The 68422-nt window shown below is 41.3% G+C and overlaps 7 protein-coding genes and 1 long non-coding RNA gene across 14 annotated transcripts in view; 4 read left to right on the plus strand and 4 right to left on the minus strand.

Moving 5' to 3' along the window:
• The first annotated feature begins 7148 nt into the window (after nt 1-7148).
• Nucleotides 7149-22178, plus strand: LOC139623706 (poly [ADP-ribose] polymerase tankyrase-1). 2 transcript variants are annotated; one of them, XM_071482157.1, is made up of 28 exons: nt 7149-7998; nt 8660-8884; nt 9050-9145; nt 9690-9726; nt 10141-10216; nt 11704-11724; nt 13442-13536; nt 13618-13684; nt 14322-14508; nt 14758-14879; nt 15137-15228; nt 15393-15471; nt 15659-15830; nt 16663-16742; nt 16899-17044; nt 17282-17447; nt 17542-17761; nt 17879-17988; nt 18265-18453; nt 18654-18900; nt 19033-19115; nt 19302-19422; nt 19509-19606; nt 19787-19861; nt 20069-20174; nt 20380-20566; nt 20703-20859; nt 20961-22178. In XM_071482157.1, the coding sequence occupies exons 1-28, from the start codon at nt 7548-7550 to the stop codon at nt 21045-21047; spliced, it is 3792 nt and encodes a 1263-aa protein (XP_071338258.1). In that variant the 5' UTR covers nt 7149-7547; the 3' UTR covers nt 21048-22178. The 2 variants fall into 2 exon arrangements, with proteins under 2 accessions (XP_071338258.1, XP_071338259.1); XM_071482158.1 differs by lacking the exon at nt 11704-11724 and having other exon boundaries at nt 7150-7998.
• Nucleotides 22179-22340: 162 nt separating this feature from the next.
• Nucleotides 22341-29774, plus strand: idua (alpha-L-iduronidase). 2 transcript variants are annotated; one of them, XM_071482163.1, is made up of 14 exons: nt 22341-22686; nt 23083-23223; nt 23366-23448; nt 23624-23731; nt 23966-24061; nt 24492-24694; nt 25124-25303; nt 25688-25904; nt 26102-26311; nt 26428-26549; nt 26984-27109; nt 27393-27469; nt 27691-27791; nt 27938-29774. In XM_071482163.1, the coding sequence occupies exons 1-14, from the start codon at nt 22550-22552 to the stop codon at nt 28036-28038; spliced, it is 1902 nt and encodes a 633-aa protein (XP_071338264.1). In that variant the 5' UTR covers nt 22341-22549; the 3' UTR covers nt 28039-29774. The 2 variants fall into 2 exon arrangements, with proteins under 2 accessions (XP_071338264.1, XP_071338265.1); XM_071482164.1 differs by lacking the exon at nt 23966-24061.
• A 44-nt stretch (nt 29775-29818) lies between these two features.
• LOC139623709 (purpurin-like) lies at nt 29819-31682 on the minus strand. The gene is made up of 6 exons (XM_071482165.1): nt 31530-31682; nt 31239-31353; nt 30850-30986; nt 30616-30728; nt 30312-30524; nt 29819-30100 (listed from the first exon to the last, which is right to left on the minus strand). Exons 2-6 carry the CDS (start codon nt 31350-31352, stop codon nt 30090-30092), a joined length of 588 nt encoding a protein of 195 aa, XP_071338266.1. The 5' UTR covers nt 31353; nt 31530-31682; the 3' UTR covers nt 29819-30089.
• On the plus strand, nt 30980-35865 carry LOC139623710 (uncharacterized). The gene is made up of 3 exons (XR_011691585.1): nt 30980-31380; nt 32129-32173; nt 35735-35865. It is a non-coding gene; the product is annotated as an uncharacterized lncRNA (long non-coding RNA).
• A 2438-nt stretch (nt 35866-38303) lies between these two features.
• On the minus strand, nt 38304-42039 carry LOC139623712 (potassium voltage-gated channel subfamily V member 2-like). The gene is made up of 2 exons (XM_071482169.1): nt 40565-42039; nt 38304-38993 (listed from the first exon to the last, which is right to left on the minus strand). The coding sequence occupies exons 1-2, from the start codon at nt 41897-41899 to the stop codon at nt 38727-38729; spliced, it is 1602 nt and encodes a 533-aa protein (XP_071338270.1). The 5' UTR covers nt 41900-42039; the 3' UTR covers nt 38304-38726.
• Nucleotides 42040-47533: 5494 nt separating this feature from the next.
• On the plus strand, nt 47534-58548 carry LOC139623713 (transmembrane protein 150A-like). Of its 2 annotated transcripts, none has more exons than XM_071482170.1 (8): nt 47534-47607; nt 51084-51365; nt 51587-51634; nt 51726-51812; nt 52272-52339; nt 53675-53802; nt 53911-54088; nt 55612-58548. In XM_071482170.1, the coding sequence occupies exons 2-8, from the start codon at nt 51301-51303 to the stop codon at nt 55911-55913; spliced, it is 876 nt and encodes a 291-aa protein (XP_071338271.1). In that variant the 5' UTR covers nt 47534-47607; nt 51084-51300; the 3' UTR covers nt 55914-58548. The 2 variants fall into 2 exon arrangements, with proteins under 2 accessions (XP_071338271.1, XP_071338272.1); XM_071482171.1 differs by lacking the exon at nt 47534-47607 and adding an exon at nt 47640-47909.
• A 1832-nt stretch (nt 58549-60380) lies between these two features.
• On the minus strand, nt 60381-63407 carry rnf181 (ring finger protein 181). Of its 3 annotated transcripts, none has more exons than XM_071482172.1 (6): nt 63255-63407; nt 62019-62146; nt 61794-61930; nt 61337-61452; nt 61169-61243; nt 60381-61065 (listed from the first exon to the last, which is right to left on the minus strand). In XM_071482172.1, the coding sequence occupies exons 2-6, from the start codon at nt 62102-62104 to the stop codon at nt 61006-61008; spliced, it is 474 nt and encodes a 157-aa protein (XP_071338273.1). In that variant the 5' UTR covers nt 62105-62146; nt 63255-63407; the 3' UTR covers nt 60381-61005. The 3 variants fall into 3 exon arrangements, with proteins under 3 accessions (XP_071338273.1, XP_071338274.1, XP_071338275.1); XM_071482173.1 differs by lacking the exon at nt 63255-63407 and adding an exon at nt 63109-63226; XM_071482174.1 differs by lacking the exon at nt 63255-63407 and having other exon boundaries at nt 62019-62164.
• A 755-nt stretch (nt 63408-64162) lies between these two features.
• pxnb (paxillin b) overlaps nt 64163-68422 on the minus strand; it is a 19079-nt gene continuing 14819 nt past the window's right edge. The window contains exons 8-14 of one of the 2 annotated variants that reach the window (XM_071482166.1): nt 68259-68422; nt 67684-68112; nt 67369-67530; nt 67107-67280; nt 66942-67023; nt 66650-66798; nt 64163-66516 (exon numbers count right to left, since the gene is read on the minus strand). The exon at nt 68259-68422 is cut by the window's right edge and continues 103 nt beyond it. In XM_071482166.1, coding sequence (XP_071338267.1) covers nt 66250-66516; nt 66650-66798; nt 66942-67023; nt 67107-67280; nt 67369-67530; nt 67684-68112; nt 68259-68422 — 1427 coding nt within the window. In that variant the 3' untranslated portion in view covers nt 64163-66249. The remainder of the gene's footprint in view (nt 66517-66649; nt 66799-66941; nt 67024-67106; nt 67281-67368; nt 67531-67683; nt 68113-68258) is intronic. The other variant, XM_071482168.1, reaches the window with a different exon arrangement.

Here is a 68422-nt window from a genome sequence, read left to right on the forward strand (position 1 = left end):
GTCCCCCGGGCTGCACTGGGCCACTCTGACCATGTCATGGTCCACCTGATTCCCACATACAGGCAGAAACTAAAACTGTGTAAACCTGTTGTGAGGACATCGAAGCAGTGGAGCAGTGAAGCCATAGAGGATCTGCGGGCATGTTTGGACTGCACTGACTGGGAAGTGTTCAGGACTGCTTCCAACAGTCTGGATGAGTTCACAGAGGCTGTGACGTCATACATCAGCTTCTGTGAGGACTGCTGTATCCCATCACGCACCAGGGTGAGTTATAACAATGACAAACCCTGGTTCACAGCTAAGCTCAGTCAGCTCAGGAGGCAAAAGGAGGAAGCTTTCAGGAGTGGGGACAGGGACAGGTTTAAAGAGTCCAAGTACAGGTTTAGCAAGGCGGTGAGAGAAGCTAAACGACTGTACTCTGAGAAACTTCAGCTCCAGTTCTCAGCCAATGACTCTGCTTCTGTCTGGAAAGGGCTCAGAAAGATCACAAACTACAAACCTAAACCCCCCCACTCCACTAACGACTTCCGTCTGGCCAACGATCTGAATGAGTTCTACTGCCGCTTTGAAAGACAGTGGGACAAGCCTGACACTAACCTCCACATCAGAGCCACATCAGAACCCCCCTCCTCCCCTACCAAAGGAACGTCTCTCTCTATCCTGGAGAGAGATGTCAACAGGCTTTTTAAGAAGCAGAACCCCCGCAAAGCAGCCGGTCCTGACTCTGTCTCTCCATCATCCCTGAAGCACTGTGCTGATCAGCTGTCTCCAGTGTTCACGGACATCTTCAACACCTCACTGGAGACCTGCCACGTGCCAGCCTGCTTCAAATCCTCCACCATCATCCCTGTCCCCAAAAAACCAAGGCCCACAGGACTAAATGACTACAGACCCATTGCCCTGACCTCTGTGGTCATGAAATCATTTGAGCGCCTTGTCCTGTCCCATCTCAAATCCATCACTGACCCACTCCTGGACCCCCTGCAGTTCGCCTACAGAGCCAACAGGTCTGTAGACGACGCCGTCAACATGGCTCTCCACTTCATCCTCCAGCACCTGGACTCCTCAGGGACCTATGCCAGGATCCTGTTTGTGGACTTCAGCTCTGCCTTCAACACCATCATCCCGGCTCTGCTGCAGGACAAGCTCTCCCAGCTGAGCGTGCCTGACTCCACCTGCAGGTGGATCACCGACTTCCTGTCTGACAGGAGGCAGCACGTGAAGCTAGGAAAGCACGTGTCTGACTCCCAGACCATCAGCACCGGATCCCCGCAAGGCTGCGTTCTTTCTCCTCTGCTCTTCTCCCTGTACACCAACACCTGCACCTCCAGCCATCAGTCTGTCAAGCTCCTGAAGTTTGCAGACGACACCACTCTCATTGGACTCATCTCTGATGGCGATGAGTCTGCCTACAGGTGGGAGACTGAGCGTCTGGTGACCTGGTGCAGGCAGAACAACCTAGAGCTAAACGCTCTGAAGACAGTGGAAATGATAGTGGACTTCAGGAAGAGCCCAGCCCCACCCACCCCCATCTCCCTGTGTGACTCCCCCGTGGCTACCGTGGAGCATTTTCGCTTCTTGGGAACCACCATCACACAGGATCTCAAATGGGAGCTAAACATCAGCTCCCTCATCAAAAAAGCTCAGCAGAGGATGTATTTCCTGAGGCAATTGAAGAAGTTCAACCTGCCAAGGACTATGATGGTGAACTTCTACACCTCCATCATTGAGTCCATCCTCACCTCCTCCATCACCATCTGGTACGCTGCTGCCACGGAGAGGGACAATAACAGACTGCAGCGTATCATCCACTCTGCTGAGAAGGTGATTGGCTGCAATCTTCCATCCCTCCAGGACCTGTACACCTCAAGGACTCTGAGGCGTGCAGGGAAGATTGTAGCTGACTCCTCCCACCCTGGACACAAACTCTTTGTGACACTCCCCTCTGGCAGGAGGCTGCGGTCCTTCAGGACCAAAACCTCTCGCCACAAAAATAGCTTCTTCCCATCTGCTATTAGCCTTATCAACAAGGCTAGAGAGCCCCACTGTTGCTGATCAATTGCACCAATCACCAGAAAAAATTCCTTGTATGTGAAAACATACTTGGCAATAAAACTGATTCTGATTCTGATTCTGATTCTGATTATCATCCCAGAAAAGGCAAGCTGAGAGTTGTGTTTGATTGTGGAGCAACATATAAAGGGACATCATTGAACTGCCAGCTCTTGCAGGGACCTGATCTGACCAACACTCTCATTGGAGTCCTCACTCGATTCAGGAAAGAACCTGTTGCAATAATGGCAGACATCAAAGCCATGTTTCATCAAGTACGTGTCACAGATAAACACATCGACTTTCTCAGTTTCCTCTGGTGGCCAGATGGTGATACTGCGCAGCCTCCACAGGAACATCGCATGAGAGTTCATCTGTTTGGTGCTGTATCCTCACCAAGTTGTGCAAATTATGCTCTGAGGAGAACAGCAGAAGACAATGCACAGCATTTTCCACTCGAAGTGATCAATACAGTGAAACATAATTTTTATGTGGATGACTGCCTGAAAGCCATGGCTTCAGAGGAAGAAGCTGTACAAATGATCAGGAATTTGACTGCTCTCTGTGAAAAAGGAGGATTTACTCTTTCAAAATGGATCAGCAACAGCCGCACTGTGCTTCTGTCAGTCATGGAGGAAAGGAGAGCAAATAAAATGATGGAGATGGATTTGGATTCAGATCACTTTCCAACAGAGCGAGCACTTGGGCTACAATGGTGCATTGGGACTGATATGTTTCAGTTCAAGACTTTAGTTCGAGAACAACCACATACCAGGAGAGGCATTCTTTCTGTGGTCAGCTCTCTTTATGACCCTTTGGGATTTTTGGCCCCATTCAGTATGCCAGCTAAATTATTGCTGCAGGAGCTATGTAGGAGAAACCTGAAGTGGGATGAAGTCATTCCCCATGCCTTCTCTAGGCAATGGTCTGAATGGTTCCAGGATCTTCAAAAAATGGATGAGTTCAAAGTGGAACGCTGTATTAAACCCGGAGACTTTGGAGTCCCAGTTTCAGCACAGCTTCACCACTTTTCTGATGCTAGTCAAGTTGGATATGGAACTGTGTCTTACTTGAGACTGGAAAATTATCATAAGATACAGGTAGCATTTCTCATGGGAAAGGCTAGAGTTGCTCCGCTCAAGCAGACTACGATCCCAAGATTGGAACTCACAGCTGCTGTTCTTGCTGTTCGAGTTGATAAGATGCTGCAGAAGGAGTTACAACTTATGCTGGAGACATCAGTTTTCTGGACAGACAGTACAACAGTTCTTAAATACATTGCAAATGGGACCAAACGATTCCACACTTTTGTAGCAAACAGAATTTCTGTCATCAGAGAAGCTTCAGATATTGAACAATGGAGATATGTGAGTTCAAAAGAAAATCCAGCAGATGAAGCATCAAGAGGAATGAAGGCTCGGGATTTCCTGACAAACAGGAGATGGTTAAATGGACCTGAGTTTCTCTCCAAACCAGAGAAGGAATGGCCTAATCTGAAAGAGGACTGTGACGATGACCCAGAGGTCAAAAGGGACTTGACAGTGAATGCTATTGTCCAGGATGCGGAAAAGGCCACCGGCCAGCTGATCAATTACTTTTCATCCTGGATTAAGTTAAGAACATCTGTGGCTTGGTTTTTAAAAATCAAAGCAGCACTTATGACATTGGCGCAGAAGAGGAAGGAGTTTAGTGCTTCTGCAGGCCTTAATAAAGATCAAGAAGTGGATAGAAAAGTTCAGAACTTTAAGGTCACGCTTGAAAAACAAAGTCTGACTCCTGAAGATCTTGTAAAGGCAGAAGAGTCCATCATTCTGTATGTACAAAAACACAAGTTTGAAGCTGAAATCGCCTCACTCAAGAGTGGATTTAAAACCATCTCCAAAGAAAGCACGTTGTACAAACTGGATCCAGTGCTGGATGATGGAATCCTCAGAGTTGGTGGTCAGTTGAATAAAGCAGCATTGTCAGCAGAATCTAAACATCCGGTGATTCTTTCTAAAGACATGCATGTAGCCACACTCATTTTGCGCTATATCCATAACCAACTGGGGCATGCAGGGAGGAATCACATGCTGTCCAGGTTACGGCAAAAATACTGGATCACTAACGCAAACTCTGCTGCCAGGAAGATAATATCCAACTGTGTTGTGTGCAAACGCAACAGGGGAAAGCTGATTGAGCAGAAGATGGCTGACTTACCTGAAGAGAGAGTGCTGCCTGAAAAGGCTCCTTTTACAAATGTGGGAACTGATTATTTTGGCCCCATTGATGTTAAGAGAGGCAGAAGTCATGTTAAAAGATATGGAGTGTTGTTTACATGTCTGACTAGTCGTGCTGTGCATCTGGAAGTAGCTTATACATTAGATACAGACTCCTGTATAAATGCAATTCGGAGGTTTATCTGTAGACGAGGTCCAGTCTCAGTTATCAGATCGGATAATGGCACAAATTTTGTTGGAGCCAACCGAGAGCTGAAGGAAAGTCTGGCTGCTCTGAATCATAGCAAAATTCAAAGGGCTTTTGTTCAGGATGACATTAAATGGAGCTTCAACACACCAGCAGCTTCCCATCAAGGTGGTGTTTGGGAACGTCTGATTCGTTCAGTGAAAAGCGTTCTCACTTCAGTACTGAAACAACAAACTCTGGATGATGAAGGGCTCCAGACCGTCTTCTGTGAGATTGAGGCAATTCTGAATGACAGACCCATCACAAAAGTCTCAGATGATCCAGATGATTTAGAAGCTCTCACACCAAATCACATTTTAATGTTGAAAGGAAAACCAATCATGCCACCAGGACTGTTTGATCGAAATGATCTGTACATAAGGAAAAGGTGGAAGCAAGTACAGTATATTGCTGAACTGTTTTGGAAAAGATGGATTTGTGAGTATCTACCCATAATGCAGGAGAGACAAAAATGGACAAGGCCAAAGAAAAACCTCACTCCTGGAGACATTGTTCTGGTCGCAGATGCCTCAGCTCCAAGAGGATCTTGGATCATGGGGAAAGTTTTGGACATCAGACCAGATCCAACGGGCCTGGTACGCACTGTGCGTCTTCAAACTAGGACTTGTATTCTGGAAAGACCTGTGACGAAGCTCTGTCTACTACTGGAAGCAGCGGTTTAACATCATGACTCTCTCTTTCTCTACTTCTATTTTTTCTTTCTTCTTCTCCAACTAACCTATGTTTTATTTTGCAGATTCTTTAAGAAGATGGTCCATTTAGAGCTATTTGTGAAGTTAGTCTTAGTTGTAAGTTTAATTTGCTAATTATGAGTAATCTTGTATGATTAACTTAAGTGTTTGTTTTATTTAGATTAGATTTTTTGCTTATATTATTTGTTAGTTATTTGTTTAGGATATGTAGATTTGCATGGTTAGTATTTTGGTTTATTTATTTTTTGGTAAATAGATCACACTGCACTTGAGGTTATTTGGGTAGGTAGGCACCTTGAGTACCAGCATGCACCTGGGTGGGCCTATGGTTTTTTACCAGACAAAGGAGGCAGCAGGAGCCATGATTTCCTTTGTTCTTTTGTTTGTTTTATTATTTTGAAATAAATCATCACAAAACGCAAAGATTGAGTTTGGACATTCATCTTCTTTTGCCTGCGTTAAACCACATTCCTGCATCAGTGGCCTTTTGATTTTGGTTGGTTTAAAGATTTATTTTTTTTTTTTTTTTTATGGACAAATGGCCACTACACTGTCCAAAAGGACGTCCTGGGACTGAACCCTGCACATTTTTCCATCTCTCAATAAAGGTAGCCTGCACAGACAGATGATATACTCCAGTGGTTCCCAACCAGTCTATGTTCCCAACCCTTAACGACTCGTGGCCCACTTGAAAATCTCAAAAAAGCTGGCAGCCCTTTTAATCCTTCCTGTTGCTGACCAGCCATCCATTTTTATCACCAACAACAAGTACACAATGTGGTCCAGCCAGTACTTTTTTAAAAAAAAATCTCAGTACTAATGCTTTTAGCTTTGTTGAGGATTTTAGATTAATATTGTAGATGTCACGTTATTTATTTATTTGTCTGGTACTTTTGATTTAAATATCTGGGTGCTTCATTTGCTTTACTCAACTTTCTGTTATGAAAACAAAGACACTAACTCATTTTGAACTTACCTGGATTTCTTCCTGATGTTTTCATATTTGAAAGATTTCGTTAGATAGGATGCTTACTCTTAATTTATAATTGTAAATTTCATTGGTTTGAACATGAAGACCAGAATCTCATCCTTCCCATTTGTGTATAATGGATAGATATAAATAGATAAATAGAATAGTTTTTAATCAAATGTGGAATATCAGTGTGATCAAATATATAATTAATCTGACCTGTGAACTCAGTAACAAGCGGAGTTGATGTAAACCTATGATTGATGTAAACTGAGCTGGAATAATTCAGTAAATATTTAAGTGTCATTAATCGATGCATGCTCTTTTTAACTCCTGACATTAGATTGACCCATAAACATTTATTTAAATTGTGTTTTAAGTGAATGTAATAACTTGATGAGCCTTCCCACATTTATATTGACACTATCGGTATTTATACAGATCTTGAATGACTGAAATAAGACTGTGTCATTTAAAGTTATACTTATCTACTACTTTAGATTTATTTATTTTTTTAAACAAAAAAACTCCTCGCCTTTAAAATGTAAATATGTAACTTCAAAATGCTATTTTGTCTGTTTTTCCAAAACAGAAAACTTCCCATCATCCTCATCATCTGTTCCCTTCTTGTTACAGGTAGATCGACTTGTTTATTGACAACTATATATATATGTCTGATAATATTTTCTTTTTTCTAAAAGTGTATTCATATTTGATAAGTCATTTTTGCCTGATATGTTATAAGGGAGCCCGCGTACAAACGAATGACAACATAAAAATACAAATAAGTTAATCACGGACTTACAATGACTGAAATGTCACAAGATCTCTGTCCTGTGATGCACTGACTCATCACTATCGCACAGGTTTGTGTAACATCAGTATTACGTGGCTGTATGTCAGGTAAGGTTTGGATGTCATTGTCTTTTTTGTGTTATTCACTGAGCAGTGAGGACATGTTTTGACCAGAAATGTGGTTGTCACACTGCCACCGACTGGCTGATCAGTACAACCTGTGTAAGAAAGACTGCACAGCACCAGCAGTACATGTGGCCACTGTAGGACCCCTGACCCCCTCCTTGTGTGGGTGAAGGAGGACACATGTGAAAGGATAAAAGGCTGGATGAACCTTGGAAACCAATACTTGCCAGAGGGGGAGAATGAAAACATGACATGGTGCATGTAAATACTCGACCGCGATTTTCGGTGACTTGATTGTGCACTTTCAGTACCTCTTTGTAAACACACTGAAATCTAGGGGGTTTCTCCACTGGCAGTCTCCGCTGAGAGTAAACAGCTGACAGGAAGCACGACCACTTTCACCGGAAAGGAGGAGCAGCTCTTACTGTAGCCTGAGAGCTGCTGTAATGGCGGTGCCCCGTCGTTCCTCGCAGCAGCAACAACAGCAGAGCACCCTCCAGTCTCCGCCGAGAAACAGCTCTCTTTCGGGCGCTCCTCCGGCCTCTCCGCCGATGGCTCTGCTGACCTCGGCCGTCGGGACCCCGGAGACTGAGAGAGAATGCAGCGGAGGCATTGACTCGGCCCTGGCCTCCCCGGACCTGCCAGCCCCGGTCCTGGCGAGCAGTGCGAGCTCCACCACCACCACCTCTGGCGGCGGCAGCAGCAGCGTCTCAAGCCCCGGATCTGGAGCTACCAGTCCCACCGACGGTAGCAGCGGCATCGGCGGGGCGTTCAGGGAGCTGTTCGAGGCCTGTCGCAACGGAGATGTCTCCAGAGTAAAGAGACTTGTCGATTCGGTGAACGTAAACGCGAAGGACATGGCTGGTCGAAAATCAACCCCCCTTCATTTCGCTGCGGGTAAAGCTGAGCTAAGCTAATGATACAGCGGCGCAGTGTTTTGTAGCTAACGTGATGTGACGGGCACTTAGCTAACATCGCCGTGTTTTGGTGGACGTGTTTACAGCTAACTCGTGGTGTTAGTCACTTACTCCTCTGCTAAGGTTAGATTAGACAACAATTTATCATATCTGAATTAACAGCTAATTAGCAAAACAGCTAATTTGACGCTCTCCAGTTTGATTATTTAACAACAACCGTCAACATTTCTTCCCCATAGCGTAAAGCTAGTAAACACAAACCGACCCCTGCTTTAGCTTGGCGACTGTAGTATTTCATGTGTAAAATTAGCAAGAGCCGCTGCACAACGCAAGTTTTTTATGTGTTCATTTTGCGTTAGCATAAGTTGTCCTGAACAAAATAAATGCTGTTATTGACACGCAAGTCAATCATTGCTATGAAGTATGTCTATAATGATGCTGCAGTGTATCAACAATGATTACATTTCATGATTTCATTATAGTTCTTTATTTTTTTCAAGCGTTTCCATCTGAAAACTACAGTTGTGATCATTCTTAACTGTTTTATACAGTATGTCCAGGCTTGTTATAATGTATGTGCATCACTCTTAACCAAACATTGAGAAAGAGCTAAATTCATATGCATTTTAATCCTCTTTCAGGTTTTGGCAGGAAAGATGTGGTTGAGCACCTCTTGCAGACAGGGGCCAATGTTCATGCCAGGGATGATGGAGGACTTATCCCCCTTCATAATGCCTGCTCTTTCGGACACGCAGAAGTTGTCAGCCTCCTCTTGTGTCAGGGCGCAGACCCCAACGCCAGAGATAACTGGAACTACACACCATTACATGAGGCTGCCATAAAGGGGAAGATAGATGTGTGCATTGGTAAGGATCCCTGCTGATTCATGTCCTAGCACAGGCAACTCTGCAAATCTGATGAATGTTTGAGTGCTAGTGCCAGGACAGGAATTTAGTTTAGTGATCAAACAGAAGGTTTCTCTTGCTGTATGACCAACTAATGTCTTTTTAATGTGCACCTCTCTCACTCAGTGTTACTCCAACATGGAGCTGATCCAAACATCCGCAACACTGATGGCAAATCTGCTCTGGATCTAGCTGACCCGTCAGCCAAGGCTGTTCTCACAGGTCAGTGCCTCTCAGCTGCTTATCTCTCACATTTACATTGTAGGCATTTGACTTGCACTTTTACAGCAAGTGACGTGTGAGTACAGGACTAAATAAAGCCTCAGTTTGCAGATAATCATCATTACATGTAACCATTAGTCAAAATGCTATGGTCAGATAAACTGTATTCACACAAGAGGAGGTACACATGAGTCTGTCCTGACATCTGTCAACCATTTTGCAATAACACTGTTGGCTAAGCATGACTTGCTCCTTTTGATTACTTGTTTTGGGGTATCTGTGTGGAGCAGAGGCATTTAGCTTCATCATGGTGCTTTGTAAACAGCCTTTAATACCATGTCTCTTTATCAACAGCCCACCTGAATAAAGCGTGTAAAGGCTAGCAAACTCAGTTCTGGTAGTCCTCTGGTGTGGAATGATGCCACAAACCACAGAATACATTGACTTACCAAACAAACATGGGCGGTAACGGCTTTTGCACCACAAAAAAGTTACATCACACACTAACATTCAGCTCTATTCTTCATGTTTCATTTTCATTTAGGTGAATACAAGAAGGATGAACTTCTGGAAGCAGCAAGGTGAGTATCAGTCTGACTGGTCATTGCTCTCATTTCCTGTTGGCCAGAGACAAACAACTGCATTGTTTTCTTGTCAGGTTTAAGTTTGTCTTTACCACTAGAGAGGATATTCTTAGCTGTGTTTGTGGCTATAACATTAAGTGGTTAAGGTGCTGTGAGTAGACTGCTGAACATTGTCGCACAAGTTCATAACTACAGTGACTGTACTGGTGGGTAGTACACTTTTGTATATGCACATAAGAGTTAAAAACACAAGACTAACATAAATAGTACTTAGTTTCATCTGTTATTGTATTTTTATCATTTCTTAAATCCTGTGAACCTATGAAATTCAGTTTCTTCATTAAAATCCCAGGAGATACTGGTTTTGATGGGGAACACTTAATGACACCAGTGCTTTCCATGTTATTATAGGAGTGGAAATGAAGAAAAGCTGATGGCACTGCTGACTCCATTAAATGTCAACTGTCATGCCAGTGATGGCCGCAAGGTAAATGAGCCACTGGTACCACACCACATCACACCAGACAAGATAACGTTCACAACGCTGTTGTTACAACGTGTTGTGCAGGGTTGCAAATTCATTAAACTGTACTTTAAAAATAGCAAGAAGGTCCCTGAGTCAGACAACGTGTGAGTAGTCTGATTATGGCTGGATTAGTTTGTGTGGTGCAGATATAAAGCGGATTTATGTCATTGGATTTGTGGGAGGCTGTTAATGGGGATCACTGTAGATGTTTTTCTGTCTGTAATTATGCATGTGTGGCTCTCATCAGACCATCTTTGAAATCCATTTGCTCCTGTCATAACATCTCGACTTTCACTTTACCAATCTTATTAATCGTTTATGGTGTGTGGAGGTTCAGCTTTTCATTTTACAGCTCTGTTTTTTTGTGTTTTCCAGTGTTTTTTCACCAGATAAAACTTTTTTCTGTTGTTGTTTTTCACTTTCTGGAACAAAAGTAAACAGAGCATTCCTCCATTCACAGTTAGGTGTTTTTGTTAATCGTTTTTCAGCATGTTTGGATCAGGTATCTAGATGGGACTATCTTTCTCTTCTTCCCAATAATCACTTTTCCATGTCAGATGCTTGAGCGAAGCTATTTGTGATCTTGAAATCTATTCAGGGTCACAAGCATCCACTCAGATCAGAAAACAAGATTTCAATCTATGTATTCTGCAACAGTTTGTTTTTTTAGTTAATCCTGCATCATTTTGAATGTCTCCTGAATTCAGTCCATGTTATAGGAACTAGCTCATATGGTATTTGTGGCATTCATTTTTTTTCTTTTCCTCTGTATTGGCAGAAGGACTAGAAGTATAATTATACAAATATGCACTTTTTATAGAGCAAATGTTGCAGTTATTTTCTAACATCAGCATTTAGCATTGCTAATTTAGGTGTAGGATTGTTTTTACATTTCATCATGTCAGACACACTTTTTTTGCATTACTTTTCTTAGAAATAATTGAACTATTTCCTGTCTTACTTTTGTAAGTAACCCAAAAAGCATAATTGCCAACTCCACTGTGCCATTTAAGTCCATTGTCCCTAACACTACATCAACGTTGGCTCATTTCATTCATTCCTAACCACATTTTCTTCAACAGCAGTTAAAGTATTACTCCTTCCCTGCCTCTTTGGCAGTATATTTAGAGATTGCATGCTCCAAGCTAGCGTGCCAGTGTAGATTTGGCCGGGCACGATTAACCAGTACTTGCCTTTTCACAAAGCTACAGAGAAAACTGAGGAAGACAAGTCACACTTACCCTCCAGCTATTTACCTCTCTGGCCTGGTGTCACATTTCATTTCAAGCCATGTTTGATGGATCACAGAAGGGATTTATAGCTAGAACCTTGTGTTTCATTGACTTAGGAAGGGAGAAAAGAATTGCTGTGAAAAAAAAGATACTGTCATTTTGTAATTTTTGTTTCGTTTTGTTTTCCGTGTGACTCTGGCAACATTTGTCGATCAGTCAACATCCCAAAAAATGCTGGTAAGTTGACCTTGATAACGGCCACTTGATTGATGCACTGTTGTGATTTTTTTTTTTTTTTGTTTTATTCCTTTAATCCATTGTTTTTATTTGACCAATAAGCTGGCTGTCACTTGTTAATTGCACATCATGGACCTGGGTGTACGGGTCACTCATGTATCCTGCCCTGATGCTCCTCTGTGTGTGTGCGTGTGTGTGTGAGAGAGGGTGCGTGGCATGTGATTCAGTGAGTGAGTTGGGTTGGTGTCTTGGTGACAACTCATCTTTTTGGATTTGGAGAGGAGCTCAAAATGTCCACTGCCTGCTTTCTTCAGCGTCTGTCCACTCCTCTGCACACTCACCCACACTTCTCCAACTTTCAGTCACTTGCTCTTGAGACAGTTTCTGATTTGGCTTTTAATTCATTCATTCATTTATTGTTTTGATGACGATCACTCATGCATGCCTGAAGGCCTGCCCCTCTGCATTTTGTCAAGCGAATCCTGAATACGTGTCTGTGAAATTTGTGTCTACTTCACGTTCCCTGTTGGATTGGTTGGTATGCAACAATGAATGGACTACATTTCACCTGTGGTTCTAGTGCTATGCTACCCTCCATGGTAATGATTTTGATTGCTTTTGATTGTTCATGTCATCCCACACTGAATGATGCCCACGTGATTCGAATCTTCCGTCCATCTGATTTTATTACTGTGGCTTGAGATCTAACAGCTGGCTTTCTGGGCTTTACATTAATATCACTGCATGGAAATTACAATGAATGATGTCCCTCCTTTTGATTGTAAGCTTGACCTGAGCTAGACTTTTGAGTAGAGAACAAATGCCACTGAAGTTTGGATCTGCAGCTTTGCTTCGACTAACGTTTATTTTTGCTGGCTGAAATAAAGCCATTTGATTTGATCCTGCAGACATGCTTTCTCAAACACCTAACCTGCTTATTGTGGCTTCATTGCATCCTGTTACGGTTGGGGTTCAATACTTCAATATCAGACCTGAATCCAGTATTAAATCCATTTCTAAAACCTTAATTCTAATTAAAACTATTTCCTGAATGTTGAGCTTTCCAGAATTGTAAATAACATTATACATGAATATATTTAAGAGCCTAAACTAAGTGATTGACATTCAGAAAAGTAAAGATTTGCCAGATATTTTTAATTTAGCCACATAACTACCTACCTATGTCTTCTACTCTTCATTTTAAAAAAAAAAAAAAAAAAAACTTGCAGCTTAACAACTTTGAGAATTTTACTAACTGGAACTGGATAAAAATTCAACAGGCTATTGTATCCCAACCATAATTTCTTCCCAGCCATTTTGAATTTAATACTCTAACAGTTGCACCAGTGGATTCTTTCTTGCTGGCTCACCACATAAAACTTTTAAAACCTCTAAGCCGTATAAGAAATATTTTAGTTTGCTGATCTCATCAAATGGAAGTCGAGGTAGATGAGTAAGGATGTTAAAGTTGCTTGCTGTCACACGCTCAGGTCAGACACAATGTGGACAGCAACTGAATTTTTTTGCCGCTGGATTTGCCCACAAACTCCATTGACTTTGCATCATATCTCCATTCATCTGCAACTCACCGAGCATAGCCTGCCATAGCACAATGCTTCTGGCGCTAATCAGCCGCTTGCTCCTGTGGCCATCGAAGGCAGTTCACACTAACGCAGCCGGCGATCTGCGTGTGCTAACAAGCTGTCCTCTCTTACAGTCGACGCCCCTCCACCTTGCTGCCGGCTACAACCGGGTCCGCATCGTTCAGCTCCTCCTTCAGCACGGAGCTGACGTTCATGCCAAGGACAAAGGGTAAGGCATCATGGACATGTGAAGAACTAAATTTGCCACTCAGCTGTTATCGGCATTAATGTGACTGTCATGTCCCTGCAGTGGCCTGGTTCCTCTCCACAACGCTTGCTCCTACGGTCACTTTGAAGTCACTGAGCTTCTGCTGAAAGTGAGTCTCAGTCTTTAACTCGGTGTGCTTACCATTTCAGGGTTGTTCAGTAGAGAAAGCCAAACTTGGCCTCGGTCACAGACGTAGTAAAACACAGTGTATGTGTATTGGTATTTACAGCTGCAGCAGTTCCAATAGTATTTATTTTCCTCAGTTGTTGGGGACATGTGAATTCAAAGAGTTTGCGAATACGCCAGGGAAGAAGGAATACCCCTTTAACTACATCAAAAAACATTACATTTAAAGACTGGACCATGACATTTTTTTTTTTTTTTTGAAAGAAAATTGGGACTTAGAAACGACCTTCCTTTTGTAAACTGTGTGGAAGGAAGCACACACACTGAGTTCATGTACTGTTCATGAGAGAGAGTGAGTGACGAACATTGAACGCAAACATAATTTGATTGTTAACAAAAAATCCTTTATAAAATGATACCTTTTAAGTACATAGTAGGATCGTCTGGTATGTGAAAACATATTGTCCACCTTCACAACTTTAACCAAGATTTTTAATCTCCACTTGCATGTGATTCTATTTCTATACACATTTGGATCATTCTGGTTTATGGGATGTAAACAAATGTTGGCTCACTGTCCTGTTCACATCCTGTGCTCTGACCTGCTGCTCTCTCTGCAGCATGGAGCCTGTGTGAACGCCATGGACTTGTGGCAGTTCACTCCTCTCCACGAGGCAGCGTCTAAGAACCGAGTGGAGGTCTGTTCCTTGCTGCTGAGCCACGGGGCCGATCCCACCCTGCTAAACTGTCACAGCAAGAGCGCCGTGGACATGGCCCCCACCCCAGAGCTTAAAGAAAGGCTCACCTGTGAGTTCTCTCTCTGTTACACAGCAAACATACGGACACACGCATGCACAGCAGTAACATTTTATGGAGAACACTCAAAATAGGTTTAGTCCATAAGCAATAGCTGTTGACTTGGATGTTGGCAGTTCAAAATTTTGGCATAAGGCTTCAAAAATCTAAATCAGTCTTTGCAAAATGCATCAATACAGTCACATAAGTAGCCTTACAACACATCACTTTTCATTAATTTTCCTCTTTTCTTCCATGTAGATGAGTTCAAAGGTCACTCGCTGCTGCAGGCAGCCCGGGAGGCAGACATGGCCAAAGTGAAGAAGACGTTGGCTCTGGAGATAATCAGCTTCAAACATCCCCAGACCAACGAGACTGCTCTGGTCAGAACCAAACCTTAATACTTACGTTGGGGCTCAAGATCACTGTCACGTTTGAGTGTAGCTTTGAAATTGAAATCACTAATGAAACAGTGCTGATAGAGCTCCTTTCCCTGTTGGTTCCAAATTCTGTTTATGCTGGAAAAACACTCTTACTTTAAATTTTGAAGAAGGTTCACCTGATGTTGGCGACAGTTGATTGACTGTTGGTTTAGTGGATTAAACATTAGATTCTAATGTAATGTTGATGTCTTTTTCAGCACTGTGCTGTGGCTTCCCCCCACCCAAAGAGGAAGCAGGTGACTGAGTTGTTGCTGCGTAAAGGTGCTAACATCAATGAGAAGAACAAAGAGTAAGTTCACAACATTTAGTTTTTGCATTTTACAGTTTACAGTTTTTCATAAACTTAAGAAGAAGAGAAGTAGTTGTTGCGAAAAAACAAAAAATGGAATCCGTTAGTACAGCATTGGCCTGGATCATAAACAGTGATAACTTCCTGTCTGTTCTGTCCTCCAGTTTTATGACTCCCTTGCATGTTGCTGCCGAGAGAGCTCACAACGATATACTGGAGGTGCTGCAGAAACATGGAGCAAAGGTTTGTTGTTTTATTTACCTTTTTAAAATATTCATTCTGTTGCTCCAGCTTGTAAATGTTTTTTTAGAAACGTATGTTGAATTTGCAGTATCTGGAAATGTGTGTGTGTGTGTGTTTTGTGTGTTTTGTGTCTTTTGTTTTAATTAAATGTGTTGCTGAACTGTAACTCCGCCTCCTCTGCCTCCAGGTGAATGCTGTGGACACACTCGGTCAGACGGCTCTTCACAGAGCTGCGCTGGCTGGTCACATCCAGACCTGCAAGCTGCTGCTGAGCTACGGGGCCGACCCCTCCATCGTGTCCCTGCAGGGTTTCACTGCTGCCCAGATGGGCAATGAGGCTGTGCAGCAGATTCTTAATGGTAATCAGACCTGAAGCCCTTCCAGCTGTCTGCTTTTGTTTGCTTTTAGGTTTGATCTTTAAAGTCTGAGATTGAAAATGCACTCTGACAATATTAACTTTACAAGATAAGGCAGATTCTGTAGTCAGTGAGGTGTGCATACGTCTCTTAAGTGATTTTCAGTTCAGCTTAATGCTTTTAGGCTACATCAACACCAATGTTTTCATTTTTAAACAGCATTTTAAAGCGAAAACTATGTAACTATCTATCTCCTTTTAGCTCAATATTTTTTTTAAAAATCTCCATCAATACTAACATGCCTGAAAATGCATGTCACATGACCATTCACGGGCACTGGACATTTACATGGCAGTGTAAACAGGAAGCAGGTTGTCTACTCTGCAGTTGATGAGTTAGTTGCAGAAAATGCAATGTAGGAACAGCAATTGTGAAGAGTTAAGACCATAGACTCCTGTGCTTTGACTGGCAATGAGGTGATGCTGTTACCAAAAGTAACACAGGTATAAGGCTGTCATGGCAACGGAAAACATTAACCAGAAGTCACTGCAAAGCAAATATGGCAAAAGGTTAGAGCCATGAATCGGGGAAGGATTCGTCATGACTGATAAGACCCAATCAGGAAGTGAACATTGATGTCTGCATCATCATTCCCGGCTGTCTAAAACAAACCCCAGAGTTTTCAAACTAGAACTGTTTTTCTAAAAGTCTCTGTTTTAGGAGCTGGGAAACACCAGAGTAGTGAGGGTGCCAAGTGTAAATGTACCAGAAGTTATGTGTTTTAAACTAAATTGTAAAAAAAAAAATTCATATGAAGTATGTTTTTTTTCTCTAGAAAATGTTCCCACACGTAATTCTGATGTGGACTACAGATTTCTGGAGGCAGCCAAAGCAGGGGATCTAGACACAGTGCAAGTAAGTTCACTATGTCTTTTGTTTTTTAGACATTTTCTTTCATTTATTTAGACATGGTTTTCACTTGCTGATGTTGGCAGCAGAGCTACTTTTTTAAATTGTAATAATAATCCTCAGTTGAATTGCTAATTGTCACGTTGTCCTTGTGTATGGCAGCAACTTTGCACCCCTCAGAATGTGAACTGCCGGGACTTGGAGGGCCGCCACTCCACTCCTCTCCACTTTGCAGCTGGTTACAACCGAGTGGCTGTAGTTGAATACCTGCTGCACCATGGAGCTGATGTCCATGCCAAAGACAAGGGGTGAGTTCTTCATCTACCATCTTACCTATCTATACAAAAATGTAAAATTAATTAATTAATTAATTAAAAACAAAAAAAAAAAGAATGAAATGTGGTTTTGGTTTTTGAAGCTAAAAATGATTTCTCAAATTATCTGTAAGCCATTTATGTCAGCACAGTGATGATTCAGTCTTGCATCATTACAAGATTTTAAACATTTGAGTTTTTTTGTTTGTTTGTTTTTTTTTCCTCCTCCAGCGGTCTGGTCCCCCTCCACAACGCATGCTCCTACGGTCACTATGAAGTGGCTGAGCTGCTGGTCAGACATGGAGCTTCAGTCAACGTGGCCGACCTGTGGAAGTTCACCCCCCTTCACGAGGCTGCAGCCAAAGGCAAATATGAGATCTGCAAACTGCTGCTCAAAGTGAGGATCCACTATTGTCATCTCTCTCAAGTATCGTCTAATTTGTGTCCTGTGTTTGTGATTGTCATGATAATGATCTGTTTGACCTGTTCAGCACGGGGCCGACCCCTCTAAGAAGAACCGTGATGGCAACATGCCGCTGGATATGGTGAAAGATGGAGACACAGACATCCAGGACCTGCTGAGGGGTGATGCCGCCCTGCTGGACGCTGCTAAGAAAGGCTGCCTGGCCCGAGTCCAGAAACTCTGCTCCCCAGAGAATATCAACTGCAGAGACACACAGGGGCGCAACTCCACACCACTCCACCTCGCAGGTAGGCCATAATAGCTGCTTAAATGTATGTTTTTGAAAAGTCATGAAAATGTAGCACTTGTGCAGAATCTTAAAAAATGTACATTTTCATGCTCTCATTCCCGTTGCTTCTCCTCAGCTGGCTACAACAACCTTGAGGTGGCAGAGTATCTGCTGGAGCATGGAGCTGATGTCAACGCCCAGGACAAGGGAGGCCTTATCCCTCTTCATAATGCAGCTTCTTATGGGGTCAGTCTCAACAACATAAACACAAACCTGTTTCTTGTTAAACACAGATCATGTGGGGGTGTGAGTTGGACGTTGAACAAGCTTAAAACTACAGGAAACTCAAAGTTGTGAATTTGTAACAGCTTGTTTTAAAGTAAAGATTGTGTTGGTGGTCTGTCCTCCAGCTTCTCTAAATGCTGTCAGTAAATGTTATTTATTTTATTTAACTTAATTTCATCTGTTTTATGGCTCAGAGAGCGACACTGACTTACCCTGTGTTGCCTCTCTTCCTCACAGCATGTGGACATCGCGGCCCTACTGATCAAGTACAACACGTGTGTGAATGCTACAGACAAATGGGCTTTCACACCCCTCCATGAGGCAGCCCAGAAGGGTCGCACACAGCTCTGCGCACTGCTGCTGGCTCACGGAGCAGACCCCACCATGAAGAACCAAGAGGGCCAGACTGCTCTGGACCTGGCCACGGTAACAGCTTCTGTCAGCATTGTGGGGATTACTGTGAAATTAGTTTTCAGGCTGAGCTAAGTAGTGGGAAAAGGATGCATTAAACAAATCAGTTTTCACTTATTAGCATCTGACTGCTACTTGTTTTTCACTCCAAACTGACTCTACTGGAAAATGAATCAGGCTCCGTTTTAACAAGTTTTTCTTTGTCATCCCCTCAGGCTGATGATATCCGGGCCTTGCTGATGGACGCCATGCCGCCGGACGCCCTGCCCAGCTGCTTTAAGCCCCAGGCCACAGTTGTCAGCGCCTCCGTTATCTCCCCTGCCTCCACACCATCCTGTCTGTCGGCCGCCAGCAGCATAGACAACCTGGCCGGGCCACTGACTGAGCTGGCTGCTGCCGCCACCGCCGGCACCTCTGGAGTGGCAGATGGAGCCACAGGCACTGACCGCAAAGAAGGGGAAAGTGAGTTTGCTGCATTTATAATTAACTTATATTATCAAATACTGGTCAGTTCACAAAGCTGGTGAGTTGAACAAGTGTGCAAACCATGTTTTGACATATTTTCATTCAACTTTTAACACCTGTTTTTCACAGTGACAATGCTGGACATGAACATAAGTCAGTTCCTGAAGAGCCTGGGCCTGGAGCACTTAAGAGACATCTTCGAGAGGGAGCAGGTCAGCTACCTCAAAAATACTCAATATACTTAAAGCTTAACATTAATTTCACATCAGTATTTGATGTCATTCAGTCAGTCCCATAAGACAGTATAACCATCATTTAATGCAGTGGGTTTACAGAAACAGTCCAACAGCACAAAACTGAGTTGCTTTTTCTCAACCTGCTCCATTTCCTTCTTCCAGATCACCCTGGATGTGTTGGCCGACATGGGTCACGAGGAGCTGAAGGAGATTGGAATTAACGCCTATGGCCACCGACACAAGCTCATCAAGGGTGTTGAGAGGCTGCTGGGCGGCCAACAAGGTGTGGAGGCATCCTGGGGATTTTTTTGGCTCACCAAAGTCAGACAAACTTTTCCAACCTTTAAACTTTGACTGTTTACTTTTCAGGTGCCAACCCATACCTGACATTCCACTGTGCCAACCAGGGCACCATCCTGATAGACCTCGCCCCCGACGACAAGGAGTACCAGTCTGTGGAGGAGGATGTGAGTTGAGTTTACTGTCTTTGTTTATGGTGAGGTTGAACTGCTGTCGTTTTTGCTGTTGATTATATTTCAACAGGAAGGACAGAACAAAAAGAAGAAAAATTTCCAGACCATTAGCTGATGGCAAGTGATGGTGTGTCTGATAACATCGTGGTGGTGTTGTTGTTTTGTGTCACTCAGATGCAGAGCACCATCCGAGAGCACAGAGACGGAGGCAACGCTGGAGGAGTGTTCAGCAGATACAACATCATCAAGGTGTGAACAAGGAGTCTCTCTGTACTTATTCTGCCTCCACAGAACTCCGAGCAGCTTTTTTTAGGGACCATTTCTTCAATAAGTAGCATTAACAAAAACTGATCACAGCGACCTGACCAGATGTTTGTGAGAAAGCATTTAATCCTGTGTGAAGTAGACATCACACCCAGCATGTTGTTTGATACGTGTCATATTTGCACACCGCAGATTCAGAAGGTGGTAAATAAAAAGCTGAGGGAACGTTACACCCACCGGCAGAAGGAGATCGCAGATGAGAACCACAACCACCACAACGAGCGGATGTTGTTTCACGGTAACCACACACACTGTCTCACCATCTGTTTGTTAATTGTGTCAGCATCAGCCGTCAGCAGTGTCTCCATACAAATTCAGCTCTTCAGAAATTACTACTAACTGTAGATGTTTATTCATCAGGCACCTGTTTGTAATTGTATAAAGTACTGTGTGTTTGTTACTGTGTATAATATCCATGTCCCCGTTGTCATGTCCTCCTTAAGGTTCACCATTCATCAACGCAATCATCCACAAAGGCTTCGATGAGCGCCATGCCTACATTGGAGGGATGTTTGGAGCAGGGATCTACTTTGCAGAGAACTCTTCAAAGAGCAATCAGTACGTCTACGGCATCGGTGGAGGCACGGGCTGCCCGACACACAAAGACCGCTCCTGCTACCTGTGCCACAGGTAACTGACTTGACATGAAGTGCAATTTCAAACCAAACCACAACACTATGAGATGTCTTGGTTGTAAAACTACTTCATTTCCTTTTGTTCTTGATCCAATATTGTCTAACCTTTCTCCTCTGGCCCAAACTCTTAGGCAAATGCTGTTCTGCAGAGTGACCCTGGGTAAATCCTTCCTACAGTTCAGTGCCATGAAGATGGCCCACGCTCCCCCAGGACATCATTCAGTAATCGGGCGGCCCAGCGTTAACGGCCTAGCCTACGCCGAGTACGTCATCTACAGGGGAGAGCAGGTAAACAAAGCTTATTTTACTACATCTTGTGTAGTCGAAAGCATTAACAAAGATACCTGCTGTCTCACGTTCGCTAATGTCTTGCTGTGTTTTTCCTTCAGGCCTTCCCAGAGTACCTCATCACATACCAGATCCTTAAACCAGAGAGCGCAGCCCAGTCTGCTGCAGGAGCTGAGCAGAAGTCGTAGTTACTTTACGTCACACAAGGACTTGATGCTTGTTATTTTCTCCTTTGTATTGCAAATGCCTGAACACCTTTTCTTTACCAAGCACATTTCCAGTCTCCTGTCCAGTAGAACCCATGGTGACCAGTGCTTCGTGAGCAGATATGCTGTATAATACTCTCCTACTTGTGGTGATGACACACTTTTTTTTTTTTTTGTTTGCATCGGCTGCATGTTAATACAGAAGCATGTGAGGCCCAATAGCGTGTGTGGGTTAGTTCTCCCTCCTCCTCACCAATCAGGAGGATGCTTGTAGAGACTTTGAAGTATCAGCATTAACACTTTTCCACTCTTTGTCGCCTCATGCCTTGTGACTGTGGAGAATCACCGACCCTTCACCTCTACACACACAAACACACACTGTCTCACTGTCAAAGCCTGAAATCTGTGGACTACTGCTTCCCCACTGTATCTGGTTCATCCTGTACAGAATGGCCTCTGGTAACTGTGATTTTAATGCTAACACTACAATAACAGGTTACAGTGCATTGTTGCTGAAATGCTGACTTTCCAAACTTTGACCCTAACAACACTACAGACACTGAACTGAAATGTTTTTTAGTGGTTTTATTCAGGGCGTTCGATTGAGAAAGGGCTCTCTGTCAAATCACAAGTGTTGAGACTATTTTATTGTCATTACAATATTGATTTGTATGAGAGAGGATGTGTGATCAGTAGCTTAATGCAATGTAAGGCATCATAATTACACAAGCTGTGGATGTTGTTCATTAAAAGCATTATATATGGCATTATATATGTGCTTTAAACAGTAGAGCTGGTATATGTTGAAATGTGCTTGTGATGCCTTACAAGTCATAAAGGCACCCTTCTGTCACCATGGTCTTACTCACAGACATCCCACGCATAAGGATTTGCACTTTTACATAGAAACCTATTTAAGTTATTTTGAATTTAAAATGCAAATATGCGGGAAAAAATATTTGTACAGGTTGTGTAAATGGTTATGTCTAACTGTTGCTGTTTAACAGTATTTTTGAGTTCAACTGTAAGTGACATCTGTTTTTGGTTTTTTTTTTCTTTCATGCCTTCTTGATTCTCCCAACTTTTTTTTAAATAAATGTCCCATTAACAGCTTTTTGTTGTCTAGTGTTTATTTTAAAATGAGGTCAAAACTCTTATAGTCCGAGCATTTCTTTAGAAACGTGTAGTTTTTGTCTTTGCTCTACAGAAGTTTTGATGTCGCATGAAAAACGTAAAGCTGTGGAGTTGCAATGAAAGACTACAACAGTGTCGCATCTAACACACGTCATCATGCTCAGCTGACTGCGACTGCAGACTCCTGTAGTGGAAAGTCGTGTTGTCAGTCTTGTTAGAGTGACTTATGTTAGAAGTGTCTGTCTCATTTTTCCACATGCAACGTGTCGGACATGTTTGGGTGAAGCTGATTCCGCATCGTTTTATCGCCATTTAAGCGACTTACAAACTTGCGATGCTCCGTCGCAGACATGCAGTGGCAAACTGTGTCTGTCTTAGCTTTACTCCTCAACGTGGCCGCAGCTTCAGCTCCTTCCTATGTCATCACAGTTGATGTGGGGAGACCAGTGGGAGATCTGAAACACTTCTGGAGGAGCACCGGTTTCTGGTAGGTGGGATATAGTGTTTCTATTCACTGTTCCTCCAGCGGAACACACAGTGGTGTGGGACGTGTCAGAAAGTTGAGATTTAATTGAACTGGACAAATTAAAGTGGGTTTATTTTTATACCGAAACTACCAGAGGACCTCTGTGACTAATAAAACGTGTAAAATAATGTTACAGCACGTCAGCATATTTAACAGAGCCAAGATATTTTTTTAAATGTCCGTTTTTTGACTGGAGATTGGCATAGCTTTTCATTAAATACAACAAATGTTGTCAAATGCCATGACTCAGTCTGAAATCTTCTACACGTTCGAAATTAATCTAGAAGCTGGCATATTTAGCATATTTAGAAAATATATCATCGCAAACTGAAACCGGAAGCTGCTCTTTGTGTCCAGCCCCCCTCTCCCTCACACCCAGGCCCACCAGTTTGACCTGAGCATCGACCAGCAGCTCAATCTGGCCTATGTGGGCTCAGTCCCCCATGGAGGGATCCAGCAGGTCAGGATACACTGGATGTTGGAGCTGGTCACTGCACAGTGAGTAAAGTAGTGATGAGTCACATGAGCTACCATGTGAAAGAAAGTGGGCCATTTAGTGTAAATTAAGATTTGTCTAGGTTGAAGGTGAGTGCGTACGTTTTTATGATAATTTGCAGCTGTCTTGTTTTTGTTGGTTTAGAGATATTGGAGGACAACCTCAGTACAATTTCACTAAACTGGACCAGCTGATAGAACTGTTGTGGATCAATGGACTCCGACCAGGTATCGCACCTTCGCCCCAGCCTGGAAAACACCACATCTTATTTGTGACGCATAGTCATCTACTTCTCAAATAAATCACACTTGTCTTCAAGTAATGAAATGTCAGTTGTCCCAATTGCTCTCATTAAGAATTCGGAGAGAGATTTCATTTTTTTCTTGCACTTATGCTCTTCAGGTTTTGAGCTGATGGGCAGTGTCTCTAACTACTTCACTGACTTTGAGGACAAATCACAGGTGGTCGAGTGGAGGAATCTGATTTATCTCATAGCCAAGAGGTACATTGGTGAGTGAGTTTTTGTAATTGTTGTGTTGTATATGTTTCTCTTCCTACCATGTAATCATGGCCCATTAAAGCCGAATCTGAAAAAAAATGAGTTCTAATTGAGAAACAGGCATTGGCCAAAGCCGACTGTGACTGTTTCAACCTGATTACTTGAGTGCTGAGATTTTACCATTTGTAAATAAAATACATTTTTGGATTAAATGTAAACTGTTCACTGTTGCTTCTGAATCACAGACAAGTACGGCCTGGGAAGTGTTTCTCAGTGGAACTTTGAAACATGGAACGAGCCCAACAACCATGACTTTGATAATGTCACCGTGTCAGTTCAAGGTAAAACCGTAACATCCTACACAACACTTTTATATCAGGTATTTTTAAAGTGGAAATTGATACAAGGAAACCAAATTAGTTCCCATCAAATTTGTTCTAATTTCTCTCATAGACAGGATAATATTTAAATCCTTATATTATTTCTACTTATTCTACTACTTATTCTTCTAGTCCCTTGAAAATTGCTTATTTGAAACTATATACATCCACAATTAGACACATACTTTATATTAGAAAAACAAAATGGAATTTAATGAATCACTTACAGATCGTCTCTGTCTCTGGTAACAGTCTGGGTTTCAGTGAAGAGTTTTAGCAACATTTACTGTCTACACACACTGAGTATTGCTGGAAATTACAGCTGCTGAACTTGATTAGCCAGATACAGCAATGCTGTGCCTCTTATCGGTCCTCTGGTTCTTCTCTTTAGGTTTTCTAAACTACTATGATGCCTGTTCGGAGGGTCTGCGTGCTGCCAGCGGTCTCCTGAGGTTCGGGGGTCCAGGAGACTCCTGTCATTCCCCCCCACACTCACCATACTGCTGGGCCATGCTGCAGCACTGCTACAGCGGCACCAACTACTTCACTGGAGAGACCGGGGTCAGGATCGACTTCATCGCCCTGCACAAGAAGGTGGGCTGTTCTGCACTCAGAGCATACCAAGAACAAGTAGGAAATCAATACAGTGATTTTCAGTCTTCTTTTTTTTGGGGGGGTATGAATATTTTCAAAATTAAGGTTCAAATTATTTGTAACGATCTTTGAAATCCTTATCAAGTAAACTTTCACATAAGGTCATGAAAAGCTGCACAAAATGACAGAAAATATTTGTCATATTGTTGTGAAGACTTTTTCACTATTAGGTGACGCAGTCTGGGTGAAATATCTACTTCCGAACACAAACAAAAGGATAGCAATGTTATTTACGCACTTCAATTCCTTTAATCCTTTAATCACCTGAGTAATTATTAGTAACTATATTTATTAATGCATTCATTAGCTTCATTCATTGTAAAACTGATGTGGTCTTTTAGACGCTGACTTTCTGTCTCTGTCCTTCAGGGAGGAGGCTATTCGTTACCCATTCTCCAGCAGGAGATCCAGACAGTGGCGGAGATCCAGGAGCGTTTCCCCCGGTTCCGCAGCCTCCCTGTCTACAACGATGAGGCTGACCCTCTGGTGGGCTGGTCCAGACCTCAGGGGTGGAGGGCTGATGTGACCTACGCTGCCATGGTGGTGAAGGTGAGGTGAAGGGATGAAGAAGAGCGACATGAAAAACACCTCAGTGTAAAATCATGTTTGAACATTGGATGGTGAAGATGGGAGGACATTTAATTCACACTGTATACATTCAATATCAAGATAAGACTGACCCTCTGCAAGTCATTAATATTAAGTTTTCTGAATAAGTGTCTGAGGTTTTTTTATTGGCTAAAGCTAATTGCTAATTTTAGAGATTTTCCAGTGGCTGCTTTTAACTATAACGTATTTGTTAACATTGATGACCCTAAAGTGACTCAGTAGTTTTGTACTTCACCGGGTGGAAAACAAACTTAGACTATAGGACAGTGACACACATTTACAGTTTTACCCCGAACCAATCCTCTGTTGTGCTCCCTACAACAGGTAATAAACCAGCACCAGGATCTGCTGCTGGCAGACCCCAACAGCACCATCAACTACACCCTGCTGAGCAACGACAACGCCTTCCTCAGCTACCACCCACACCCCTTCACCCAGCGCACGCTGACTGCTCGTTTCCAGGTCAACAACACCCAGCCGCCTCACGTCCAGCTCATCAGGAAGCCTGTCCTCACCGTCATGGGCCTGCTGGCTTTGCTAGGTGACCATCTCTTTACTCTAGAGCGGGTGACCCTCCAGGGTTTTATGTGGGCGTCAGTGGAAATGTATGATTGAGGTGTGATGGATTTAATTCATATATATGTGGATTTTCTAAACCAGCCCCTGTACAACTAAAACTCAGGCCTCCAAGGAGTTTCAGTCCAATGTTCATGGTCCTGTGTGTGATTTAACCTTAAGGAGAGACCCAGGTCCTGGCTCAGGTTCTGAGCTTAGCGGGAACCAGCAACAGTACGGTCGGCGTTCTCGCCAGCAGCCATAAGCCTGTAATGCCTGGCGGCTCAGACAGCTGGCAGGCAGCCGTGCTGGTCTACAACAGTGACGACAACAGCACCTCCAACAACACTGACGATGTGACCGTCTCACTGAAAGGACTCGCTGCCCAGAAGGGTTAGTTCAACCAAATACTGTCAGGTTAAGTGTTCATGTAGATCAAAATATTTGTGTATTATCAGACACAGGCCATTATTTCAGTCCTGCCCGTTCTGTCTGTTATCTGTGTCCAGGTCTTGTGTATGTCACATATTACATGGACAACAATGTAACCAACCCGTACCAGCTGTGGCAGAGCATGGGCAGCCCCGACTACCCCACAGCAGAGCAGTTCAGACGCCTCAGGGGTGTGCAGGTAAACAGGAGGCCTGATTATAAAAATGAACATTAGCACAAACATAATCCCAAAGCAGAATTATTTTATTTATTTATATATATATTCATTAAATGATTGTTTACTTGTTTTGAATCCTTGTTTTTTTTTTCTCATTCTAATTGAATCCACGCTGAGAATTATTGTGATAGTTCACTTATCATGCAGTTTAAGGTCTTTGTCCAAAACCAGAATGAACTAATTTAAATCAGTATAAATGGTGCTGTCCGTCAGATGAACCGTTGTGTTGTTCTTTAAGATCAGTCACAGAAAAAACAACTTTCCTATCAAGCAAGTAAATACTGAAACAATATATTGTTTACTTCCATTAAAAAATAATATAGTAATATATCTGCGAGTTTTGGATGCTGTTTTGAGAAATGCTTTGACCCACTGATGATGTGTCATTATGTCAGGACCCTCATGTTGATGGACCCTGGGAGGTTCCTGCAGGGGACACTCTGACTCTAAGAGCCAAACTGTCTGTGCCCTCCGTTCTCCTCATCCATGTTTGTGCTCAGCCCAAAGCTGCACCAGACCAGGTCAGTACCAACGCACAAAAACAATGTTAATTTATAACAACTCTGATTTGTCTCCTCCTTTATACATCAGTTGAATCCCACTTTGTGCAGTCTGTGTCATTGATTGTCGCTCTGTACAGTTGAGCATATGTTTCTGTGTCAGTGCAAAGAAAACTAAGATTTTCTCCAGTCACTGAAATTTGCAAAGCGAGAAAGTGATTTACGTGTGAAGACAGTTATGTCCTCAATGTATTAAATTTATTCCTAAAGAGATGATCATGATCTGTATTTGACTTTTGATTAGGTTAATGGATTACGCTTCATCAGGATCACCAAAGGCCAAGTCCTGATTGTCTGGTCTGATCACTGTGTCGATTCCAAGTGGGTGCACACGACTGAGTATTTCTCTATTTATGTATTTGCCAACACAAGAAACTAAAGAAGTGAAAGTAGACACTGCTTCATATGCAGAGGTCTTAATTCTAAGTGCAGCAGCACCGTGGATTTAATCCCTGTATCATGATTTTGAAATGCAGTGAATATGTACATGCAGTTTGCATGACATTAAACATTCGTTCATTTTCTTTTCTTTGTATTTGCAGATGCATCAAGACATTTGAAGTTGAATTCTCCACAGACCAAAAGAAATTCAGCAGGATTAATACACGGGACACCATTTTTACTTCATATGCCTATTCACCTGGTAAGGACTCCCAGTAAAATAAGTACTGAGTAACAAGTGATGGCAATGAGCAACAAAACAAACTTTTCTTCATATTTCAAACTATATTTTGGCATTGTGACATGCAGTCATAGAAATAACACCACACACTATGTTGTGTTCTGTAGTGGACCAGGAAGTCGGCGGTCTGTACAGAGTTCGAGCTGTGGACTACTGGGGAAGGCCCGGGCAGTACTCGCTGCCAGAGGAGTATTCAGAGGAGCACTAGACCTGGGTCAGGTCTGACAGGGTTAATGTTGTGTTTCTAAACTGTTTTGTACAGTGTGAACACATTTTAAAGAGAGATCAATGTGCTGATTACACATGTTACACAGTGTGGTTCATTTGTTTCATCTGCCCAATCACATTAAAAGCAAACACTTATTATTGATGTTCATGCTCTGCGACAGTAATACAGGCATCACATGCTGTTGATAGAGTATAGCAATGTTTGTTTTTTTAAAGACTTGAATATCAGGCAGGGCCAGTTTATTTATATAGCACCGTTCAGGCAATTCAAGTGGTTTACTGAGGCATTGAAATACATAAAAATGAGAACATTAAGATGACATTAAAATAGAATTTAAAAACAATGGAAACTAAAAATAAAAATATGTTAATAAATCATATCATGATTGCATAGAAGCAGGTATGAAACTCAGGACAGCATTTTAAAAGACATGTTGCAGTGATAAAAGACATTAAAAACAAGCGAATTCAAACGTGGCAAAAGATTAAAAAGAGCTGCTGTTTTGAGCCCTGATTTGAATGACAGTTTGAGCAGATCTCAGGTGTTCAGGAAGCTTGTTCCACAGGTGAGGAGCAGAGAAACCAAAAGCTGCTTCACCTTGCTCGGTTCGGATTCTGGGAACACTGAGTAAACCTGTCCCAGATGACCTGAGGGGTCTGGATGCTTCATATCGTACAAGAAGCTCAGAGATGTATTTAGGTCCAAGACCATTTCGTGCTTTATAGACAGGTAGTAGGATTTTAAACTCTGTCCTGTTGACACACAGGAAAGGATAGATAAGAGTGACTGAATACAATAATCACCAGGGAAAGGTTCGTTTCTGAAGCTGTTGTAGATGTATTGGCTTGTGGAGACGGATGAAGTAATTTAACACATTCTGTCTGTGGAAACCTTTAAACTCACTACTGTCAGCATGAAAGCACACAGTAACTAATTATAATAAAGTAATTATAATCTTTTGATTGAAATCAAAAACAGTATGGCCAGCATGATTCTATATTTTTGTAACTGTAAACAAATCCCAAATGTGTTGGTCAGTTTATCAGTAATCTGCACTTTTCTCTGTGGTATGTGGCTCACACTGAAAAACTAAAACAGGTCACAGATAAAGCCTGTAGTTTCATTTTTTGCAACAAAATACTTTCCCACTGGGTACTGTAGTTTTTTAACATTACTCAAACAGAAGTAACCAGGACTGTTTTCAGCGGTGGATTAATACATATTTGATGCTATAGTTTTTAATCATTTTGGACAACAATAGATCCTTAAGGCAGAATAATAATATATATCAGGTTTTGGATACACATACAATAATTGTTACCAGGATCAATCCATTGTTGATTTTGCTGATGTTTTTATGGGATTTACTGACAATAAGAAAATATCACCTGATTTATCCTTTAATACTTATTTTCCCTGAACGTGTCAGCTGTGCCAAACATCCAGAATGTAAACTGTTAAAATGAGATTTCACTGTTCATACTTGCATTGTCACATAATGTATCAGCAAAGAGAAGTAAAATACATAACGTCAGTGGGCAGTGAGATTAGGAATCAACTGACCACACTGTTACTTAAACCGTTTTGTTATCTGTAATCTGTTATTTGTTATCTGTAATTTGTTATATTCTATTTTGTTTACTTAAAATGTGTCTGATTTTTATAAGATGTGTGTTTTGTGTGAGGGATAAGTAAAAGTTGAATCAACAGTCTAACCTGATTACACAGTCATTTTTACAAAGAGAAGGACAACAGCAAGTTTCTTTACAAAATTTATTGTCACCATTAGAGAATAATTACACAGTGCAGATGTTACCCATTCATTTTGGCAGTGTTAATTCAATGTTTTCATGGGGTGTCAAATTTATCTGATAATTCTTTCTTATGCCAGTGGATAATAGCAAATCATAAACATAACAGGAATTATTCTGCTATTTGCATCTTTAAGAGGAGCTCTGTCTTCATCTTGGGCAGGATGATCGATCCAGTGTAATGAAGGGCTGTTCAACAAACTCCAGCTTAGGACCAGTTTAGCAAGCTCCTGTTAAGAATAGAGGAAGACGAAGAAGTGTCAGATGAGTTTACATGTATCACAGAGCTTGACACATGTAAAGACTAATTATGAACTGTGAAAATCTAGATAAACTAAAGATTTAGCTGAGAAACCTGCTACTTTTTCTAAATTTAAAGCTAAGAATACATGTTCCAAACCATCAAGTGCATGTAAGTGAATGTGAAAGGTGAGTACGTACCGGACTGCAGCACAGGCTGGAACTCTCCGGCCATGCAGATTTCCTCCTGTTTCTGGCGGACGACTCTCTGGATGGCAGGGGGGAGGCCACGGGGGTTGCGGGAGAAGACCAGGGCGTAGCCGTCCTCGCAGCTTCCATCCTCCTTCAGGGAGCGGCAGGCATAGGTGATGGCGTAGTTGTCATAGTCTGTGTCAATGACCCAGTAGTTGTCCCCTGGAAGAGCAGAGAGCAAGAAGTTAGTATCAGTTGTGTGTGAAGGAGACCTAGAGTGAGTGTGTCTGTGTATATAAGTAAAGAGACTTACCGCCGCTGGACAGGTAGCTGGCCAGTCCCTGGTAGTTCATGAACATCTTGCCAGGGGTGCCGGGGTCGGGCACGGAGTACTGAGCAGCCATGTCAGCGCACACAACCCAGAACCTGGAGGCCAAGGAGAGGAAGAAATGTGACGTTATCAAGCAGGAATTGAAACATTTAGTTATTTAAATAAATCACATTCACACTTCTACTAAAGAGATTTCTAAATATGCCAATTACTCACCCAAAGAGAGTGACTCTGCCCCTGGAGGAGGCCACCATGGCACCATCGTCTCCAACAGTGTACTCAGCAGAGATGTTGTCCTGCAGGAACAAACCCTCGGGATCTTTCTTCTGCAGAGCGTACCATTTTCCTGCATACTGTCGTGAAAAAAAAACAACAAATAGATGAAAATGCAAACTGTTTTAGCAGTAGACTGTGGATATGTTTGTACACAACATCATACTTTATTGTACGCTGATGACACACTGGTTTAAATTGAGGATGTTAATCATTATGTTTTGGTTGAATTTGTTTTTCCTACTTGTCTGTATCTAGGCGAACTACCTAACTGTCTGTCTTCTTTCCTTCTATTCATGGATTTTTATTTTTAGAGACATTTCTGTACTCACTCTTTGGGGTTCGAAGTCCTCTTTGACTGTGAAACTGTCCACCACGCAGGAGGCCAGGCCCTGCTCCACGCAGGCCAGGAACAGCATCACCAGGGCAAACATTTGGAAGTCCATCCTAGGTGAAAACCCAAATCCAGCAGATGTAAGTTTGCTTAGTTGTCTGATTTTACTTATTTAATTATCTTTACTTACAGTTGTTTGAAGAGGCTCCACACAGCTAGACCAAAATGTCGCTCTAGCAGCTCTATAGTAAAAGCAGGAGCTGGTCCCCACAAAGCTACATCTCCTTACCTTGAGGTGTAGAGTGAAGCTTCAGGAGGTTTTCAGTGCAGAACTGTTGCAGTGTCTGAGGTGTGGTGAGAAGACGGTGCATCAGCCTTTTATACCCAGCACTCAGACAGACTCACTGATTATTTTCACTTCTTGAACCTAAATGCAGAGTTTAAATCTACCGCTAATCCAGTTAACAAAATCCTCCGCTGTAAGCTGATGAACCCTTGCATTCAGCACTGTATAGGCTTTATGTAATTGTTTGCAGGGCTACATAATGGGATACATAACGGCAGATGCCCCAGGGGAGTGGGGAGGGGAGGGGTGGCCTGAGCCTCAAGTCACACGTCCACAGCGAAGGTTTGTACCCGAGCAAACAAGTGTATTTTGGGCACCAAGGTTGCATGAAAATTTAGGATAGGATACAATGTTAATAGTACAGATCTGTTGAATCAGACCTATGAGAAACTACTGTGAATATAGGCTGAATGAAAGACTATGAGACAAGATGACTTTAATATGATTCTGGGGTTTGTTTTTCTGTATTCAGTATCTATGAAATCAGCCATCTTTCAGGTTGTTTTTTTTTTTTTTTGTTGTTGTTTTTTGTCCATCTTTAGATTAACTGTCCCCACACCTCTGGACTGGGATACTAGACACACACTGTAAGTTTCAGTAAGTTCATGACTGGCCATAAAGGTTTTTCTTGTTGTTATTATTTTTCATTACATTGACATTGGCCTTAATAACTAGGGACAGAATTAAACTGCCTCACTTCTTCCATTATAAAATAGCCTGGAGAGAATCACTGAGTAATGAATTCCTGTCATGTTATGTGAGCAGAGGCTCAGGTGTTCCTGTCTGCTGTCACTCCCTCGGTTAAGTAACGTTCTGTCATCTTGTCCGTAAATGCTACCAGAGCTTCAACCTGTAATCCCGAGCAAAACATGTCATATAGGAAACAGCTGAGGTGTGTCACAGGAAGTTTACACCACTTCAGCATCAGCAAAATGCAGACAGATACCAAAGACTGACAATATTTCACAGGTGTAAACCTGGGTTGTTTCCTTCCATTTTGCGGCTGCAGATGCAGTTATGAAAATAATGTTTTCTTACTTTCATGTTTCCTGTCATTTGTTAAACCCAATTTTTTTTTAAAGCAATCTTTTTTGCCGTTTTTAAACCCGCTTTTACTTTAATTTTATGGCTTTTCCTGAAGTATAAGATTTTTTTGTCATACTCATTATTTAAATGTTCTCACTAAGAGTAGTGCAGCTAACTACTTTAAAACATTCTCTTATCTGTGTTGTGTTGTGGTATACTCTAAAAAAAAAAGGAAAAAAATGTAAGCAGATCACTGTAATCCCATTCACCCCTGACAAGTTCCCAACACCAGTCCTCAGAGGATATTTTTGTTTTGCTCTACAGTAGGTGAGAGCTAAGTAAAGATGATACACATGCCAGTAAGTGCAGCTGTATTTTTATATTGTTGTTGTTGTTCTAATAATAACCTGTCCTGAAGATATTAGGTAAGGCGTCTGTGCTTTGACATCCTGAGCTGTTGAGCACGTACAAAACCCATCAACCTGACACGTGACAGTGTTAACTCTGCAACGCTAATCTGAAAACAAAAACTAGGTTTAAATGACCCTGTTGTAAACACACACTTGCTTAACTGGAGGTGAGTTCAGGTTAAACATGTCTGCTTGAGCCATTTCAGGTCACCGGCTGATGAGTATGAATGGGGCAAGTTGCATAAAGAGGCTATGAGCAGGTGAAAACACTGAACTTTTTTTCTTCTTCTTTGTAACAGATACATATAGTTTAAATGTTTAGAATGAATGCTCATGTGCTTTACATAGTAAATACTGTCAAACTAATCAGCAGTGGAAATCATTCAGATCAACATTTTTTTAAACCCGCTTGCAGCTAAAATGATTACTTGATCCCCTAACATCCGTCAGACATTTTTCAAGAGAAAAGAAGCAAGACCAAACATTCCCTACTACCAGCTTCTCAGCTGTAAAAATTCACTGCTTCTGTCTTTTGTGACAATAAACTGACATTACCTTGGGAAGTCTGAAAATTGTGATATGGCATATTTCACTATTCACTTATATTTTACAGATGAATTTACTTACAATGAAAATAATAGTTGCATCTCTAAACTCAGTCTATAAGTTTCTATAATCTGAAGTTGAAAATTGCAAGAATTAAAACACTATGAAATAACAGTTGTTTTATGGCTGTATCTAATGTTTTTCACAAAACTTTATTAGTAACACAACAGGGAGAGGAATTTAGGGTTAAGGTATACAATGCCTTTCCCAATAAAATATTAATACATTACTACTTTACATTTTAATGAGATTGTTCCTGTGATATCTATGCACCTTCTTTTTCAAAGTTAAGTCTATGGGACTATTTGTGTTGATGAGTGGAGCATCGTCTGAGAGCAGTACAAGACACTTCTCACTCTTCCCATTTTCCTGTTAGGACAAATGAAAAATATATGTTTGTCCTTTATATGATGACTCTTGAGTTTTAATTGCAAAACAACATGTTAACACTAGAAGATTACATTGTCTCATATGTGCTGCAACAGTCTTGGGGAAAACACTAGGTATACAATGTGAGTAAACACAGACAAAGACTACAGTGATCATGTACTTCTGTATTTATGACTTTGCTTCATTACAAACATGAACTTAATAACTTATGAGGCTGCATTTGGAATATTACAATGCTGAGTTCAAGAGCCTTAATACACAAGATGTAACTTAAGGAAAACTGTTGTATCTGGCAATCCAGAGAAGAGTTGTATTATTCAAGGTAACAGTGAACACATCCACAACACGGGAGTGCTTGACTAGTTGTGACCTGACTTTGTCATTGTTACTCCAGAAAAAGGAGAAAGAAGGTGGAAATTGCACATGTACGTGGACATCGTCAACATCGCCTTCAAAAACTTTACTTCAGAATGGTGTCTTCGTTTGCTGGAGGGAGGAAAGGGAGGAAATATTTGAGATTAGTAAATTTGGGATTTTACATTGCAAGCACATTTCACAATCCTTAAGCAAAGTGTAATATTTTGTTGTGCAGTTCAAAGAATGATCTAACAACAACTGTATTAAACACTGGTGTTGCTATTATTGTGACCACCTGTATGAGCTGTGCAGCATAGAGACGTATGTGTGTAATGTACAAACTGCAGCCTGAATAGCTGATGTGTGAATAAGGGTGAGGAGACTACCTTCTGCCAGCTGCTTGGCAATGCGCTCCTGCTCCTCACGGGCCTTTTTCTCCTCCTCCTCAATCCTCCTCTCCTCAGCTGCGATAGGCTTCAGGTTATCTGAGCAAAAAATGAATAATATCACATAACATTAGTTAAGAAATAAATCCCATCCATCATCAACTGCCTGCATTTTATTTCAGAATGACATCTGGTTACATTATGTAAAGTGAACATCTTGAGGAAACATTTGTATATTTGTATAGAACTTATCTAATTTATTAAACAGGTGTCACATCTCCTTACGTAAAATGCTGCAGGAATTTAGTACAGATTAGTCTCCTCATCTTATAAAACAGCTGTTACAAAACTGACAGATCATTTGTCTGTAGTGCTTTACACATCATGTTTGGTGTGCAAAATGTTCTGTCCTATTTGTTCCAAATTATTGTTATATTTAGTAGATTAAAGTTGATCTCAGTGCACTGTTGCTATTAATGACACTGCCTGATGACCAGTTAGAATAACATACCATATCTCCTTTTGCCATAGATGATGCCAGCAAGCAAAGCTGAATACCTGGCTGTCTGAAATGGAAAAGGGGATACACATTAGTGACAGTCACAAAATCCCCAATTAACTATTAGGATTCAACACTGTAGGGTCCACAGTGTCTAGAGGTAAATAGCAGTTCTTGACATCCCTGCATAGCATCGCTTTCTTCCACTTGAGAAATATTGCCAGTGCGCCTGTTTTTAATTCAACAAGATGCTGACAAGCTCATTCATGCTTTTATTTCAAACTAATTGGGGCAGTGTAATACTCTTTTTACTGTTCTTCCAAAAAAGTCAATCAACAACTTCAGAACTCTGTACTGGCTTCACTACACGTCTATAGATTGATTTTAAAGTCCTTCTACATGTATACAAAGCTCTTAATGGTTTGGCACCCTCTTACATCGCTAATTCTCTGTCGTTTTATTTCTCTCCACCAGCCCATAGATCCACTACAGGGCATCCTCTAAATATTCCATGAGTGTCCCAGAATAAAACTGGAGAAGCAGCCTTCCTCCATCATGCACCTAAACTGTGGGACACCTGCCAACAAATATTAGAGGGGAAGGCTCAAAAAACGTTTTTGAAGGACAACTGAAAACATACCTGTTAAATGTAATTTTTAATTGCCCTTTACATTTTTTTTTTCTCATTGTATTTACTCGTGCAGTTGTCTTTGAATTCTTTATTTTATCATTATTTTATTCTATAACAAGCAACAACCAGGACAGCTTGAATGGAAAACTATACGTAAACCTTTTATACCCGAGGTAAAGGATGCCATAATATTTATCAAATATTTCGTATTGTGTTAATACCCATCATTTCCAATTACTTTTCTATTTCTAACCACCAGCAGGCACGACGCCGTTTCAATGACAGCTTCATGTATTAGCTTTCAGCAGCGTCAAGGGTGATGCTGTGTCAGTGCACGCTGCTACAGAATAATATGCACCACCGGTGTCATTAAGCTAACCCGGCACACCTGCGACCACTCACTCAGCCCTACTTTGACTGCAGGCTTCAGCAACGTTGCCAAGATACAGCTAACCATTAGCTAGCATGCTTGCTAGCTAATGGTTAGCAGGTTTGCGTCCTCAGCGTAGCTAGCTAACTGAAATAACTCGCAAGGGTCATTTTACAGTTAAGACACAGGCAAGTCGTTTTTCACAGTATGTCTGGCAACACAAACCTTGATCAAAGGCGACACTGCGACTGGAGGAGCCATTGTTTTGGAGGAGGCTAACTGCTGGCAGCAGAGGTCACTTCACCAGCGCAGAGGACTGAGGGAGAGCAGACGTCTTCTTCGTTGGCGTATTAGTGCAGCTGAGTTTCTCACCGCGGAACTGCTGCCATCCTCTGGAGTAGTTTGTCTCCTTCATTGGGAATTTATAGATAGATGTGTCCGTCACCAGGTTTATTACGTTTACTTGTCAGTGTAACTGTACAAAACACGTTTAAAATTAATTATGTTAAGATATTAAATAAAAATGTTTCTCTCTTTACCACAAAGAAGATAATCCAATATCTAATGAGAGCCTGTGTTTATAAATGTATATCTGTTAAAGGTTGCTGATATAGAAATAGAATAGAAGCACGCCTATAATATTCATGATCCTTTTTTGAGTTGCATAGGTATTTCTGTACGGAATAAAACACTGCACCCGTGTCTCTATATTATTTACTCCCCATCCTCTGAAAACTGTTCATAAGTTCATTACTGAAACCACCATGGTGGAAGAGGAGACCCTGTTGTGGACTACCTCTCACCTCAGATGTCCTACTATGAGTCTCCAGCTCATGAAGCATGTCTAGCTAAATGGATTGCAAACAGTTTTGCAGTTTTTGCTGACACTCTGTCACAGGTGTATTAATTTAAAGCTGTGGTAATTTTAGAGGTTGTTGTTTATTTGGCTGTTGTTTTCAACTGTTCAGAATAATTTATCTTCACTTTTTGACATAAATGGAGTAGGAAAAATATTCTACAGACCAATCCATGTATGAGGACTGCTGAGTTTCTCTTTTTATGCTCCTTCCACTCAATGGTCATTTTGAAGCATTGCAGAAATACATTATTTTGTGTAATTATTATGTTAGTATGTTTACCACCATGCTGTGTTACAATTGCCAGCAGCTAGAAGATGCTGAATATTTCAATAGCATGTGTTGTTTCTCTAATATATCATCAATGGTCATTAGTGAACAAAAGCACCTTATTACACACCTGTGAAAATGGGTTTTTGCTATAGCAAAGGTCACCCAGAAGAGACCAGTAGAGATGTATGCAGGTAAACAGGTCTCTGCCTGATAGTTCTCAGGAAGCCAAAGTATTTTAGTCAATGAAGAAAACAGTTTTATGAGCAGTTCAGTGTTTATTGACAACAGAGTGCAATGTGTGATACTTCCATATTTTGAAGGCAAAACTACTGAACATTGCAAAGACATGAGAAGCAGCACCAGTGTTTCAAGGTCTAGTACACAATGCAAGCCTGTTGCAGACCTCCTGTGCATGCACACAGATTTTAAACATCACAGTTGCATTAGAAGAGAACTAATATCTGAGATGTAGGTAATTATACCTGCCTAAGCTGTCTCTGAAAACTACAACTTGAAAATCTGTGGAGTTATGTTGCAGATCAACAAAAAGCCCTAAGCCCTGAGAACTGCTATGGTAATATCAAAAGCTTTTTCATTCATTCTTTTGTGGCCCAGACTAAAACAGCAAAGTTTGACCTCTTCACCCAAATAGTTGAGTGAGTTTACACATTTTCATTGTTGGAATCTGATTCAGGAGGACTGCTTTTAAAACACATTTAGTTAAAAAAAAAACTTCAAACTTCACTGAAGCCACATTATACTTATACTGAGTGAATTATTCAAACCCAACCCATAATTGCACAGCTGCACCACTCCATCGTATTGAAATGTTGTAGATGTGTGTACATGTCTCCCCAAAATTCTATGCGCGTATTTGATAAAGTATACATGTAAATCTTTGAGATTTTGTAATGATGCATTTAACCAGTTGCTCTGGCATTGTTTAAGCGTTTTAAGAATTCATTAACAAGGAGCCTTGTTTTGTGTAACTGCTCTATATGATAATATGGAGATATTATATGTTAGCAAGGCAGTGAAAATCCCTCTCTTTGTATGGACTGTTTATTTTTTATGCTTCTTACTATTAGATAACAAAAATATCATGTTCTGTATGCAAAAGTAAATATTTTACAAGATCAGTCAGTCATGCTACTTAACATATCTTCTAAGCACCCCCCCCCCACACCATACTGTTTTCACTACTAACAGACTTGGAGTGGGTGTGTGATCTGTCACTAGTCTATATCTTTGTCTATGTTACATTTATTTGTCCCCATCACATACATTTTTTTTGCACAGTCAAATATATTTTTTTAATAGAAAACACATAAGAAATCAGTGTGGATGACAAGGGCGTTGTCCAAAGCAGTGGTTAAGCTTTTTCATTGTCCTCTTGGTAAATCTGACCTTCCCTCGTTTCTTCAGTGAGGCTGTGTACTCATTGGACTTGAGTTTAGAGTAATAGTCTGAGAACTTGTTGAAGAGGATAGATATGGGCAGGCCGTTGAGGATAATTCCAAAAGCAATGCAGATGAAAGCAAAAAGACGACCCAGTATGGTCTCTGGGTAGACATCTCCGTAGCCCACTGTAGAGATGCTGACCTGCGGGGGAGTGAGGAGAACAGTCAGTGTCGATGGAAGAATCACAAACAAGTAGAGAGGTTGAGTCAGTCTCCTGGTTACTAGACCTTTGTTGACCCATGTTGTCATTTTTCCTGTGAACTGGTGCATTTTGCAGTTTGCCTTTATTACACAGCCAAGAAAACAGAAAACAAAGGGGGACTGGATTCAAACTGCAAGCCTTTTTAATACATTACCACAAGGACAGGCCCAATAATTGTATTCCTAATCCAGTGACACAGGTAAGTATAAAAATATTAACCATGAACACAGGAAAAAGTATACACTGACTAACTAGAATATGCAGACTATAAAAACCCAGCAAAGTATGCTGATTATAGTGTGCTACATCATAATAGATTTATGGCTACCAGTTAGGGGAAAAAATCTGTCGAGGCTTTCTTGTCGCCCTACTTTGTGTTGTAAATTGTTGGTAAACAAAGTAATAAAAATAAAATGACCATTCATGCTGAAATAATTACAGTTGCACCAAAAGTATTCAATTGCCTGTTAAAAATACTTGTTAAAATTATAGACACATCACAAAGTTAGCCTGTTGCAGCAATACAGAATAGACAGTCACCACTGTGTGGTCATTAGCCCTGCCCTAGAGTCTTTGGAAAAAGTGGCAGGGCAGCTAACTCTCAGGTTTCCTGCTTCTTCTTCCTGCTGGTGTCAAACAGTCTTGCTGTATTGTATGAATCTAAGCAGGGGGTATCTGAGTTTCAGTGAGAAGCTATGCCCACTGTTTGAGTTTCCTGCTAACAGACTGCAACAAAACTGACCTAGAAATGCGTGTTCCAGTGACTCAAAGACAGCACGCAATTCTTCTGCTTCTGTTCACACAAACACAGCAGGAGTGTCAGCTGTTGCTGTCAGTGAGTAGTGCTTAAAGCAACCTTTACTTTAACCATTACTATGATTACAAGGATTATCATCTCCTTTCCTAGGATTAGAGGTAAGATTGTACCACTTCGATCAAAGAGGGAGGGGAATGATCCGTTAATGGGTTTATTCATGGCAACGGACAGAAACAAAGGTTTGTGTTAGCAGTTTAACTCAAATAAAGACATACAGACATTAACCAGGTTATTCTACCCTTAGAACTGACCTGGTGCCAGTCTTAAATCAGTAAATTTACTTAACATTATAAATATATAATCTGTAGTTTGAGTCTTCACGCTGACCACACAAGTTACACGTACCAAAGCATGAGGCGACTCATCCTGGAGTAGAGCTGACCTCACTGTGTTTTGTAAGCTACGTAGTGCTGGAGCATAATCTAATAACATTACAAAGTTAACACACCATTCAGGGACTATGTCAGCATTTAAGTAATTGAAGGACAGAACACTTCATTATACTTACTTAAATAGGTTACTGTGGTTTGTCACATACAACATTTCTAATTCAAGACATACAAAGACTTGTATGTTTTTTACATGTTGTATTCAGTTTATTCTCTTTTTAGGATTGCTATGTATCCTCCCTCTATGTTGCCACTGTTGATTATGTTCTCCTGGTCTTATTACATTTTACAAAGATTTACTTACAGCTGCCCACCACCATGCATGAGGAATGCTGGTGAAGTTTGTTTGCGGCATGTCATGCTCCACAGTGTAGACCATGGCAGAGAAGCTGAAGATGCCCATGGCGATGAAGAGGAAGAGGCAGCCCACTTGCTGGTAGCACTGACGTAAAGTGAAGCCAAACGCACGCAGACCTGTGGAGTGTCTCGCCAGCTTCAATATACGAAAAATTCGCATCAGTCTCATGATTCTCAACACTTGCCCCAGCTTTCCCACCTGCCCCACCGCCTGCATGTCAGCCTCGTGCTTCATGTAGTTTTCCTCATTGTCAAAGAACTCCAGGATGCCCTGCAGATACTGAGGCAGGATGGCGATCAGGTCCACAGTGTTGAGCACACTCCTGCTGAAGGCTTTGAGGTCAGGTGTGGACACCAGACGGAGCAGGAACTCCATGGTGAAGAAGGCGATGCATATAGACTCCACATATTCCCAGTATGTCTTGCCACTGAGCTGACCTGAGGGAGTTCTGTACTGCATCTCCTCCACCGTGTTGAGAGTCATGGCCACCAGAGAGATCAGGACAAACAGACTGGAGGCCACAGCCATTACTTTGGCCTTAACAGATGAAAATGGCTTTTCCATCAGGTTCCAGATAGCTCGGCGCCTCTGGCCCAAGAACATGTCGTGAAAGAGTTCCTCATTCTCCTCGATCTCCACCTCGGCCTCCAGCTCCCTCTGGATCTTCAGCTGCTCATTCAGTTCATCCTGTCTCTCCTCAAAGGAGATGCGGCAACAGCGGTGGGTGTTTTTGATCCTCACGCCCCAGTAGTTGATTTCCTCCAGGAAGTTGCGCGGACACAACTCGTCCTTGATCCACAGCACACCAGTCCTGTAGAAGTTGAAGATGCTGTGGAAAACATCAGGGTCCCTGTCAAAGAAGTACTCATTGTTGGTCACAGTGTAGTCATCGCACAGGTCCAGCTTCATGTTGTGATCAGTGTAAGTGGCCAGTCGTCCTATTCTGGTCTTGGGGTACTTGGCAGCCATCTTGTAGGCTATCTGATAGGGCTTCCCGCCTACATTGATGTTGATCATATAGTTTCTCTTGGAGGGTGAAGGCTGCTTGGCGAAGTTGTATGGAACATTGTCATCTTCTTCATCCTCATACTCAGCGTAAATGTCGTAGATGTCTCTGCTCAACTCCTGCATGGAGTTCCATGTCTTCACACAGCTTTCCTTGGCTAGTGGGTAAACAATCTCAGAGGGTCTTCGATTAATATCCGAATCGGTGACCTTGTAGTTGGGGAAGAGACTCTGTCTCCTGTTCCACAAGTTGGCCACCTTGCTGGTGCTCCCCATGTCGATCCCCCAGATTACACAGCAGACAGAGCACTCAGACCAGCCAGCATTACTCCTGTCTAATACCCCCTTCACCTAAGCATGGAGGACAGGAGCAGGATGCCTCATGGCCCCATTAATGTTGCTGACTGAGAGGATCCGCGTGCTTACAGGACATCTAAATACTATTATCCCCTGCTGAGCTGCCTGGCTGACATGACGTTGGCTGTGTGGCATATCTCAACAAATGCCCCTCAAGAATTCACCCACTTTTAGTCTATAGATATTTTACGATATGAATTTATATTGCTTACATCTGATTTTAGTCATTTAAAGACGGAATAAGCAAAAATAAATGTAGTTGTGCATTTGTTTATGAATAGACATTCATGTGTCATGCATTAATCTTTTTGAAATCCCTGCAGATTACTCAAGGAAGTCATATTGGAAGGCTATGATTTGAAAATACCATCGTGTTTGTTTTTAGTTACTTTCACGTTGCTTGTGGGGGAAACTGCAAGACTATGTGATCATCTTTTTTCTATATTTATTACAAAATATGATGCAAATTCTTATTCTAGTAAAAGTCTTAAGAAAAATGACTCTAAATTGTTTATGTGGGTTGCTATTTTGCACTGGTTTAAGACTCCTGTAGTGAAGGAGAACAAAGAAAGGCTGGTGGATACATAAAAGAGGATAAAGGCTTTAAGCATTAACCTACTTCCTGATTGGGAGGGGGTGCAAGATTCCTTAGACATGAAGTGTCTTGGAAATAATCTTTTGTTTTTATATTAAACATAGAACATTTAGCATAGAGACAAATCTGCTGTAAGGCTGTGACATGTTATAACATGTTACCTTAACTAGCAGGTAGCAGTGGTTAAACCAGATGGGAGTTCCACTCAAAACAAGTCCAGTATCTAACATAACTTTGCTTGCAATTGAATCCTCTTATTGGATACCAGATTATTGTCCCGCTGATTAACAGCTGACCAGAGATGAAGTTCTGTATGGCCACTGCTTGATGACATGATGAACCCTGCAGTTTATTAACCTTTATTTACCTTCCTGCTGCCAACCACTGCTGACTAGTTAAAACAATTAAGGATTTAAGTTGTTAAAGCAGTGACATTTAACTAGAATTACCAGACTTAAGCTAGGCTCGTTAGTGTAGTGTGTCAAAAGCACTGGATGTGAACAGGATTTGTCATGCAAACCACAGGGTCACACCAGACAGAAGAGGCCACTATGAAAAACTGAATTATTGATATTTATGATACATGTTGTGATAGAGTGTATATAGTATTTGAAAAACTTCATGGCTACTAATCTGAAATAGGCTGTGTAACTTTTCAAAGAGGAAATAACACAATCTTCCTCTTAGAAAAGAAAAGTTGAATTCCTAAACAATGAAATTTATTCAAATCAATTGCCTCAGGAGTTTGGCTTCCACAGCCTTACTTGTGTGTGTTACATAAAGTTTTAACATGTTATAGATATTTCAGAGGTTTTATAAGAGAAACAAGCAACTGGCTCAAGAGCATCTTGGATACTGAAGGGAGATTTGGTGACATCCTGTAATTGCTGCTTGTGGCATTTCTATTCACCCTGTGTGGCAGCAAAGGACCATAGCATTTGATTTCTTTCTTCTTTATCAGTTTGTTACAAATAAGTCAAACATAGCCATGACAAACATTACAGCTGGACAAAAATAATCAGTCTCTCCTCTTGGTGCTTTCAATCCACTATACAATTGCAGCCACTCCTGCACTTCAGTGAGCTCATATAAGTTGTACTTCACCTCGTATTTGCAGGAAAGAAGTAAATGTACATTCTGAGGCAACAGCTTTTCCAAATGGATCCAGTAATAGCTCAGAAAGCAGTGCTTGTGAAGCAAGCATCAGTGTACGTACCTCCATACTTGCATTTTACCAGGATTAATATCATCTGCTCTCAAAGTCTACGGTTTCCTGTCCGTCACTATTGTCCACAAGATTTACGGATCTTTATTGAGTAAATTCCGTTCAAAGCTGCTTAGTAAGACAAGAATGATGGTTATAATCCCTCCTGTTGGTTTATAAAGCCTCCTGCCATATATATTCTCTGTTATTTACAGCTAAACACAGATTCCTTTGTAACAATAACTGCTAGTGTTTAATCTGACCTTTGCTGATGTGATTACTGGATCTGCTCAAAATAAGGAGGAAATGGGTGTCCTAATGTTTTCTTTTTAGTTTTGTTTTTTCAGTTAAACTTGTTGTCCTAAAAACATTGTCAACATTTTCAAAACGGCAACAGCAAATGTCACACATCATGAAGATAGTTTTTTGACCATATACAGGCACAATGAAGTAGAACATGGCAAATCAGACTCTTGTGAATGCCAAGATTATTAAGGGCACATTAGACTGGTGATAGGAGTCATTAGTACCTTTACTGTATTAATTAACCAGTTAAGGAGTTGTTAAATTTGACAGTATGAGTCATTATAAATAAGATTCACAAATATTGTCTTAAATGGGTGATACTGTGACAGCATTCAAGAGAAGCATCAAGCCAGGCTTACAAACTGTTCACAGCTACATTTTCAGGTGTGATTAACATTTGCCTTGACAGCATTTTGTATGAAATGAGTGGACACTTATTTATTGTAATGAATAAATAAATCCAGCAGATGGTGGTATCACAGTCACTGAAGATCATTGTTCAGTTGGTGCCATCAAAGTTTGAGAAGCACTGAGGAGATGTGTCCCTCTTGTCTTTTCTTTTTCTTTTTTCATAAAACATTATCTTGGGGTTATAGCTGTGGTCAGATGTAATTTTCCCGTTTTCTAGTACTAACAGCAGTTAAGGTTACTGTAAAACTTATTTTCATTAAACACAAAAATTAATTTTCCACAGCCCAAGGTGATCTTGTTTTGTTTGACCAACAGTCCAAAACTCAAATAGATTCAGTTTACTGTGACATAAAACAGAAATCCTCACATTTCTCATCATGTACATGCAAACTAATATTCTATCAATCAGCTAGGACTAATCAATTAGTTGACTAATTGTTTCAATTCTAACTCATGTTTACAATGTGCTTTGAGTTGTATGATGACACTCAGATTGTAATTAATTGGTTATCCACACTCATTAAATGATGACCATCTGTTGTTGAATGAAAATACTGTTCTTGCCTTAAAAACATTTTACCAACACACCATGTCTATTGGATTGCTACCTATTAGTAGTTGGGTCATAAATAATTGATTATATTTGCTTTTACAAGATCCTCTTTATTGGGGGTTACACAAGTTTCCTATTTGCATTGTTACCTTCAGTAGATTTCTGAAAATGATGCATAAGTTCTGATGCCAACATCAACTTTTGTTAGGGGGAAAATATATTCATTGCTGGGTCCACGAGTTGCTACTTAACTACATCACATTATCAATTAAACTCAATCTGCTATAATCAAAAAATATCTTATTCTTGGTTGGCATCACATTTACTTGACAGCAATGTAGCCTGGAGAATGACACTGTAAGATGGACCACAATTACGGTCGGACGATACAGCAATAAAATGACTCGCAGGCAGGTTTGGCACGTTAACAGATGAGGCCTTTTATTCATCCATCTTCAGGAGCAAGCATCACCCAGCATCAGACCAGCAACGCACAAGTTGTTAAAATGGCGCCTTTTTATACTGTGTATTGGCTAATGACCTCGGGAGACTCCACTCACAGGGATCCAGTGCCTGCTCACATATTAACACACATTTCTTTTCTTATAACTATACACACACACACACATCCTCACATCCTTATATACATGTTCATTTCTTCACTACCAAATGAAACAAAACCCCACTAAACCACATTACATCTACTACAATAAAATACACACATCTAAACCACCCCACACCAATTTACACTTGGTTACCCCCGGAACTATAAAACATGGGGTCCGTTGTCTGGGGAAGCCTTTTGCCTGAACACCCTGAAGACAAAGAGACTGGTGAGTAGTTAACACACTTTATGCTCCCCCTCGTTGCACCTTCATACACATACACATACTACACATTACATCAACCATTACTTTCTTTTGGCGCAACTCTAAGCTCATTGTTTTATTCCTTCAAACATGGCTGCACATTTACTCCCATGTCCCTCTCTTTCAGGTGGAGCTGCGTGGCCTACACAGCACCTGCCATCCAATCACAATTAAAAAGGACCATACATAGGGAGACAAATATTCCAATCATTAGTGCAACATATGGCCATACAAGTGTGCAAAATGCAATGTGATCAAATGTATTGTGCAAATCTTCAATAAAGTGCTGTTGCTCCTATTAAAGTGCTTGTGCAGTTATTGAAGTGCGTGTGTCTCCATACCCCTACAGTCAAAAGTGCATGGTGCCGTATTTACAAAGTCAGGTGATGAAGCGCTCTTCGTCACAGACACATTTACAGTATAGAGCAGCAGCTTGAGCTCTGATTGGCCAGCTGTTATCTGTTGGTTGGACACCTGTGTCAGAGCTAATGTTATAACACCTGTTGCTGCTATGACATGCCAAAATGTCTGCTGTGAAAAACTGTCTCTGATGAATAAACAGCTTTGCTTTGACATCCACAGATGGGTCTCTTTAATTCATGAAATCCTGGAAATGTATGCAAATAAACAACGTATTGATGAGTTAGTCTGTAACTGCATTTTTCAAAAGTCTACTTTGACTACAAAATTCAAATGTGTTATATCAGATCATTTCAGATGTTACATCACAATATGACATTAACATAATTGAAAGTTGTGTTTGTCACAGCAGAAATGCACAGGTGTAATAAACAAAATCACTGCTGACTGAATTCCATTTAGCTGCTTCAGTTTCAGTGTCCTGCTCACTGCCACAGGATCGCGGCTGAGTGAGACCCTTACAGACACAATGGAGGTGTTGTTAGTAACACCTGTGCTTTTCTAAATGTCTGCTTTGAGACAGACCTATTTTCTTTTATCTATCTGCTTCATTTGTGGCATGGTCACCTGATTTCTTGTGTTATCAGGGCCTTACAACAGCAGAACTTTTTGTCTTATAAACATGGTGTGGTTTTTATAAACATGATTTTAAAGTGGACTAAGTGTAATCACATTCCTTTCATGTATTTTCAGGAGGCACATTAGTGAACTCATTTAAACTTTAAACTCATTGTACAGTCTCACTAAAAACCGGGGACACAGAGGTGGCAAATGTTTCGGCCTGACAACAGTGGGAGCTGCGTCAAGTTAGTTCCACCAAAATAAGACCAAGGATTATTCCATTGTGCCAAAAATAAAAGCGTCACATTTGTGTAACTCAAATATAATTAAACAAAGACAAACTGTATTGAATACACAGCGAACCAGTTGAAAAGCTCTAAGTTCATTTAAATATTTTATAGCCTGTGGTATTCTTTTGTTTGTGTAGTGAGTTTTTCAGTGTTTCTTTGGTAGCGCCACAGAGTATCGTCTATATTTCTATAGCCCTGTTGAAGCAGTTCCATGAAAGGCATAATTTTGTAGAAATAAATGTTATTTTGCAATTTAGAATTTCCTAAAGGCCATAATTTCATGAAACTCTAATGAGGTTTTATTTTGAAAAGCCAAATCGGAAGTTACTTATGCGTCTAGTCCCATCTAATAAGAAAACGCTGTTTTTAAAGGGAAACCAAGGTTGTTGAGGTCTGTGGTGGGCATAGCAGGTTGAAGGTAAGTGTAAATTTATTGTCGTGTTCTGAGTGTCTCAGTACAGTCGGTGTTTTTGTCCTCTAAATGTCCCTTGTTTACCAGCTCATCGCTTTGGTTAGCGGAAATCAAGATGCGGGCAAGTGTCAAGTCAAGACATCTGGTAAAGTGCAAGCTAACTAGCTAGCTAGGATGAAGCTAACAAGGCTAACGGTACCGTCCCCCGGTTCAGCGGAGCAGGCTGCCGGACTCAGGGATGCTGCCCCGTTTGTTTGATTGCAGTGGTCGACTGTGGAGAGAAGTGGATAAATATAACTGGGTGTTAGGTAAAGTACATTGTCACAGTTATATTAAATCTTACAAGTGCAGTGGCGAATATTTCCTTTGAATAGCTGCGGGGGTGGGGGTGGTATGGCCCCCTGTTCAGGTACATGAACACACTGACAGCTTTTCTTTTGATCAGGTCACTATCTTGCGTTTTAGCTGCTCCTGAGAGCTTTACTACAAATTTGAATTAATAGTAATAATAATAAAAACTGTAATAATGGGTAGTCTGTATATCTTACTGCAGCCTGTTTGAACTTAAACTATGAATCAGTTGATCTGCAGCTCTCCATAACATGTCATAACAAGTTTTTCTCAAAGGTACAAATCATACGATGGAGTCAAATCCAGAGTGATTACTCCCACAGTCGGAAAATCTCTCCTTAGGTCACCAGTTTCCACCATTTCCACCATGATTTGCAAGCTTCATTATTTGGTGTGACCATTGTACAACAGCCACGACGTCCAGTGAATATTGTGGCCTTTTCTCAAAGGGGCATATATGACAGCTCTTCAAAAGCCTTTACAAAAACTTTACTGCTGATTGTGTATACTCAGAAGAGGAAATAATGCCAAACCATATGAGGAAACGCCTATACTTGAATTTTGAGTGTCAGACAGGAACATGAATATATGCTTATGCAAATATAGTCTCTGTTTACTTATGGGAAAGACCCAAGAAAAGAAGAACACAATTTAAACAAAAGAATGAAATGTACCAATAATGTAACGGTGTTGACTTGTGTGACGGGTGATATTGTATGTGCTAGCAGGGAATGAACCTGGCCAAAAATGACAAATTTTGATGTGTTTACCTCAATGGTGAATCAAAAACAAAACAACAAAATGAAATGAAATTGAATACTATCTAACTGATTTGTTTTGATTAATTTAAAAGTCAAGGAAAATTTGATCTTGGCCGAAGGTTTTATTTTGGAAAGAAAACCATGGTTACCAGAGCAACCTGTAAAGACCCTAACTTATTTACTTGTTTCAGAGAAAATTGAATGGAGAGGACAAAAGGCCAGCAGGATAAAAAAGAAAAACCAAGTGATTAACAAATGCTGTTGAACTGCTGTCAGATGTGATGCTAAGGGCAAACGTCTGTATACTCACTGTGACTCAATGTCTGCTTGTTTAATGATGTCCATGCAGATGGAGGAGCTTGTGTGGCAGATGGGGGGGTGGTCTTTGGGGTGGGTGAGTCATTGTCTTCTGGTGTATGGGTGTGTCAATAATAGGCATTCTGTCTGTGAACAATTCACTTTAACCTTTGAACCACACCATTCTCCTCTGTTAAAAACTACTTGTGACTTCAGAGAAAACAATCATCTTTTGGTGCAGTTCAGTTAGTGGAGAGAAACCAGTCGCATGGCTTTAATCAATTTCATGTGAAAGTAATGAGGGGAAACATAAAAATGCTGGCTTGAAAGTAAACTGTCAGCCTGTGGGCGGTCTCGCTATAAATTATGGGAGAGACCTAAAGATATTTAGTTTGCAATCATAGAAAACTAACTAAAACAGAAAATACCAATTTGAGAAGATGGAAGCAAAGAATCAAAACGACAATTGCTAATTAATTTTCTGTTCATCGTCTTATTAATCTACTAATTATTGCAGGTCTAGTACTCTTAAATCTAAATGTACTTGAATACAGAGTTGAAACATGATGCATGAGCGAAAATGCAGAAGTTCACCAGAACGCACTTTTAACGTCTGGTTGGAAGTGAGATGCTTCCCACGTTGTCTACCCCTGGCCTGTATAATAATAGATACATACTTTTTAAACAATGGAATAGGATGTTTATGGAATCACATTACCTACCTGATACCCTGTCACTAAGTGATCAATTAGCATTACTGACTGAGAAACTGATTTTAAAATATCTTTTTTTATAACAGTATGGTGTATAATGGCACAGTAATCATACAAAACACATTTAAAATTTGTATAAAAAATTATTTCTAGCAGACTTATTTGTGAGATTTACTTTCTTTGGGAACAAGAGCTGCTTGCTATTAGGATTTGTTTAAGAGAAGTTCATTTTAGTTCACTGTATATTCCCTTCAGGCAAAGGACACACTTGTAACTGTACACTGTGTAAAATGATACAGCCTCTGTTGTCCCATGCTTCCTCCACCACTGAGCTGACCTTAGCCAAGTCCTCATTCTCACAAGGGTACACTCTGCTCTGACAGTGCCTTTTACAGCTTCATGCTGCTGTTCGTTTCTCTTCAAGAGGTGCTTATCGTTCCCTCTCATTGTACTTGTGTAATCAGTGTCATCATAAAACCTTGACATTGTTAAAGGGTAGCAGTGTAGTAGGTGTGCAGAAACATTTACCTGCACATCTATTTCTGGGCTATATTTGATTTTTTTTTTTTTTTTTTTTAGATATTTTCAGCACAAATACACAAGTTTGATTTCAAAATGTGTTTCAGTATTTACAGTAAACAGCAAGAGCTTCTCTCTACAGACACCATTTTGCACTGATGTTCAACAATGATAGAGGGAGAAGTTCATTCAAAAGAGGCCTCCAGTCCGTCCACTAAGGGACACACCAACTGTGACCTACAGTTCTTGTGATATGTCCCCCAACGTCAGCTCTAGTTCTTGTCTGCTGCCCTAAGTCTGATTTAACATGTTGAACCTTGAACCGACATGTGTTCAACAGTTTTAATTTTTGTTGCTTGAGATGTATTGTCAATTTGTACTACAAGCCTATGAGAAGACTGTTTGATCAGATTCACACTGATGTGAAAATGTATGACCATTTTGTTCAGCTCTCTGCAATATTCTCAGGAGTACAACAGAGAAGTTACTTCCTGTCACACAGGCACAGAACAAACGTGCATATTAGCATGTCAGCTGCCTGTCACCTGTAGTCTTTGTGGTTTTTTAAAGTCTTAAACAACTTTTAACAGATGATGTGAAGCAGTTAGGCTTCATTGCACCTGGAAAAGCCTAAAGAGACCCAAATGTAACACAGCTGCAGTAGATGTTGCATTTTGAGTGAGGTGCAACTGTCATTGAGTGAAATGTAGATTGAGGGAACGTGGACACTGTAAAACACACAAAACTGTAAATTACACTGCATCACAAAGTAACCAGGGCATCACAGATTCATGATCACAGTGCAACAGTTTAGCTGACTTCCTTCCTTCTCCTCTTGCAGGTTGCTGCTGGTTGCAGGGCCCTGTGGAGCAGAAGAGCTGTGCCATTCCCCCTTTTGTCCTCTCATGCCCCCCCCCGTGTGTTCCCCTGTGTGTAAGTGACCCCACACCCTCACCCGCACCCGCACCCCACCTGATCCCTTCTGTTGTATCGCCACTCCAGCCCGAAGCCCCCCTCTCACCCCATGCTTGGGACAAAGCCAGCTCACTGCCAGCCCAATGACTGCCTGGATCGTCCTGCCTGTCAGCCTGTCTGCCTTCTCCATCACAGGAATATGGATAGTGTGAGTTACAGAAACGCTTCACTGTGTCATGTATGTTGTCACATTGAAACATAATGTGTTCCCATTAGCAGGGGTACAGATGCTAGGTTTTCTTGTTTGTATTATGTCTGCTGGATAACCCTTTATCTTAAACCCAGTGTAATCTTGTTTCTTTATAATAGTCCTATTTGTTTTATTTGCCATTTCTTGCTTTGAATTATGTGGCGTTCTTTACTCTACAGGTACGCCATGGCTGTGATGAATCACCATGTTTGTCCTGTGGAGAACTGGTGAGTGGTTTTCTTTTTTGATCTCAAACTGGCTTAAAACTTTTATGTCTATCAGCTGTGGGTAGGGAAACTGTCTGTGTCACTGCTACAGGTCTTACAATGTAACGTGCACAGAGGAGCTGCCCCGACCAGGCTTCCCCAAGACGTGCTGCACCATCCAGGACATCCCCCTCATCAGGTCTCCCATTCCACCTCTCCCCCTCTCTGTGCATCAAGTCTTTGTTTCTGCAGAATACAATAGAAATTTTGTGTCAGCCAAGGCCCAGAGGCATGAATTAGCACCTTGTTATGTAGTCGCTCTATGACGGTCATTAACCCACGCTTTGCATAAATTGCATTTGTGTAATCTGCAAATAAGCCTCTAACCACAGGCAAGTACAAAAGCACTCTTGTAAAAAGGCATCATGAGACTTGCAGGCTTTTTAGCAGCGTACGTAGTGGAATGTTTTATATCTTGATGCTATCCGAGCAGAGTGGTTAAACATTCTTTCACATTCTTGATGTCATTCTTGACCTTAATTTGTTCCTGTACAATTCAACATTTTGAAAACCGATACACGGTAACTGTGTGATACACTGATATGTTTATATCTCCTCCCTCCTGTACTGAGAGTTATCCTGTCTTCATGTCCTACAGTAAATGTGGCTCCTATCCTCCTGAAAGTTGCCTGTTCAGCCTGATTGGCAACGTTGGAGCTTTCATGGGTAAGGCCTCGTTCTAACTCAATTTAAATCATGCGCTCAAAAGGCATTGTGTGTTCAACAGTATGTCCTTAAAGGGATAGAATGACATTTTGGGAAACACTTATTTGCTTTCTTGCCAAGAGTGAGATGAGAAGGTCGATGCCGCTTCTTGATTGATAACCTCTGACGTCTTGATGCCTCTATGAGTTTGCCAGGCAACCAGCAGATACACCAGGAAGTGTCAGCAGCAGAGAAATAGTTTCATCACTGTAAAACCTCAAATAAAATAGTTTTGTAAAAGGGGCTGTTAAATTGTAAACAATTTCCATTATTTAAGAATCAAATATTTTACAACTTCTGCAGTAAAATGTTAACCTGTTTACCACTGATATTGAGTGATAAACTGTGGAAATTCATCATTAAATAAGCAATGACGTGACATGGGCTGAATCTCTAATTAGATCGGCGATTTATCCTGCAGTGGAAATAAAACTGCTGCCTTCCGCTCTTTAATACAAACACAATTACTGAGTGTAGTTGAGGTGAAAAGTGTTTAATGTCTGTCTCCTCTGTCCGTCCTGTGTGTTTCATCAATCCTCCATGGTGCCCACAGACGTCAGCCACTTCCCTCCAAGAGATATGGAGGGGCTTGAAATAGCCTGTGCTCTCTAATCAATAATGAATGCAGCTTTCCCTCCACTTCTCCCTCCGTGGTCTTCCTCCATTATTACTCCTCCTCCTCCTATTTTGTTTGATCACCATTCAGTACTGCCCCCCCCCCCCCCCCCCCCCCCTCCCCCCCCTGCCCTTAATTGCATCTCTTTCCTGGTGTTTTCACTATTGAGTCATTATTCATATCACCTTTCCTTCTTATATATATTTTTAATTTATTTTCTAGTCCACATGATCTCCTGTTGTTTCCTTGCTTTTTTTATTTCCAGATTTCATTTCATGTTGTCTCTGCTTTCTCCTTTCCTCTCACTGGTGAATAAACTGTCTGGATGCTCTTTGACTTTCTTACTCTTGGTAGCTTGTAATGTTGTAGACCTGTGTTTTACTGCCTCGGTGGTATGTACTGTAAGAGACAGCAACCTGCAGGTTATAGACAGACCTGACAAGAAAAGTACCTCCTCATGCAAGCAGAGATGTCAATAGTTGACAGAACACATCCTCTTTGAGACAGCAGTAACCTGACCCTTTCACTAACAGTCCAGTAATTTGACATTTTAATACCTTCAATAACTAAACTAAACCATGATTAAGTTTCCACCATATCAAAAGGGTTTCAGTGGTGAATATTATTTGTATTTAATGTAATGGATGCAGTGTAAACCTGTGTTGTCTTGTGTCCTGCAGTGGTGATGGTGTGCCTTCTGCGCTACGCCCAGGTGATCGAGCACAGCCACCGATGTTGGGTCAACACCAGCGCTCTAGTGTCCGGCTGCACCAACGCTGTGGGTCTGGTCATGGTGGGCAACTTCCAGGTAAACGTCAGCACCAATCACATGAAAACACATCATTTTGATTTTGCTCATGTTTTTGGACTTTAGACAAGTGAAAACAATCACTGACTATACGTCTCTGTCTGGCAGGTTGATCATGCCAAATCTCTACACTATGTGGGTGCTGGGGTGGCATTTCCAGCAGGGCTGCTGTTTGTGTGCCTGCAGTGTGTGCTCACCTACCGGGTAGCCGTAACCGCCCTTGACTACTGGATGGCCCATTTCCGGGTGGCACTGGCACTGGGAGCCATGGTCTCCCTCGTCCTCAGTATCCTTTACTTCCTGGTGGGACACCCCCCTGCTGTTCACATATAGAAGTTATTTTTGTTATATACACAATTTTTGATACATGTGGATTTAATTCTTAAACTAGGTTCTCTGAAGTACGTCATGTAACTGACCTTTTTCACAGTGGATATTTTAACGTGTCATCTTGAGAAAAGCACAGGTGTAACTCATAACAACTGTCTCCCATTTAGATCACACAGTTCAAGGCCCTGATATTGTCCATGCTCACACACTGGAGTGACTTTCCGAGCATTGAGCCAACATTAAAGTTATTCGTTACACCTGTGCTTTTCCCTTTCGTGTGTTCAAGACAAGTCCAAATGTCAGCCTTGAAAATTGTCCGTTTAACTCCAGTCAGAATTTTCAATTTCAGTTAGACCAGGTGATTTTAAGGTTTATCAATTCAACATTACCTGTTGACGTTCCTTAAACTCTTCAGCTAGTCAGTGATTCACAAGCAAATATTTGCTGTTGCTGTATTCCATATCTGAGTTTATCTGTGTTTATTGATGAAACAAGTTTTTCTTTGTTCAGAATGAAGACAGACTTCGTTGAGGTTAGGGTTGTGTAATGCTTGGTCTGTTTTTTGTATTGCTATATTCATCTCGTAATGGCTCCACCTTGTCATCCTGAGATCAGTGCTCTCACAGTCCAATCATGTGGTGGTATGCTGATAAAACATTGGAGAGACCTCTTGTTTTCTCCTTTTCACTCCACTAGCCTCGAGACAGATCAAGATGTTTGTCCTTCCAACTCTGAGACACAACCACAAGGCCACACTGCTACATCTGCCTGGGCTGACTTTCATCTGTACGTCCTGCCCTCTTGTGAAGCCATCAGCTCATTGTTAAACATTGAGCTGATGGCTTCACTTTCTATGGCAGCCTCTCCTCCCTGCCTGCCTCTCGGTGACATCCGGTCAGAAATAAGACAGTTGAGCTGTGTGTTACTCTTTGACAATCTGTTGTCTCTCAGATGCATCATGCTGGCTGTTTTTAAAACTTCACTGTTCTCAAGTTAGGAAGCGGTTTATGCAGGACTGTTCTCCTCACCAGTCATCATTTCCGTCCTTCATGTCAGTCTGCCGTCTCCTCATCCTTTTGGCAGCAAGGATTAGAACCATTCAGGTTCATGTTGATTATCCAGCAGATAATAACAGTCCATCCTGGGTGAAAACAATGCATTCACTGACTGGTGTCCTTTAAACCTATCCGTGTAATAGAGCAGTGAAGCCAATTGGAATTTAACCCTAATCTGATTATGAATTCACATCTGGCACCATAACGTTAAGCCTGTGATAAATCTCATTTTATTATATCATGGATGTGAGACAGGATGTTGACATTTTTTTATTTTCTCCTTCATGTGTTGCTGTAGAGCCAGTGGAAACAGGAAATGGTAGTACGATAGTAATAATAATAGTAATAAAAGTATTAAGCTCTGATTGTTTAGCTCATGCATGTATGAGCCATATTTGCCCTCCTTAACTTGTCCTCCTCTCAGGTGGCATCTTCTTTATCCATGAGAGCTTCATCCTGCAGCACACCGCAGCCATCTGCGAGTGGGTCTTCACTGTGGACATCCTGGTCTTCTACGGCACCTTCACCTATGAGTTCGGCACCGTCACCAGCGAGACAATGATGGCCGGCCTCCAGCGGAGTCACCACCACGGCTCAGGTGTTATCATGGGCCCCAGGGCCCGGGGCTCAACACTAGGCGGGGCAACTAAGGGCCTCAAGTCCCCCGGGGGAAGCAGCACATCCACACATCTCAACTGCACCCCAGAGAGCATAGCCATGTTGTAGTTCTGCATCGCAGCACGAAGGTGAGGTGCTTCATGAGCTCCCGCAGGAAGGCAAGATGACAGAGGCAGCATGTGGAGGAAGTTCTAATATCTTGAACCATTGAGCCAACACCAGGTTATCCCATCTGTAATACTATACCTTCTTTTGTTTTGTTTGGTTTGGTTTTTTTCTCAACGTTGCAAGTGCAAACCCCTGCAGTCAGATGTCCTGTTACATTTTCAGTGGCGAGGTTGAAAGGACGGCTGAATGTGTGGAGCCAGTCTGAGCACTGGAACCATGAATGTTTTCCAAGACGGCTGTTGATTTGGGCAATTCTTCACCAGAACCTACAAGAGAAGGTTGTTTTCCGGATGTGTTTTTTTTGTTTGTTTGTTTGTTTGTTTTTGTTGTTTTGTTTTACTGGTGTCATGGTGGAAAGGTAAATTACTTAAACCCACAAGCCCCCCCCCCCCCCCCCCCCCCCCCCAAGACACTCCTATCAACTACCCATTGCTTTTGTGTGGCCCACCTGTTGTGGCCTCTTGCTTATCTCTGCACGGCACACTTTTTGAATGAGAGTATAGCAATTTTGCGTTTGTGTAGAAAGTAGAAAATACTGAATGTTTGAGATGTGAATAGTTAACATGTTTTACAGGCTGTAAGCATATGGCCTTTTTAAACCAATCAAGCATAAATTACCTGTCAAATGATTTGGCAAAAATCATTAACTTCACCTGACAATTTGATTTGGTTGCACAGATGATTTGAATGCAATTTTTATGTGGTATTTTTAAATTAATTTACAAAATGTTATTATGTGTATCTTGAACCACTATCATTCTTGAGGTCATAATCCATTTCACTGACATGTGAGTGCAGGATGGCTGCTCTGTTGTAATGACTTGGACTTTGCATCTCAATCACTTTTAACTGTCTCCCATTATTATCCCACAAGCTGCATGATCGGATTATTTCTTTGTCATGCTACCTTATTATTTCATACACTGTCATGGCCGGTGTAATAATCGCCATCAGTCATCTGATAATTTATACTTCACTGGAGTGAAAAATGCCTTTTTCAGTGTGTTGGAGTTGAACACAGGGCTCTTTTTGTTGGTTTTTTTTGTTGTTGTTTTTTTTTTTAAGCGACACCAAGACATTTGAAGTGACCTACATCATATAGTACAGTTATAATCCGATGAACACATTTACAGAATAACATAGTTATTGATCTGGATCCAGGCTGGACCCGTGGAAGCCTTATTTGAGTTTTGATTATAGGCTTTGTGTTAAATATGAAATGAGGTGAAGCCTTCCCAGTAGTTGCAGGGGACGTTTTGTTAACTGAGAGGTGAATGTGATGCTTGCAGACATTGTGCCATAAACCTCAAGGCATGACATGGTGTCAGTACGGTGTTACAACCAGACGATACCACACAGGTCGTGGACTGAAGTTAAAGTGTGTCGCATTTTGAGGTTTTTGTATAATTTCCTGTTGCCAATTTCTCTTGAAGTTGTGAATCAGCTTCAACACCAGACTGCCACAAACCACCACTGCTCAAACTAAAGGTGAAAAATGCCACCCAATTTAGGTTACACTCAGATTAGGTTTCTGTTTTAAGTGAGCCGTTCTAGAGAAGCACGTTTCGTAACACACGGATACACAGTATTCTGTCTTCTGCATAGTGTTGATGTGTTTTTAACTGTCTAATCACTGGATGCCAGCAGTACACATTTTTAAAAGGTCACATCACCTACCTCCTTTATCTTTTGTGGGTTTGATGTTATTTAAATGTGAAAGCTAGAGTTCCAACATGTTCTCCATCTCACAATTGTTTGAGGTTGAGCAAAGTATTTAACACGAGGGTGGCTCAGCAATCCACAAAGATCTGTCCTAACAAATGTTAGCATTTGACAGGACAGTGGATCTGCTGTGACACAAGATGTGTAATCGTGTCAGGTCAGTTTTCTTTACTTTTTGTGCAAATCATTTAACTTCCCATTCTTTGTGGGACTGCAGTAATCCTGTCTGGTTCTGCAATCTTGCCAAAAAAGACTGGAATCCTCTGGAGTTTTGATGGGTTTTCTGTACGGCAGCAGTAGGTGTATGAATTGGTATGTGTGTAATGTTTTAGCCTTATCCCATGTACTGTGCCAGGGGAACATGTTCAGATCTTACCTTGTGTTCAGCTGTAGCCTCTTTCACCATACTGTAACCAAGTCACGAGGTGTGACTACAAATGGCAGCTTGTATGAGCCCTCACATCAGGGTTGGATTTATTCTGTAACACCATCTTCCACAGGCCCAAATTTTTTTTCTTTTTTGTTGTCAAAATGTGCACTTCACTCAGCTTTCAAATGATGTGTTTGTTCATGGGAGAATCCTGTATTAAAAAGGCTGCCTGACCTCTACATGTGTTGAACTCTAGCAACAGCAACACAGAAACTAAATAATGTATTTGTCTTATTTCCATGATTTGAAAAATATGTAAAAGGATGGTAATGGAGTCAGATAATTCCCTGAAAACAAGTCAACACAGATTATTTTGTTTCCTTTTTATAAATTCTGTAAATATTTAATGATTTGTCTATCATTTAGGTATTTTCATTTGACAGAGATTTATATTCAAATTGAAATAAAAATGATAAATTATTAGCAGGTGGTTTGCATGAGTTTTTCTTTTAACATGGAAAATTGCCTTTGTTTCTATATAATCATCAGAATTATCAGTAAGCTGCTTAAAACAGAGAAAAATGACAGAAACTACTTGTATAAACAGTGTGGAATAGTAGTAGCAACATCTTAATAGTCTTTGGGTGGTTGACATACATATATATGGGGGAAAAAAATGTCCTCACCCCTCCTGGGGGGCTCAGGTCCTCTACCAGAGGCCTGGGAGTTTTTAGGGTTTTCCACATCGTAGCTGTTCCTAGAACTGCGCTCTGCGCTTCACGTTCCTTCGTCTTGATGTTGGTGTCGTTTGGGATTGCTTTCTGCCTGCCTTCTCCTGTCGTCTGTTGACCAACAGGATGTCCAGTTGGTTAGCCATCACCAGTTTCTCGGTCTGGATCTGGAGGTCCCACAGGATCTTAGTTTGGTCGTTCTCAACCACCTTAGGAGGTGTCTTCCATTTTGACCAGCCCATACTCAGATGTTCCTGTACACTATGGCAGCCGTCCCATGTATGCTGTTCCTGCCTGCATCTTCCACCCTGCTGTTACGTGCTGAATTGTCTCAGGGGCATCTTTGCACAGCCTGCACCTGGGGTCCTGTCTGGTGTGGTAGACCCCAGCCTCTATTGATCTTGTACTGAGTGCCTGTTCTGTGCTGTCTTCCAGTCCAGCCTTTTACAGCCACCTGCTAAGAATTCTTGATATCCTTACAGTGGTCCTTACACACACTAGTCCTCGGCCTCCCTCGTTCTGCTTAGTGTACAGTCTCTGGATGCTGGAATTGGGATGAAACCCTCCATACATTGTGAGGAGCTTCCTTTGCCCTGATGTGAGTGGCCTCTATCTCCTCCTTTGGCCAACTTATTATACTGATGACCGGCAGGGAGTATGTGTTGATGGTTTGGATCTTGTTCTTCCCATTCAGCCGACTTTTCAGGAGCTGCCTTACTCTGTGTAGCTTTTTGGCTGTGCTGACTTCCTTGCGGCCTTCTCATGGTTTCCATTTGCCTGTGGGATCCTAAGGTATTTGTATCAGTCCTGAACATCTGCAATCTTTGCCTCTGGTAGTTCAACCCCCTCAGTTCTGATCATCTTCCCTCTCTTTGATACCATCCGACCACATTTATCTAGCCCGACTGACATTCTGATGTCGCGGCTGTAGATCCTGGTGATGTGGATCAGTGAGTCCTGGCATACAGCTTGATGTCATCCATGTAGGGGAGGTGAAAAACGTGTGTGTTTGTGTAGAGCAGGTGACATGAAGGGCTAAAATAAAAACTCTGAGCAGGGCTTCAACATCCAGTATTGTGTGTTACTACATGTGCACCAGCAGCAAGCACAGGGTTTTCCCAGATAATTATAAGTTGCCATGTGATGGAGAAGCATTAAAACCAACCAATTCAGATGATATTGGTTCTGTTACTAATTGTATCAGTGAGTAGAGCAGAAGAGAAGAGATGCTCCTTCAGACATCAAAACATCATCATGGGACAAGTTAAAGGGGAATTCCACCAATTTTACACAAGGATCAGTTTACTCAGCATGAGGAAGACGACGTTCCTGTGAGGACAACTATATCATGTCTCCTGTGGCTCTTGGGCTTGGTGACCACACATAAACAGAAAGGGTTTTTTTTTTTTTTATACCAGCCAGTGATGGTCTAAGTGTAGGACCCAGCATTTTTGGAGTTTGAACCATAATGAGCACTAAAAGCTTTGACTTTGACATTTCTTTTTAATATCTATCTTCAATGAGGAGTGTAAAATAAAAATGGTCTCACATTGAAACATTATTTATATATATATATATATATATATATATATATATATATATATATATATTCTCCTATCTTTAAATAATTCATATTCATTACACAAATACAGCTGAACATTTTTTTGTTGTTTTAAAGCTCATAAATTTTATGTAAAAAAGGAACAAAGAGACAGAGTGCTTACTGCTGCTGTCAACAGCATATGCATCTTAAAATATATTCAGCCTAGCTAATGAGAAAAGAGCATTTATTAATAAGCATTTTCATTTTTCAATAACGTCATTGGTTATGCTGCATTCACACCATGTCAACATGGTTACCCTTAAACTGCTATTCTTATATCCTTATGGTCACAACAGATATATATATATATATATATATATATATATATATATGTCCAAACTAGTTATTTTTACTGTGTTACATATTTCTTATATTGGATTTTATTTCAAAGCCAGTGATGCTAACTTTACAGCTGTTTCACCAACCATTTGTTGATAGTTCTTTAGTTGTTTTCACAACTGACACATGAGCAACACGCTTATAATTACATTCTGTATGAAATGGCGTGAACGCAGCATTGTGTATTTCCTGAAGCTTCTTTTTGTTTTTGAGTAATTTTCAGTAAAACTTCGCTGTGCCACAAACTTGCACCACAGCACCATCATGTCATGTGTACATGGCTCCATGTAGGTCCTCCAGCCTGTGTTCCCTCTGTTTTCTTCTCTCCTACAGGACAGAAAAAAACTGTTCAGTTGGGGACTGATGCCATATTCAAAGCATGGTTAGAAGATGAGGATCAGTTGTACCACCCAATGGTACAGACACTCACCTTGTCCTTTTTAAACTCCTCATACTCTGGATTGTCAGTTGGTAATTCAAGTCGGCAGAGCGGACAGGAGTTAGTCTACGATTTAAAACACAAACCATCAGATCAGGTTCAAAGAATCAGGGAATTTAACATTTCATCACTATCTGGTGTAGGATCTGGATGCTTTACCTTGCCCAGCCAGGGCAGTATGCATCCTGAGTGGAAAAGGTGTTTGCAAGGCATCTCTCGAACTGTTTCTTGTTCCTCGAACTCCAGCAAACAAACAGGACACTTGAGACCTTTGTCTGTGAGAAATAAAAAAAGCTTCAGTAAATCCCTCTTAATATTATTAATCCAGTAAAGGTTTGCAATAGAAACTTGTTTCCTGTATGAGCATATGTCATGCTCACACTGGTCTACCCAGGTCTTACTGCTGGTTAATGAGGTTTTACTGGAGCAAGTGAGGGAAAAATCTATTCGCAGGTACAAACTAAACACGTTAGGTTTGTGGTTCACCAGCTGTAACCCTGATATCTCCCTCTGCCATTATCAGTTTCACCATATTTACTGAATGTCAGTGAAAATTTGCTGATTGTAAATTTGGATCTAAAACACAATTAATTCTAGTGGAGCAAATGTCTGTCACCTGCTTGCTCTGGAGAAATGATGACCACAGTGAGGGTCTGAACAGCAGTTTTGGCAGCTGGAGGGGGGAGACGTTGATCCCAGTCTGACAAGTCAAATGTCCCTGAGTCAAGTAAATCCAGGCCCTGCATTAAAGACCTGTACACAAAGACCAACAGTTAATCAGAGCACTGTACATGCATCAAAGTACAGCGGTATAATGCATCTGGTGTGTGTTTAGCTTCACCTGGCCAGTTCAAGTAGTGCATTCTGCCGATACTGTTCCTCAGGGTTGGTGGGCTCACAGTCGTGTTCATCAAAGTAGGATGCCATTTTGGTCCAGCTAACGATTGTGTCTTTTTTGCATTAAGATACCTGGCAGACATATGGACACTGAAGGTTCAGAAGTTTGTCAAAAAACATGAAATTTATGGATGATATTCAAAATTGAGGGATTTGGCAGAGCCTACATCTACATCATAAGGCCTACATCTCTTTATTGACATTTCAATCACAATGTTGTACTTCCAAGCTGTAGAAAACAGTTATTCCAACTAAGTAATCCATTAACATGACCTGGGCAGATGAATGGATACTGAAGACAGGCCAAGGGGCCTGAGGGGTCCGGGGTCCCCTGGGCCAGGGCCCCATGTTTTAAAGTCATAGAACCCATAGAACCAAGGACACGTAAAACAACCTCAAAGACGTGTACTAAAAAGTACACTTGTCTATTATGAGTTGAGTGTTTCCAAACAAAAAGTTTTCAGTAATGTTATAACGAAATTTAAGACATTTAAGGCATATTTTTATGAGGAAACTGAATTCAGTGTTTTTAAGACTTTTAAAACTGTGCAGATACCCTGTGAATGAATGAAACAGCTGTGGCCCAGAGATAACAGTGCTGTGACCACCTGGTGTAGACCCTGTGTAAAATCAATAGGTAATGGTGTGAGCCTCGCTATATCGTATTTAAATATTCGTCACTGCTCTACAGCTGAAGACTTCAATTTAACCAACTAATTAATTCATCTAATACAAAACACAAGGGTTTATTAATATAAGAATAGGTCTGCTTCGCGTCGTTCCCCAAAATACTTTTCTACCAAACTATAAAGCTCAAGTAGTGAGCAGCAGCAAACCCAACCAGCCAATGTTACACTCAAAAAGTTATTCAAAAAAGTTAGTTATGGTTTCATAAACTTCACGCATTATTGAAGAATTGAAAACCACTTTAAATATAAAAGAGACAGATATATAAATATAAACAGTCTATGAGAGATAGGCTATAAGAGCGTCCACTCGTCAAACAAGGACGCATAAATGTTGGGGTTACTTACCGAGCTTGGTTTATTTTTAGCGGAGGCTCCGCTAAACTGACGCCCTTAGAGTTTCGTCAACTTGTACAATTAGACATAAAGTTTTGTGGAAAATTATAAATTGTGAATAAATTCTTGGTCAGACTCTACAAATGAGTTCGACTTACCTTAAACGTTAGCAACAATAACAAACAGGTCATTCTTCCGGGTATGACGGCTTTACCCACGCACTACTTTGTCCAATCACAGAAGAGTGTTTCTTCTTCTTCTCAAAAATTTATGGCGGCTGACAAACAAAACTGTGACATTACCGCTACCAACTGGGAGGACTCGGTACAAGTCAATGGATTCTATGCAAAGGCTGTTTTTAAATCAAAACATCTGGTTTCTGTCTTAATAGTCGTCCTGCTGAAGTTAAATTTGACTCTTTGAAGTCTCATGTCTTCAACCCACTGCCAGGTTAACATATAACCCTCTGTTTCCTGTATAAATGTATTGTTGATTATTTTCCCAGCCTGAAGGTTACTCAAACTACAAATGCAATATCAGTTTTCTTTATTTTATCCTTCATAGTTTGAATTTGATGTTATTGTGACTTTGTACTTTGTCCTAATCTGTACCCTTCGCCCTTATTAATCTTTGAGTAGGAATACAGTGAAGGAGGTATGGACACCAGACAACATTTCAACATTTCAATTTTAACATTTCATATTGGAAAGTCAATATAATAACTACAAAAACTACTTACAAATGACTACAGACAAAAAAAAAGGAAAACGATTGCAAACTGTCACAAAATGACTGCAAAGACACGCAAAACAACCACAAACAACAAAGACATGCAATGCAGGTACATAATTACTAGAGTCATGCAACAACTACAAACAACAGTGACCTTGTCAACTTCCAGTCTGCGTGTTTTGCTCTTCTGTAGGGGAGGCTTTCACATGTTCATTTTCTCATAATCCATCCATGAAAGGAGGTATTGTACAGTTGGACTTATATTTGTGTTTCTCTGTGTTTTCTTGAGCTTAATTTAAGCAACAGTGTGATCACAAATGAAGCCACACAAATATTTTGATACCAAAACAGAATTTATTTTCGTAATCAGACTAGAGGTGAGGAATCTCACTATTCATAACTATTGACATTCAAAGTGAAAAGAAAAGAACAGACAAAAAAAAAAAAAAAAAAATTCAAAGAAGGTATGGCTTTGGTTAAATAACACTCTACTAAACTGATTCAAAAAGATAACTGTTACATGATCTCTTAAATAGAGTGAGAAAAGATTTAAGGCTCTAGAATTCCCTGAACAAGACAAAAGGCCCGGTACATCTGCTGCACGTCATGATTAAACCATGTACAGACCCAACCTGGTGGTCATACAGTAGATGCTACTCAGATGCTGAGGGAAATGAGTCATCTGCCATTTATTCTAACAAACCACCAGGCTCTCATTTTAACAGCCTACATTTTTCAGTGGACTCACAGACTAATAACATGAAAACATAAGTGTGGATTATTGACCTGTTGCCAGTATTTTGCTGAATTTGCCAGTGTTATTAGACAAGGTACTGATAAAATGGCACAGACTGTTATGTAAGTAGGACACTGAAATACAAAGTTGTTAATCCACAGTTGCATAGAGTTACTGGGGTATCACAGGCACGTTTACACATTTTCTTGCATTATGTACTACTTCTTTCAAAACAGTGAACATTCATCAGCTTCTCAATACAGTAATGACACCAAAAATACCAAAGTATCTTTGCTTTGCCTTCTCACTAACCCTCTCCCTCTTCGAATGAGTGGTTATTTAACACATGTACATGCTAAGCATCCCAGCGCTTTGCTTACGACGTAGCTGCATTGGATATTTACAAAACTCTTCTCCAGATGCTCTCAGAAACAATAATGGTAGTGTAAGAGGTGCACAATATTATCCCAATATCTTTGTGAGGCTCCACTTCGCTGTATGAGACAACTGCAAGAAACCGTTTTCAGATTGTTTTCTCTTTTCTACAGTGAAAAAATAAGGAATGATTTGGCAGCACAAAAACGTGAGGTTTATTCAAACATGTAATTGAGAGTAAATACTGCAGCTCCTGGTGGATGGCTACATATTGAATTTCTTCATTGACAATCACTGTAAAATATTCACCCATGCACAGTTTGCCTTTGGCTAAAAGAAATAGGTGTGCTTGAGATTCTGTCAGGGAAAAAACCTAAAACTGACTGATTCTCACTTCTTGATTCATTTATAATAGAAACTCAACTTTGTATCACTCTGGTATCAACACTTCAGATAAGTGTGTTTTCTTAGGCTGAATGACTGAATCTAAAGACACTACAGTTGATTTCACACATACAAAATAATTGTCAATGCTTACTCAGCCCATTTTTTTTTTTTTAATCTATCTGCACTTTCCAACTTAATATCATGGGGGAAAAAAGTATCTCAAAGCTTTTTACCCTCATCAGTTGTAAAAACAGGTCACATTGTAATGGTAAAAACAACAGGTCACCTGTTCCCTGCTTTAGTTTTCAGATTTTTACATTTCTTTTTTTTTAATGGTTTTTAAAATGACACACTCAACCAGTGAGCAACAATGTCAAACACGCAGAGTATTTCATGGATTTCTACAGTGGTCAGTAAGATTTCACCACCTTCTACAAAGGAAAAAAAACTAGAAAGACTTGAAAAAACAATGATGTGAGAGTTACAAAAAGAATGACAGCTCTTTGCCTGTGGAAAATGAAGTCTTCTGCACATCAGTGTTGATCTGAAAAAGCTTTCTAATGTCACTTTTTCATGTTCTGAAAATTTTCAACATCCTTCAAATGCTGAGCATGTCTGCATCACACTGAGGCTAATAGACCAACTCAAACCCCATAAAAGCTTCAAAAAGAAATGGCTGTCAGTCTAAAAAAGTTTTTGCACATTTCTGAAGGACATGTTAAAAGTATTTTCGTCTGGCAGAGACAGTATTGTTCTTCAGCCTCATGCACATACCCGATCCACACACACTTACAAAGTCATCATTAGAAAACAGACAACTTTCTTTGATACAAACACAATCCATTCTCACCCTACCTCTGCTAAAGATGCTCTAGACACTTATCTAAACCCTGACCCATATGTTAAGCTGTGAAATGCTCTCCCTAACTGAACAGCTTGATGAAGCAGCCGTGGCAGTAGGGTTTGTCGTTTTGTTCTTTAAAGGTGCCTTTGTTGAGCTGTTTCAGGCAGAAGGCGCAGACAAAGTGCTCCGGGTGGAACTTCTTGGCCATAGCTGTGATACAGCGGCCTGTGATGGGCTTCTGACAGCCGGAGCAGAGGGAGCCACGGCGCTCGTGGTAGTGCACTTCACAGTAGGGCTGGCCGTCATGCTCGAAGAAACTTCCATTCACAAACGGAGTGAAGCACTCCTGTGGAGAAAAACAGAGGAAGATGGTGTTATTCTCATACTTTTAATCTTATTACAATATCTTGTTGGCTCATATAAGCTATAGAGTGTTAGAAAAACTCTGATACATTACATATAAACACAGTTTTACAGACCCTGCACACAAAACACTCAGGATGCCAAAGGCAGTTCAGTGCTGAGATGTAATTCTCCAGAATGGCTCTGGCACAGCCGCCACATTTCGGTGCAAACATGTCAAAGTAATCCTTCCTGCAATAGGCTTTTCCATCCTTCTCGTGAAAACCTTCACGGGAAAAACAGAAACAAATTACTGATTTTATACAATTAATAATGCAAACAAACTATAGATCAAATATGATGATTACGGAGTGTACAATTTCCAGGATAAATACAAGTCATAGTGATGAAGAAATCACAGTACAGTACCCTCTGGGCCAAAGAAGGATCCACACTGAGCACAGAAGAAGTGTTCAGGATGCCATGTCCTGTCCAGCGCCGTCACAACTTTCTAAACAGACACGACAACATTCATTGGTGGCTGACTGTGAACTTCAACAGACACGATCTCACATGTAACCAGCAGTGACTCACATCCAGTATGGGCCCGTTGCAGTAGTAGCACCGTGGGGAGAACAGGTTATGGTAATCTTTCTCACAGTAAGGCTGTCCTTCACGCTCAAAGAAGTTCCTGGAGCCGATCTCCTCTTGACAGTGTGTGCACACAAAGTGTTCAGGGTGCCATGTGCGGCCCATGGCGGTCACCACCTAGACAAACAGAAAAGCCGACTGTGCTTTTAGCACGCAAACTCAACATTTACATTTGAGACACATTACCTCAATAAAAGCGTCTCACCTGTCCTACGATTGGCTTACAGCAGGCACCGCAAACTCCTTTAGCTACTGTCTGCACACCCAGTTTGTTGAGGTCAGACTGGAGGCTACCAAGCATATTGTCCAGCTTGTTGACCTGTGTTGGGGGCCCGCCAGGAACACCACCCTTACCTTGGGCCATAATCTGAAATGGTTCAATTATGAAAACAGTTACGTGTTGAAGATGTGAATGACACAGACAGAAATGCAGCAAAAGTTTGAGGTTACTAAGATAATAATCACAGTTTGCTTCTTATAAGTGTGAAAAACAGAAGGGAAAAGAGACAGGGGTCCATGCCTGCATTGGAGGGAAGATTGGGTCATACTCTGTTTGACAGCCTACAGACACCAGGACTTTGGGTGCAACTGGTGTCACTGGCTCCACTGGTGGAGGCTGTGTTGGGATTTTAAGAACCGGAGGAGGGGACTCTGGTTTAGGGGCGGGAGGTTCCTGAGTTGGGGGAGGTGTTGGATGTGAAACTTTCATAATCTGCTGAGGTGGAGCGCGAACTGGTTCTTGGAAGCGTGGAGGTTGTGGAGGGGGAGAGGGAGGTGGAGGGGGAGAAGGAGGTGGAGGAGGAGGTGGTGGAGGTATAGGAACAAGGGGATGCTGCACAACCAGTGGTCGCTTAGGTTCCTCTACAATAGGAGGGCGGCGAGGGGCTGGGGGAGAGAGAGGAGGGAGCACCTTCCTCACAGGGACAGGCGACTCTGGGGGAATAATGATCTGAAGAAGAGGAGAGAAAAACAGAGAGGGGGAAGCAGACACACACACACAAACACACACACAGAGGAGAAGGTGCAGAAAACGGGAGGTGAATTAAATGGGAAAAAAAAATATTTGGGAAAACTGTTGAGCACACCAAAGCCAACCTTGTCGACCTCACTGCCGGCCCCATCAGGACGGAAACGCTGGGGTTTGGACATGATGACGACACCCTCGGTCAGCCAGTCATCAGACTGTTTACGCCGCCGCTCTGAGCGGCCGATCCCAAGCTTTCCCTGAAGCTCTTCTATGAGGCGGTCCTGAGAAGTGT

This window comes from Trachinotus anak, unplaced genomic scaffold, assembly GCF_046630095.1.
Source record: "Trachinotus anak isolate AG129_WGS33_773 ecotype Australia unplaced genomic scaffold, CSIRO_AGI_Tana_v1 ptg000008l, whole genome shotgun sequence".
NCBI classification, from domain to species: Eukaryota; Metazoa; Chordata; class Actinopteri; order Carangiformes; family Carangidae; genus Trachinotus; species Trachinotus anak.

Coding starts and splice junctions, on each gene's coding strand:
- LOC139623706 (XM_071482157.1), top strand. CDS start 7,548: ATGGCGGTGCCCCGTCGTTCCTCGCAGCAGCAACAACAGCAGAGCACC. Junction 9,727..10,140: donor GAACTTCTGGAAGCAGCAAG/GTGAGTATCAGT, acceptor ATGTTATTATAG/GAGTGGAAATGAAGAAAAGC. Junction 19,607..19,786: donor ACCAGTCTGTGGAGGAGGAT/GTGAGTTGAGTT, acceptor TGTGTCACTCAG/ATGCAGAGCACCATCCGAGA.
- rnf181 (XM_071482172.1), bottom strand. CDS start 62,104: ATGGCATCCTACTTTGATGAACACGACTGTGAGCCCACCAACCCTGAG. Junction 61,931..62,018: donor GCACTACTTGAACTGGCCAG/GTGAAGCTAAAC, acceptor CTTTGTGTACAG/GTCTTTAATGCAGGGCCTGG. Junction 61,066..61,168: donor AGGAGTTTAAAAAGGACAAG/GTGAGTGTCTGT, acceptor TCTGTCCTGTAG/GAGAGAAGAAAACAGAGGGA.
- LOC139623712 (XM_071482169.1), bottom strand. CDS start 41,899: ATGGGGAGCACCAGCAAGGTGGCCAACTTGTGGAACAGGAGACAGAGT. Junction 38,994..40,564: donor ATGCATGGTGGTGGGCAGCT/GTAAGTAAATCT, acceptor ACTCCCCCGCAG/GTCAGCATCTCTACAGTGGG.
- LOC139623709 (XM_071482165.1), bottom strand. CDS start 31,352: ATGGACTTCCAAATGTTTGCCCTGGTGATGCTGTTCCTGGCCTGCGTG. Junction 30,987..31,238: donor AGGACTTCGAACCCCAAAGA/GTGAGTACAGAA, acceptor TTTTCACGACAG/TATGCAGGAAAATGGTACGC. Junction 30,729..30,849: donor GGCAGAGTCACTCTCTTTGG/GTGAGTAATTGG, acceptor CTTGGCCTCCAG/GTTCTGGGTTGTGTGCGCTG.
- idua (XM_071482163.1), top strand. CDS start 22,550: ATGCAGTGGCAAACTGTGTCTGTCTTAGCTTTACTCCTCAACGTGGCC. Junction 25,304..25,687: donor ACGCTGCCATGGTGGTGAAG/GTGAGGTGAAGG, acceptor TCCCTACAACAG/GTAATAAACCAGCACCAGGA. Junction 26,312..26,427: donor AGGACTCGCTGCCCAGAAGG/GTTAGTTCAACC, acceptor ATCTGTGTCCAG/GTCTTGTGTATGTCACATAT.
- LOC139623713 (XM_071482170.1), top strand. CDS start 51,301: ATGACTGCCTGGATCGTCCTGCCTGTCAGCCTGTCTGCCTTCTCCATC. Junction 51,635..51,725: donor GTTTGTCCTGTGGAGAACTG/GTGAGTGGTTTT, acceptor TCACTGCTACAG/GTCTTACAATGTAACGTGCA. Junction 54,089..55,611: donor CATGGTCTCCCTCGTCCTCA/GTATCCTTTACT, acceptor TCCTCCTCTCAG/GTGGCATCTTCTTTATCCAT.